General features: G+C 49.0%; 1 protein-coding gene and 2 long non-coding RNA genes across 5 annotated transcripts in view; 2 read left to right on the top strand and 1 right to left on the bottom strand.

The window, feature by feature from the left end:
• The window catches only part of Gm32965, a 7,580-nt gene extending 56 nt beyond the window's left edge, over positions 1–7,524 (top strand). Inside the window, exons 1-6 of one of the 2 annotated variants that reach the window (XR_003950564.1) lie at positions 1–25; positions 4,100–4,209; positions 4,919–5,125; positions 6,207–6,311; positions 6,816–6,914; positions 7,025–7,524. The exon at positions 1–25 is cut by the window's left edge and continues 56 nt beyond it. This is a non-coding gene — a long non-coding RNA (predicted gene, 32965). Of the gene's footprint in view, positions 26–4,099; positions 4,210–4,918; positions 5,126–5,545; positions 5,647–6,206; positions 6,312–6,815 lie in introns of those variants that run through there. The other variant, XR_873500.2, reaches the window with a different exon arrangement.
• Positions 7,525–13,061: 5,537 nt separating this feature from the next.
• Gm40961 lies at positions 13,062–14,892 on the top strand. The gene is made up of 2 exons (XR_873496.2): positions 13,062–13,173; positions 13,849–14,892. It is a non-coding gene; the product is annotated as a predicted gene, 40961 (long non-coding RNA).
• A 24,317-nt stretch (positions 14,893–39,209) lies between these two features.
• Tgfbi (transforming growth factor, beta induced) lies at positions 39,210–68,983 on the bottom strand. Of its 2 annotated transcripts, none has more exons than NR_155548.1 (17): positions 68,789–68,983; positions 64,231–64,329; positions 54,945–55,009; positions 53,209–53,369; positions 52,755–52,919; positions 52,389–52,535; positions 50,514–50,655; positions 48,739–48,951; positions 47,888–48,025; positions 47,194–47,339; positions 46,383–46,519; positions 45,580–45,710; positions 42,879–43,003; positions 41,901–42,003; positions 41,352–41,453; positions 40,524–40,548; positions 39,210–39,852 (listed from the first exon to the last, which is right to left on the bottom strand). NR_155548.1 is itself a non-coding variant. In NM_009369.5 (17 exons), exons 1-17 carry the CDS (start codon positions 68,920–68,922, stop codon positions 39,812–39,814), a joined length of 2,052 nt encoding a protein of 683 aa, NP_033395.1. In that variant the 5' UTR covers positions 68,923–68,983; the 3' UTR covers positions 39,210–39,811. The 2 variants fall into 2 exon arrangements, 1 of the variants encoding a protein (NP_033395.1); NM_009369.5 differs by having other exon boundaries at positions 41,352–41,431.
• Positions 68,984–70,668: the final 1,685 nt, after the last annotated feature.

The following is a 70,668-nucleotide window of genomic DNA, read 5'->3' as shown; positions in this document are numbered from 1 at the left end:
GAAGAAGTCAGACATCTGGTTGCTGGTTTGTTTCCTGCTGAAATTTAGGGCAAAGGGGCCCTTAGAAATTTGGGTCTGGGAGAGTGGAGAAGAAAGGGAGTAGGAGGGAGGGAGAGGTGTGTGTGTGTGTGTGTGTGTGTGTGTGTGTGTGTACTGTTCTGTATGCTTTGGGTTGGAAGCTGTTGTTGAAAGCTGCGGAGGAGAGTCTGGCACAACATTCAAAGCCCTCGGCTTCCGGGAGTCGGCTATATCTGAGAAGCCCTTGCATGTTTGCCCTTGGACCAAGTCCACACTTTCAGGAGGAGCCCATGGCTTCAGTCCAAAGTCCTGCCAGATAACAGAAGCAGGGGGTGAACCTAGAATTCTTCAACCATGGGACAACTGAGAGTGAAGGACAGGAAACCACAGTGCCCTGCACCCCCATCTCACTAGGACTTTGTGCCTTCAGCCCTTCACATCCTACCGTGTCCTGAAGGACAATGGCCCACCTCTGGTTCCCACCATCCACTATTGTCAGGGATATTAATCCCCATTACACAGAAGAAGAAACAGGGTCTGAATAGAGACATAAACTAGCCTTCACTTTCAGAGTCTTGTCGGGCCAGATGCAGGCTCAGATTTGTTGCGACACCGGGTGCTTGAAGGACCTATGAAGAAAGCTAAATCCAGCAGCAACTGTGGCTATGCCCTCAAGGTGCTGTTTCTAGGTCAGGTAGGATAGGGTCCATTGTAAAAACCCTAGGGCTTCCTGAAGCTTCTGCTGGTGGTTACTGCTCCAGGGCATACTGTGTCAAAAGCCAACCCAATTTTGGAGCATTACCTCTCAGTGAGCTTCAATGACTAGCTCTTATTTTAGAGGAATAATCATTGAATTGATACTATATGAGTCCTTCAGCTTTCTGCATTTTATTGCTTTCATAATATCTGGGAAGATGGTTCTTATTTTATGTTAAAAACGTCAGATGGAAGTGCCGTGTTGATCTCCCTTCCTTCCTTCCCTTCTTCCACACACTGCCTGCCCAGTATTTGTTGGGAATTGCGTCTGACGCTATATGGCAGTAAGGCAAGCAAATGGGAACTTTGACTTCACGGTGGAGATCGCTGGCTATACATAAGAAAACACGTTTGAGCATTGGCAGGGGGTGTGTGTTTCTGATGGAGAGGGAACTAAAGAGATCAGGGAAGCAAGGAATGCTGACAGCAAAGACCTTGTATCAGGCAAGACCACGGTGAACATCGCAATCTAGACCAGAAGGCACTGTTGTCTGAGATCCAGGGAGGTTGGGGCTGAGGCCAGTAGCTAGTTCATAAAAGCCTTTAGCCACCTGCATGTTCCTTGATTCTCCCAGCGGTGCAGAGAATGGAACCAGCTTCACTGGAGAGTCAGAGAATTATCAAGGTCTGGCCCAGTAAAATAAAAGCCCATGCCAGATTTGCTTCATGGGGCAGGGGTAGTGGTCTGTACCAGTGGCAGATGGGCCACTGTGTCACTGAAGTGCAACGCAGTCCATGTAAGGACACTGTTGGGTATTGGTCAGAAGGTTTTCTTACTCATCAGCGCACATCTAGCTTCTATGAAAGACAGGTCACCCTCAAAATCCCCATGTCCAAAACCAAAAGTTTGCTAGCCTCTTTCACTCCTGCATCTATACTTGGGGAAACAGCCAGGCTAACACAGTGGTCCTCAACCTTCCTGATGCAGCGACCCTTTAACACAGTTCCTTATGTTTCGGTGACACCCCCCCCCAACCATAACATTATTTCATTGCTACTTCATAACTATAATTTTGTTACCCTTACAAATTGTAATGTAGATATCTGATATACAGGACATTTAATCTATAACTTACCCTGTAGGGGGCTCATGACCCATAGGTTGAGAACCATGGGGCTAGAGAGGTTTTTATCAACTGAGTGAATCCTTTCTCCAGCTTGTGGTGCTGAGTGTCCTCTCTTCAATGCATCTCTTTCGAGCTGTGTGGATTCTTGAGCCAGGTTAGTAATAGGAACATTTGGGTTCCCTAAGAATTAGCATATTTTATGTCCCAGTTTACATTTTACAACCTCTTCTAGTGAAACCTCTCTGCAGCCCTGACAGCAGGAGAGATGGGTGACCATCTTGCTTTATACCTCTTGTTTGGCTGTACTCACACTACTTAGCGTGTGGCATGATGAAGTATTATCTCCCATGTGTATATTCTGTCACACCTTTTTTCCATCTTCAGAATGTCTGAAACTTAAGGAGGCTTGTCTGCCTTGCCTACCATTATATATTCCCCACCCAGAGAGTGAGGCCTGGCCTGCAGCAAGCAGTCAGTAACTATGAGTGTAATGGATTGGCTATTGAAACTTATTTTACAGATGGGCCCGAGGCTTAGCCAGGTTGATTGACCCAGATTCATCCAGGTATTAAAGAGTTGAGACGCAAAACAAAAAAAACTTCAGTTTTCCCCTGAGGACTTTTGCTGGGATATGGCCCATCTTTGGGTGACATAAATACACAAACATAACGATAAGAGACTGGCCCAAAGGCGAATCTTTACTAACTCAGAGGCTGATTTTCAAGTAAGGGAAACTAGAAATGATAAAATGAACAAAGCAGCAAGGGAAAGACAGGCAAACGTCGAGAGAAAAGCAGAAGAACTCAAAGCCTATGGAGAGAAACAGAGGGACTCGGAAGCCTAGGGTCCTGAGACACCGGTTGGTGAAGGTGATTGGTCCAAGAAACTCCGGTGACTGACTGTGGTGCTTATTAGCTTGCCAGAGCACAAGCTGGCCTCCAGACTTTCTCAATGTCACAACTACCTGTGGCTCTTCTCAGCTCTTCTCTGCCCTCTACCCTAAACACTCTCTGTCTCTCTGTCTGTCTGTCTCTCTGTCCCTGTCCCTTTCTCTCTGTCTCTGTGTCTTTGTCTTTCTGTCTCTGTCTCTCTTTCAGCTTCCTTTTTCTTGGTCTCCTCTCTGTCTCCTCCCATCCCCAGCTTGTGGCTGGTCCAGTCTTCTTTCTTCTCTCCCTTCTCTGGACTCCTGCAGATGCCTCTGGGTCTCCTCTCCCTCCTATCTACAATAAAACCTCAGGAAGCTGTGCTCTTCCACAGAGGCGTGGGGGGAACAATGGCGTCTTTTACCTTGAAAAGAAAGACTCCTAGCTGCCTTCTTGGGAGCAGATGGAGAGAAACCGTCTTCACTCAGTTATCTTTAAAGGTGGGAACTTATGTGCTTATTGTACATGCTAGCCTTAAACTTGAGATTCCCCCTGCCTCCCCCATCCCCTGCCCAGTGTTGGGATTGCAAGTTTGACTGGTTTGACTTAGCATCCTTGTAAGGTACCCCATAACCTCAGTTAGCGGTACTCCCCCACTTCTCATTAATCAAGAGCAGAGCAAATGGCTGGACTGGTTCATGACCCAGTTGTCTTATTGTGAGCAGAATGTTGTCTTTAGACAAACTTTGTGCCTAACCACCAAAGCCTATGAAATCATGTGACTTTGAGTGAAGGGAGGGGAAGCGACCTCTCACCCTAAAGTAAGTGCTGTCCTGCCTCCCAGAGCCTGGTTCTCTGATGGCAGAGTGTGGGGAGGAGAAAATCCATTGGGAGCTGAGGTGAAGATCTCCCTCCTACCATCAAAGCGCTGACCGCAGGTCTCTGAACCTCTGCTCCCGGGCTCGGGCTCAGCTCCTGCCTGCCCTTGAACTCTACCTGTCTCCTTTCTCGGAACTGCAGTCTTCCAGTGGCTGTAGAGACAAATGCTAGGGATGAGTGGGAAATGACATTCCTCAGAGTACCTCAAAAACAAACAAACCCCCAAACAACACTCCCCTGCCCCGCCCCCCCCCCCACCGCCATACTGAAACCCAGCAGCGTGCTAAGTCTCTGAAACAGCCTGATTATCACAACTATTCTGAAATAGTCCCAAGTGCTGACCACCAAGGTTTGCTGAGAATTCTTTCAAGGGAGCCAGGATGCCCTAGCATGGGTAACACACAGTATCAACAGTTTTCCCCTTAGTCCTTATTCTCTTTGGTAGAAATTCTTCCCAAATTTAATTGACAGGCATTTTCTATGGGTTTCCATCTTGACCCTTTTCTGCACCTTCAGGGATGTTGGAAAGTAATCGGCCAAGAGAGTCAGCGCGCAGCTTCCTCGGATTGCAAACCTCGGGGTCCCAGGAACACTCGTGATTCTGCCGGAGCAAATGTACATCGCAGGTATGGCTCCTGCTGTGCTGGGGAAGTGTTGTATTCTTCTTTAAATTTCACACTTCACATTTTAGAATTTGACAGTTCATCAGACCCTTATTTATATCATCAGAACAAATATGGAGAATATGTGCTGAGACCGTTTTACCAACAGGAGCCACAATGACCCCAGCAACAAGGAGACAAAGTGGATTCCCATTTTCAGTGTCTGACCTAGGAGGCTTAGTGCCACCCCTCACTTCCCCGGCCCCGACACAGCCCAGGCACAGTCCAGGGAGGGGACACCCACGGGGCATCTTTCTAGCCCTAGACCCAGCCCCGCCTGGCTCTTCCCTAGAAGGGCTCAGAGCCAGGTACAAGCATCCCCTTTTTCCCAGGCTGCTGCATCCATGATCACGCCTTGGGATATTTTATTCTGTTCAGAGTCCCACAAAATCATCATTTAGCTAACACATAATTGTTGGGGACTTACAAGACGCCATTGTTCCCCCCACACCTCTGTGGAAGAGCACAGCTTCCTGAGGTCACCGAACTTCCAGAAGGAGTTAGAATTACCAGTGGCTTTACAAAGAATGGCTCCTTGCACCAGTCACGCTCAGGGTGGGGCTGAGGGAAGTCTGACAGGATGTGGTGTTCTCCAACTTAAGGCTTTCATGAAGAAAACAGCCCTGAAAGCCTTCTCTAAGGTATGCAAGCTTGAATCGGGATATTTCCACAGTGCTCCTCCACAGAGCTCCTCCTCATACAGTGCCCCTGGAGTAATTGCTAGCTCGAGGATGCTGGGGAAAAAAGAAACAGTCGCGGCAGGATGGCTGGACTCAGCGAGCACGGAGGAGCAGGAGGCATCTGGAAGCAAGGCACAAAAGGATGAAGCTTCCAGAGAGGAGGAAGGCGCTGAAGAGATTCTGCTCTGGGGAGAAGCTGTGTGCGTATCTGCACGTGAATGTGTGTCTATATCTTACTCTGTGTATGTGTTTTTGACCTAGTGTAGTTTTAATTTTTTTTTAATTTTATTTTATGCATTGTTTTCTCTCCCTCTCTGTCTCTATGTCTCTGTCTCTCTGTCTCTGTCTCTGTGTGTGTGTGTGTGCGCGCACGCACTACTTGCGTGCCTGATACTCGCAGAGGTCAGTTGAGGGCATCTATGCCCTGGAATGGAGTTTGGATGATTGTAAACCACCTTGTAGTTCCTGGGAAGGGTCCTTTGCAAGAGCGACAAGTGCTCTTAACAGTAGAGAGAATCTCTTATAACCATCATCTGTCAATAAAAAAAAAAGCCGATAACCAATCAGCTGAGACAGGAAATAGGAGGTGGAACATTGTCAGGAAGAGAGAGGATTCCAGGAAATAGTGAGAAAATAAAAGGAGAGACTTGGGAAGAGATTTGAGAGGCTGAGAGAGACACTAAGGAGATGTGAAGGGAGAAGCAGCCAGGACTGAGGACAGGTAACTAACCGAGTGGTAGACATTGAATAATTTGAATGAGTGAAATAAGTTACGAGCTAGTCAGGGGATACGTGAATGCTACAACCTAGGCATTTATTAATAAATAATCAGTCTCAGAGTCGTCATCCCCGAAGCCGGAGCTGGAAAAGAAAAACTAGGAATTTATTTTATTTTACACTTACATGCTGAGCACTCTCTCCAGCCCAGCTATTTTTTTTTTACATTATTATAAAAAAAAATTGTTGTTCTGGAGGTGGGGATGTAGCTCAGTTGGTCGAGTGTTCGCCCAGAGTTCACAGAGTCCTGGGTTTGATCCTGGAACCGTGTAAACTAACCAGTGATGCAGGCCTCTAATTCCCGCACTCAGGAGGTGAAGGCAGATGGGCTCGTGACAGAACACTACATATATACATATATAAGTTCAAATTAGGCCTTTTATGTAAAAAAGAAGGAAGGGTACTTCCCAAAGACATTAGAATTTCCATAGGATATTCAAAATGATAATTAGTTTTCAACAGCTCTTCTAAATCCCCTTTCTTGTCTCTGAACAATGCTTCCAGAAGAGTGGCCATGTTTCAAGTAAAAACACTCTCAAGGCAACAGAACGGGTGAACAACTTCAAAACAAGATGAAACTCAAGTGCTCGAGACTCTCCATCGACACTGGTACATCCTTGGCGAGACTGGGGTGGAATGCGTTTTGCAATCTGATTTTTTTTTCTATTAACACTATACTTCAGGGCTTCACCTACCACTTTCTAGAAACTAGCAACAGTACTGAAAGCTGCATCTGATAGATCTTTAATGTTGTCCAAACTGAGATTTTTTTAATTCATTTTTATTAGTTGTGTGTGTGTGTGTGTATGTATGTGCATGTATGTGTGTACATGTATGGGTGCATGTGTGTGTGCATGTGTGTGTGCATGTGTATGTATGTATGTATATATGTGTGTGCATGCTTGTGTGCATGTGTGTACATGTGTGTGCATGTATATGTATGTGTGTACATATGTATGTATGCATGTGTATATGTGTATGTGTGTGTATATGTCTGTGTGTATGTGTATCCTAGTTTTTGTTTGTTTTCATTTTTTACTGGTGTTGTTCTTCTCACTCTTGGTTTTGGTGATGACCAAAACAACAAAACCCATCGCTGTGCATTTTTTTTAGCTTGACTATGAGACCTATAAGATAAAGAGTGAAGAGTGAAAAGCTTGAACAAATGGGGATTTCAGGATAGCACCCTGGGCCTTGTCAGTGTTCCAAGAGGTAAGCATGGGAGGAACCAGGAAGTCCTTGGCGTTTATCCTTTCATTCCAACCCTCTTTTCACCAGTGCGGCCTCACCATCTGAGCTGTATACTCTGGTGATCCCGACAGAGAGCTCAGGCACGAGGGAAGGCAGAGGCAGGAGGAGTGGGCGGCCTGCATCCGAGGAGTCTGCAGCTGACACACATCACAAAGGCTGCTGCTGACCGACTTCCCACTGTAGGCAGCTGGGGCTCAGTGCAGCTGGAAGACTTGGCAACGGTGTGGCTCCCACTGAGAAGCAGGCGGACTGTGGGAGGTAGACATGGAGGTGTTGGTCTACACAGTCCTGACCAAGTGTTTGTTGAGAACTGATTCTTGAGTACTACATATCTGCTCTGTCGCTTGTCTAGGGCAGCCGTCAGAGACTCGGGCAGCTGATAAAGAGCCACAGTGCTGGGAAATGACTTGTTGAGGAGCTGTTAGGAGCGAACAGAGTCAGGGTGGCAGGGTCAGGGTAGCTGGGTCAGGGTTGCAGGGTCAGGGTAGCTGGGTCAGGGTAGCTGGGTCAGGGTAGTGGGGTCAGGGTAGCAGGATCAGAGTTGCAGGGTCAGGGTAGCAGGGTCAGGGTAGCAGGGTCAGGGTAGCTGGGTCAGGGTTGCAGGGTCAGGGTAGCTGGGTCAGGGTAGCTGGGTCAGGGTAGTGGGGTCAGGGTAGCAGGGTCAGGGTAGCAGGGTCAGGGTAGCAGGGTCAGGGTAGTGGGGTCAGGGTAGCGGGGTCAGGGTAGCAGGGTCAAGGTAGCAGTGGCCTCAGCACTGTTCTGAAAGAACACAACACCTCATGGAACTCAGCACGGCCCACTTACTGGAAGGAATCAGGAATCTTCTCTTGGGGACACGTGCGGCTCCCTGGATACTCAGAATGCCCCCTTTCTTTGGGAAAGGCTTCCTTATACTCTGTGTCCTTGGAGGAGAGAATCCCTGTGACCAGGCTTATCACCCTGACGGCTGCAGGAGGCCAGGCTTAGGCTCACGAGCTTAACAAGAATCATTGGCTCCTCCAAGTCACAAGAGAGGAACCCAGAGCTCAGCAGCAGGGTCCTGTGTATTCTGCCCAAGAGGACTGTCAACAGAGTCATAAAATGTCATAAGATGTTTCTTCATTAACAGCAAAGAACAAAAGACATTATATTGCCAGGCAGGGTGGTACACACCTGTGTTGCTGGTGATTGGGAAGTGGATACAGACGGGTGAGGTCAAGGCCATCCTGTACTTCAGAGCCAGTTTAGTCAGGCTGAGCTTCGTTAAGTCCTCTCTCTCTCTCTCTCTCTCTCTCTCTCTCTCACACACACACACACACACACACACACACACTGTTACACATACACTCACTCTTCCTTATACACACACTCACAACACTCTCTTACACACACACTTATACACACATTCACACACACATATACTCTTACACACACATTCACACACTTACACAACTCTCTTACACACAGTCTCTTATACATACACATTCATAGCATCCTCTCTTACATGCACTCACACACACACTCTCATGCTCACAACACTCTCTTACACACACACTCATACACATACTTACTCTTATATTCATACACATCCATTCTTACACACATTCACATACACTTACACAACTCTCTCTTACACACACACTCTCTTATATATACACTCATAACACTCTCTTACACATTCTCATACACACTCTCACACATATTTTCTTACACACACATTCACACACTCTCTCTTACACACACACACACACACACACACACACACACAAGAAGAGACAATTGGGAAAACATGCTAGTTTCCAAGGAACATATGTCAGGATGACAGGATGACAGTCTGTCAGAGAACAAGCAAGCACTGTTGGGATATTAAGCTATGGAAATCAGAATGGAGGTTCCTCCAAACCTACAAAGAGACACACCACACGCCCCAGCTTCATGACTTCTGGGTATTTATTCAAGGCAACATCACAGGGACACCTGTACATCAGTGCTCACTGCAACAGTGAGTTAAGTTCGGGTACCAGCTTGGGTATCCAGCAATCAGGGATGGTGGAGAAAACACAGCTTGTAAAATTCAATGGAATTTAGTTCTGCCATAGAGAATAACAGGGTCATTGTTTGCAGGAAAGTGGAGGCAATCGGAGACAGTGATATTAAGTAAATTAACCCAGTCTTAGAAATACAAGGACCTATGAGTTTCTCGTGTGTGGTTCTAGACTTTACGTAGCTGTACAAAGCCATGCATGCAGATTACAGGAAAGTAGACACACAACATCGGGGGAGCAGAGGGGAGGGGCAACCAGGGCGGGGCAGGGAAGCTGTAGGTTCTTCATGTACAGTGTGGCAATCACTCTAGTTTTGTTTGTTTGTTTGTTTTATGGTTTATTAAATAAGTATTTTTAGAGACAAACATTCTGCTTCTGCTGGTGATTCACAGACACCTAATATCATTAGAGTATTGTCACAGTGCTATCAAATCATGCTGCCTCACCAACTTTAAATCTAAAAATAAGTTTGCAGTTTGGAAAATCAGATGCAGGAAATTTCTCACACATACAGTACAAGAGGCAAATGAACCAATCACACACATGTATACACACACCAAGCAATGGTGAGTATTAAATATGATGAGCATAAGATAAGGGAACAGATACCTGCAGAGGTTCTGGTAGTTCAGTAACTGGAGACACTAAAACAACTGGCTAAAGAGATAAGATGTCAGGAAGCAAGGGACTTGGGGAGCCGCCTCACTGGATAAAGTTCTTGTCATGAGCATGGCTCCTGGGGTCTGGATACCCAGTGCTACATGAGAACTAGGAGAGCAAGTTAGCTCACCGAAATCCCAGTGTTAGGCAGGTGGAGACAAGAGCTCCCCAGGACAAGCTGGCTAGCTAGATCAGGCAAGCAGCAAGAGACTCTCCCTCACGGGAAAGAGGTGGAGGAAGATATCTGACCTTAAACCTTTGACTTCAACATCGATGAACACATGCATACTTGCACATATATGTAGCCATACACACATCTTCATATGCACATTAAAAAAGGAAAGAATTAACAAATGTCTAAGCTGTAGAAAAATCTGCATTTGGCTGGGTATAGTGACACAGGCATGTGATCACAGAATTTAGGAAGCTGAAGCAGGAGGATGGAGAGTTGCAGGCCAGTCTGGGGTTGCACAGCAAGACCCTTGACAAAAAATAATGGCAAAGCAAGAAAAACTTTTACTTTTACAACTAAGGAGCCTGTCGCTACCATCTCCGACCAGCAGAAAAGAAGTGAGGAAACCATGTCCTTCTCAAGGCAGGTTATTCAGGAACTTTACAATGTCCAGGAAAAAAGAATGCCCCGACCTCTCTCGGCCATCCCCCTTTATCCCCTCTCGTCCACTCCCCATCACCCCAGCCCACTTAGGCACAGTTCATTGGCTCAGGACTATATTCGTCACATCATGCGATCTTACGTCGTGGTGCATCTGCACAATGCAGCTCAAGGTATGTGGCCATCTTGAGGGATATGAGAAAGTCAGGTGCCAGTCATAAGACTTGGCAGCATACCTGCTCCTCACAGGAGCCAAACAAATTCCAAGTAGCAACCAAACAAACAAACAAAAAAAAAAAAAAAAAAAAAAACTCCACTCATTTCTTATCAGAGGTTCTCAAATCTGAGATTAAGGGGAAAGTCTATTATGTTTCCAGGGGGAAAGTTTACTATGTTTCCAGTCTCAGGGAAAGCTCAGCCACAGAGGAAAAGACCTCAGATAGCTGTGTTTCCTAGGGATAGCATGGTGCACTCTAACCAGGAGAGGTGTCAATAGGAAAACGGAAACCACAAGCTCAAGTCAGGGAGAATCATGCGGGAGTGTGAATATGTAATATATATGCTTAATCATGCGGGAGACTCATGTGGGGATGTGAATATGTAATATATATACTTAAACCTAACGCTACTATAATAATAAGACTCGGGGCTGGGGAGGTGGCTCAGTGGGTAAAAGTGCTTGCTCTGTGAGCATTAGGACCTGATTTTAAGTCTCTCCCCACCCCCACCCCCACCCCCACCCCCCGTAAAACTCTGGGTCTAGCTGTATATGCCTGCAACTGCAGCAAGGGAGGCTGAGACAGGTGCTCTTAAGAGCCCAGCCTAGCAAATGTCACGGACAGACCTTGTCTCAAAGTAGTAGGTGACAGAGCAATGGAGGGTGATGCTGGGTATCCTGCTCTGGCCTTTGCATGTGCAAACAAAGCCTAGCACACCTGTGCTGGGCACTTACCTACAAATGAAGAGAGGGATGAAGATGCTCGCACCAGAGTTGAAACAAACCGAGGGGAGTGTTCCAAGAGGAGGCTTACACAGAGGAAGGCCAACCAAAGTCTCATTTGGAATGTTATTGAAAAGAAGAACATAGGTTACATTCTTTGGAAACTTAGTACTATGTGTCTTAGTTACTGTTCTAGGTCAGTGAAGAGAGGCCATAACCAAGGCAGCTTACAGAAGAAAGCATTTAATTTAGGGCTTGCTTACAGTTTCAGAGTGAGAGTCCATTATCTGGTAGTGGGGAGAGGGACAGCAGGCAGGCATGGTCCTGGAGCAGGAGCTGATTGTTTATATCTGATCCATAAGTGCAAGGGGGAGGGAAGGAGGGAGGAAAGGTGAGGAGGGAGGGAGGGAGGGAGGGAAGGAGGGAGGGAGGGAGGGAAGCACATGAGTGAGCTAACAGGGCCTGATGTGGGCTTTTGAAATCTCACAGCCCATTCCCATAGAAACACACCTCCTCCAACAAGACAACACCTCCAATCCTTCCTTAACAGTTCCACAAACTAGGGAGCTAACATTTAAATATGAGCCTATGGGGCTCTCATACAAACCATCACACTATTGGAGTAAAATAATCCTTTTCCTTTGTTTTTTTTTTTTTTTTCCAGACTTGGTTTCTCCATGTATTCCTGGCTGTCCTGGAACTTGCTTTGTAGACCAGGCTGACCTGGAACTCACAGAGAGCTGCCTGCCTCTGCCTCTGGAGTGCCAGATGGGATTAAAGGCATGTGCCACCACACCTGGCAAATTATCCTTTTTTTTTTTAAAGAAAATAATCCAATCAAACTCCTATAGGCAACTTATGACTGCTGAGAGAAAGAAAGGCTGCCTGGGTGGTTTTCCAATCCCAGTGGTCAGCCCTGAAATCATGTAGGTACAAACAATGCTAAATGGGCTCACCAGGCACACACACACACACACACACATGCACACACACACACACACACACACACACACACACACACACACGTCAATAGTGAAAGCAAGAGAAGCTATGAATTTGAGTCAATGTAAGAAAAGGATCTAAGAGGGATTGGAAGGTGATAAGACAGAGTGGAAAAGAAAGAGGGAAAATTATCTAATTATCAATTATTAATTATATTTTAATAAATTAATAAAGACCTATATTCCTGAATTCATAGGGTATACAGTAAAATCTGCATATAAATTATAAGTAACATTTCTTTTGATTGTTGTTGGTTTTGCTTGTTTTCTTTACTATGCAACCCAAGCCGGAACTTGCTATGTAGACTAGGCTGGCCTCTAAAGTCAGTAATCCACGTGTCTTAGTCTTCTAAGTGGTGGGATTATGGCCAGTGCACCATACGAAGCTTGTTTGTGCTTTGAGATAGTGTCTGGCTATGTAGCCAAGTCTCTCCTTGAGTCTGTGCTCTTCCTAATCCCTGACTCCCGAGGGCTAGGACTGTGAGAGTGTACCACCATACATGGCTTTTGGAAGAATAAAATTCTGCTTGGGGGTGAGGGGGAAGGGAGGGAGGAAGGGAGGAAGGGAGGAAGGGAGGAAGGGAGGAAGGGAGGAAGGGAGGAAGGGAGGAAGGGAGGAAGGGAGGAAGGGAGGAAGGGAGGAAGGGAGAAAGGGAGGAAGGGAGGAAGGGAGGAAGGGAGGGACTCTGTGTCCCTTATAAACTATTCCTTATCCTTTTTTTGTCTGCTAGGAGGACCTCTTCATCAGTCACCTCTCATTTTCCATGTTCCTAGAAAGTGAGTCTGACACAAGGCTGCCCCAGAGCCATTGGACAGTGCTGCCTCTTGGTTATTTGACCAAGGATAGACTGAGGTTTAAGTGAGACACTCAGAATTTACATCTCTGTGGGGTTCCTTTCCTTGATACCTCATCGCATCCTCGTCCTGGGATGAGATCTTCCCGTCAGCTAAGTCAGCAGGAAGAGACCTGGGAGAGGAAGGGGTGAGGGAAACAGAAAGACTGGGTCTCTAAAGGACACAGGGAGAGCTGGAGTCCCCTCTTCTCTGCCCAATTGCTTCTCTGAGCTGACACATTTCCCCTCTAGCCGGAGCCAAATGAGCTGTTTCTGCCTCTGCTGACTGCCTCTGACCTGAAGGGGGCATCCACCTGGCCCCCTGATGTTTATTTAGGTTCCGTGCTGAACCATGGAGGCCTCTACAGTCCTACTCGCATGGAGGATGCCTTCCTGGGCTGGGGCCACAGGGGCAAGTGCATTTATGACATCTCTTCTTTCCACTGTCAAGGGTGTGGCTGTGCAGCTATTGCCTGGCCCTCTTCAGCACCAAATCCTCCCCTGTGCTTTCCAGAGCAGGGCCTGTACAGAATCTGCCATCTCTCACCCTCTGGCCCCAGCTCCTCCTCCCTCGATTTTCTGTGACCTCAAAATACTGAACTTTGACCTCAGCCCAGGGACCTTCACCTCCGGCTTTCCCTTCTGCCTGGACATCTCTTTATTTTGAGACCTCTCCTTCGTCCCAGCTGACTACTTCATGTGTCAGCCTGGATATTAGTCATACTAATTCCTCTCCCTATGACCCTTGACTCTGTCATCTAAAAATCTGACATCATTTTGCTCTTTTCTGTAATTATATGTCTAATGTTGCTTTCTTTCCCTAGCCTGCAAATGCCTCGGGCGAGGTCTGGGTTTTGTGGCCTCATCCCTGGGCTCTGACACTGGCTGCTCTTACTGGATTGCTGAGGGATGATGCATCATATGCAATCGTCCACCACTGGCCCACGAAAAGGCTCCTGGATACAGCAACGGGATGCTGTTTTTAGCAACAGGGCAGTTGAATCTTCTACCATTCTTGCCAAGGAGGTGGTGCAGAGAAGGATGGCCTCACTCTGACTTCAGCGGAACAAAGGAAGCATAGACGCCAGGTGTCCAGGAAGCCTCCACAGTCTGCAGAACAGATGGGGACTGCACAGACCGGGGACTGTCTTGTCATAGCTTCACAGGCCTCGTGTACTCTGTGTGGTGCTCTGGACCACTGCAGCAGAAGATTAGCTAGGACATCCAAGGCACAATGTGACGGATTTTCACAGCGTGAGACCAGCATCCGTAGAATTCGGGGGAGGTATTAGAAACATTAGGTAGCAAAGCTGGAGGCACTGCTGGTGAATGTCCAGAGCAGATGCATGGATGAGGGAATGAAGTAATAGTGACTGTCTTAGTCAGGGTTTTGTTGCTGTGAAGAGACACCATGACCATGGCAACTCTTACAAAGGAAAGCATTTAACTGGGGCTGGCTTACAGGTCAGAGGTTTGGTTCATTGTCATCATAGCTGGGGGCATGGCAGCACTCAGGCAGAGAAGGTGCCGGAGGGGTAGTTGAGAGTTCTACAACCAGATCAGCAGGCAGCAGGAAGAGAGAGTGACACTGGATCTGGCTTGAGCATCTGTAACCTCAAAGCCTGCCCCCAGTGACACATTTCTTTCAACAAGGCCACCTATCCTAAATTCTTTCAAAGAATGTCACTCCCTAGGGGCCTGTGGGATCCATTTTCACTCAAACTGCCTGTTTCCAAAATAACTCTACAGGCATTTTTTCAAATGACACCCCACAGTGTAGAGTCAGCCGACGTGGATCAGGATCTGTCCCTTATTGATTGTGCCATTGTTTGGATATGAAATACTCAAATACTCATGTGTTAAAGAAATGGTCTCCAGGTGATAGATACAGATGAAGGGATGGCTGGGTTCTGAAGGCTCCAATCAGATCAGGGGGTTAATCCCATGATAGGTTCATGGTATGATGGTATTCTGGGGGCACCTACTTGGAGAAAGGTGGCTACTGAAAGCCTGTGTAAAAACAGATCCTGTCTCTGATCCTTCCCATCCATCCCCTACTTCCTGCCCTGCTGCAAAGTGAGCAGCCTCCTCCACCACACACCCCCTCCTGCAGCCCAGCCATCCGCCTCCCCTCAGCCCAAAGCAATGGAGCTAGCCAACTGTGGACTGAAACTTTGAAACCATGATGTAAAATAACTCTCTCTTCCTTTAAATCATTTCCCTCAGGTATTGTCATTGAGACAAAATAATGACTAGCACATTGAACCCAAAGGGTTTCTTCTTTTGAAAATGAGCCAGTCTTCAAAAGTAACCACAGAGGGTTAATGCTGCATGGCGGGTGGGCACTATATTTCACAGTCAGTATAACACCTGGCACAACACCAGGTCTCTAGTGAGGACCCAGCGCTTGTCAGCTACTGTTGTTGAGGCAGTCAGCCATCTAGAATGACGCCTGGTATATAGCCAATATGAGAAGTGACTATCAGTCTCTCAGGGTTCTAGTTCACTACTAACCCTGATAATCGGCCGATTAGAGGAAACTAAGAATTAAGTCTCGAGTGACGGGGTCTGTGGGGGGGTTTGGGGATATCCCGTGGGACTGGAACAGGGGCTGCGGTTGGAAGCTGTTTGGCAGAGAAGAGTATTCCCTAGTTAACTACCGGGGCTTCAGCCGCTATGAAAAACTGATGACAGGAACTGGGCTATGTCCTGTGGGGGTTCTGCATCAGCTCTAGTGTTTCCTCGGTGGCTGTTGGCTCTGGGTGCTCACTGGCATGACCAGAGCCATCATCTGGCCTTTGCCTCCTTGTAGGCTCACATCCCATGTGAGAATCATCTACTTCCTCCATGCCCAGCATCTCAAAGAACTGCCTCCCTGGACGCGCATGCGCACACTGTACACTGTGCCCTACAGCGTCCTCCCTGGTCCTCTCCAAAATCCCTGAAGCCAGGTCGACTCAACAGCAAGGCTTCCTCAAGGCCTGTCCTTGGCATTCACACTCTTACAGGGATACAGCCTTGATTTCCTTAGCAGTAAAGCAGCCACAGAATCACCTCGCCTGCCATCCCTGCCCAGCCAGAGACCTCAGGGACCATGCGCATTTGTCTAATTTCTGCTCTCTGGCTGAGAGACTGTGGTCAGAGGCTTCAGGGCTGGGTACTCTTCCCTGCTCAGCTAACTCCCACTCAGGAAATGGCCAGTCTCTATTTTGAGCAGAGTGAAGTGTTAGTCCTTCCTGAAGCAGGCCACCTCCCCTGCCCACACCACACACCAGCTGTGCTTTAGACAATGTCTTGTCAGCCCCTCCTTCGGGGCTGTCAGGATCACTCGGGTTGTCTGGATCCCCTGAACCTTCAAAAAGCAAATCTTACTTTCTTTCCAACAATGTGCTATATATAGTTCTATGCACGATAGCCAACCTAAGAGGGCTGAGCACTTGAACAGGCTTGAGCCATTGTCCCAGCACCCACCCATCTGCCTTCAAAGGCTTGTAGCCTCCCGGTTGGGAACTGCTTATAGGGAGGGGCCTGTCCTAGAGAGAACACAACAGGTCTGGCCATTTTAAGTCCCACATATCTGCCTCTAACCTTTCCTTGCTGTGTAATTTGGGCAACAGACTTGAGACAGCTGTGCCTCTTTCTGTTAAAATGGTAGGACAGTGTTAGAAGAATCAAGAGCCTCACTTTATCTCTTTGTCGAGAATCTATAAAAAAAATTGTGGGCGATCATAAACATTCACTGTTAGTTACAGTATTTGATGGATTTCTGAAACCTGTGGGTATTTGGGTAATTGAGAAAGGTTTCAGTTCTCTGTCTCCCGTGAACATACATACACACATGCACAAATGTATATGTATGCACATGCACCCACATGCACCCACACGTGCACATTTATACACATGAATATAATATACACATACACATGTACAAGTGCACACACGTACATGCACACATACATCTTTACACATGTGCACACACGTATATATACACATGTATACGTGCATACACACATACACATTCACACACACATGCACAAATGCACACACACACATACATGCACCCATACACACATTTATACACATGCACACACATATATACATACACACATATACACATTTACACACATGCGCATGCACATACACATTCACACACACACATCCAAATCCACACACACAACACACACCCCACCGTGGACAAGCTTTTTGTTCCTCATCTCTTTGAGATTTTTTTTTTATTATTTAGGTTATGTGTAGCTGTCTGTGGGTATGTACATACGTGAGTGCAGGCACCTGTGGAGGGCAGAGGTGTTGGATCCTGTGCAGCTGGAGTTATAGGCAGTCGTGAGGTAAATGACATGGGTGCTGGGACCCGAAGTCGGGGTCCTCTGGAAAAGAAATGAGTGCTTTTAACAGCTGAACCATCTCTCCAGCCCCTTTGCTTCTCATCTTAAAGCTCAGCTCTTCCTCCTGAGGTTCCACGACTAGGCTCATCCCTACTCTGCGCAGCCCAAAGCTACACAAGGAGCCCCGTGGGTGGAGAGTCTTCTGAAGAATACTGAAATTGAGTTGGCAGGCAATGAGCTGGACCTGACAGAACAATGGGTCTCAACCTTTGGGTCTTGATCTCCTTGGGAGTTGAATGACCCTTTCTCAGGAGTCACCCAAGACCACCAGAAAACACAGATATTTACATTACAATTCATCACAGCAGCAAAATTACAGTTATAGTGTTGTAATGAACATAATGGTATGGTTGGGGAGGGGGAGTCACCATGACCTAAGGTATTAAAGAGTTGCAGCGTTAGGAAGGTTGTGAAACATTGACGTAGACCCTTGAAAATATCACAATCAAGATTGCAAAGACTCCAAAAGACCTCCTCAGTGCCCCTTTGGTACACCATTCTCCTACTTCCGGCTCTACCCCACTCCCACCCCACCCCCACCCCCACCCCCACCCCTGCCCCCCACTCTCAGGCACCTTTGCTCTACTTTATCTTCTAACGGAATAGACCAGTTTAAAGAACCAAATAGCAGCACTGTCTTCTCTAGGTATCTTCCTTTTCATGTAATTACTTGGAGATTCGTCGATCTCAAATCATAAATGCAAGTTTCTGTTGCTAAAATTTATCTAAGGCCGTATGACCCTGAACATGCTCCTTCTTGCCTGTTGCTAAAGTTCCTCCCTTGGGAGGGACAATGTTTACCCCACCAACTAGCAAACCCAGGTGTGATCACACCGAAGTTGACCCTGGGGAACCAGTGAATTTATTAAGCTTACTTACAGAGCAGTGAATGGGCCATCATCAGCACGACTTAAAATAGCCACACTGGAAGGCTTATACCCATCATGGACGATGACTCTCAGCCGGTCACGCATGTAGTCCTCCATAGTCTTTCAAAGCTGTTGTACGGCTAAGGCCCTCACCCTGAGGCCATGTGCAATTAGGGCAGAATTGCATACAACTGGTTAGAGAGTGGCTGGGTACTCAGGTGAGGAAACTATGGCCCTCCCAGGGCTCCTTGTATGAGGAAAGGTCAATAGACAGCAAGCAGGCCCAGCTGAACTCAAGAGCATTGCGGCAGTCTGACTCTGAGAACAGCTTTTCAAGAGTCTCATTTCCCCACTCCCTTCCCACAGGTTGTTTAAAACCAACCTGTTTGTGAACATTCAGCTTTCAGTTCAGGGTTATAATGAATGAAGGTGTGTTTCAGATACTTCTCTATGGCTGTGATGACATCATGACCAAGGCAACTTATAAAAGAGAGCATTTAATCAGGGGCTTGCTTACAGTTTTGTGAATCCATCGACATTGTGGCAAGGAGCATGGTAGCTAGCAGGCAGGTATGGCACTGGAGCAGTAGGTAGAGCTTACGCCGATATGCAAATGGTGTGGGGGAGAGACCAGGCCTGTGAAGTTTTGAATCTTCAAAGCCTGACCCAGTGACACACCTTCTCCAACAAGGCCACACCCCCAAATCCTTCCCAAACAGTTCCCCCAACTAGGGCCAAACATTTGAATAGATGAGCCTTTTGGGGCCATTCTCATTCAGACCTCTACAGGGCACTAAGAATACGTATGAGATTTTGTTTTTGCAAACGTCAATTTTTAGAAGATTTTTTTTTTTTATGATTGTTTTGCCTTCAGGTACGGGTATCACATGCATGCCTGGTACCCTCAGAAGAGGGTGTCTCATCCCCTGGCACTGGAATTAGGATGGTAGTGAGTCCTGATGTGAGAACTGGGAACCCAACCCGGGTTCTCTGCAGGAACAACAAGCACTCTGAACCCCTGAGCATCTCTCCAGCCCTGCGAGTGTGTTCTTTTGAGTAAATATCTTGTAGTGGAGAGGCTGGATCACACTGCAGTGAGTGTTTAGCTTTTTAAGGAACTGCCAAACTCTGTTAATACAAACTGGAGGCGCTGTGTAACACCCCCCCACCGTGGGGGAGGGGCAGGGAAAGCGGCAAAGGCTCTGCTCTGTTACCCACAGCAGCCAGAGGCACTCTCCTCATTTTTAGGGACCTTGACTTAGGCCAAACAGGGATTTGTGGCTTCAGCGTAATATTTTAGGACTAGCCAGTGTGAAGCAGAGTTTGGGTTTTAGTAAAGAGAGAGGCCAAGGACACACCCAGATATGGGTACAGGCTTCTCAAACAAGAGGGGGTGTAACAGAAGCGGCTCTACCATTGCGCCCTTCCGGCTAATCCCAGCACCTAGGCCGATGCCTCTGGACACAAACCCTGAAAGATGTATCCTGCCTTACCCACAGCGAGTCTGCCACGTCAGTACTGGATCTGCTGGTTAACCTTATACACTTATTCATTCTCGTAACATGTTAGTTCTGTTTACTGCTAACTGTTTTATGCATTGTGGCAGGCATTGGGGAAGTATTCTCAGTCCTATCCTGTACCATAGGAGGCAGTGTTTGGGCGCATTCAGGTGAGCTCCTGCTAGCTGGGTAGGACACAGGCTGAACGGGAGGAGGGTGCAGAGCAGAGAGGAGATAGAGCTCCAGGCTGGTGCACAAGGACCCAGGAAAGCAGTGTGGTTGCAGCAGAGCAAGGGCAGGAAGAGGGGTGCCCCGGACTGTGGGACATACAGCCGGGCACCAGCTCATGCAGCCAGTGCTGTTTGACTTCAAAGACTAAAAGGAGGTCCTTTATAGTTGAATATAGAAAACTAGGGTTTCCGGTTCCCAAATATGGGGCATTTTTTCATGAGGTCCAGAGGCATTTGCCCACCAGGGGGAGCACATGAGATGCGCAGCTGGCCCCTGCCTTCATGCCTGCTGATTCTTATTCCTAAACCTAGGCTTCTCTCAGCCTCAGCCAGCCCCAAGGCCAGGATCAGATGAGACAAATAGGGGAAGGGGATTGAGAGTGGAGAACAGGAAAATGGCTATTCTTTCTTTACCTGTTTACAAAGTCTGCAATATGTCTGGCTGCCTGAGCTGAGTAATTTCAGATGCCTCGATTAGCAGATACTAACAACAGCGCCATCTTCCTGTACTCTGGAGGGCCAATCAAAAGGCCTCCTAAACGCTAGGATTCCCTGGTCAGCATCCATTTATTTATTCTTCCTGTCCTGGGTTTCTGACTGCCTGGCATCCCTTGGCACTTTACTCTCATTTTGAATATTGGCCGTGTGATTTGTTCTTCTTAACTTGCTTAATCCAATGGTTGATAGTATACTTTGGATGGTTGTGAGACTTGCTAAGGTCTACGTGGCCACTCCTCCCCACGGAATCTCTGAGTCCTTTACTGAACAGTCTTTATTGCCAGTTCCATATAACCAGGGACAAAGCAAATACCGTGGAGGCAGAGATGCTGGGAAAATCACAGTCAGAGTATCAAACCTTTGTGCTTGTTAGGCTTCTATGGCTGGGAAGAGACACCATCATCATAGCAATGTTTATAAAAGCAAGCATTTTATTGTGGCTTCATACACTTAGGTGTTCATTATCACGACAACAAGCATAGTGACACACAGGCAGACATGAGGCCGGAGAGTAGCTGAGAGTTCTACATCTGGATCTGCAGACAGCAGGAAGAGAGAGACACGCTGGATCTGGCTTGAGCATTTGAAACTCCAAAGCCCAACTCTAGTGACACACTTCCTTCAACAACGCCACACCCCTCCTCCAGGGCCATACCTACTCAATTGAGGACACACCTTCTAATAGTGCCACTTCCTGGGGACCATTCCTATAGAAACCACCACAGTGGTATTTTTTTTTAATTGTGTGTGTGTGTGTGTGTGTGTGTGTGTGTGTGTGATGGCTCTTGTGTGGAGGTCAGAAGAAAAGTCAGGCTCAGGCCTCGCTTCTCACCTTGTTTGAGACAGGGTATCTTCTTTTCCACCTCCCTGTGGTGACATGTTACAGGTCACACTTAGATGTCACCTGAGGTTCTGGAGATTCAAAGTCAGGTCCTTGTGCTTATACACCCTGCCGTCCAGCGTTTTGTTTATGCTAAGGACCTGATCCCAGGGTGAGACCTCCCCCTCCCCCCACAAGGTGGCCACCCTGGATTTTTCTGTAGGTCTTTATAAGAATCAAGTTCTTTTCTCTCTGTCCTGTGTCTATGCTGAGCACATGTAAGATGCTAAGAGAAGTCTCCCCAACCCCACCCCCACCCCCAGCCTTACTTGCTTCCTTTCTAGTGGTCTGTACACTCTCCGGATACCCGTGGGAATTGTCTTCACTTGTGTATCACGGACATATCACTCGGGGGTAGAGACTTTCTACTGTGGTGGTAGCTACGCACCATCTAGGATCCAGGAGGCCAGATTAAGTATTTGCTAAAATAAATGAGTTAGTGCACGTAGACATATACATTTGCTTCTGATATTAAATTCTTGTCCTGAACATGTCTAGCAAAACTTGCCTGTCCCTAGGATCTTGGGGTCTGTGTGAGAAAAGCCAGGCTGCTATGTGGAGGTGGGGAGGTCTTCCTCAGCCCAGAAAGTCCCTGGGATCCCAGTGAGATGGTGCAGGGTGGGTGGGGGAGGAGGGTGTAGTGCAGGGAGCACCTCCCACAGCTATCCTCAGCACCAATTCCTCTCTACTCTAGACCCTTTGACAGTTGCTGGAACACCGTCCAACCTTGTTGACAAGCCTTGATTAGGCTGGCCAATGGTATCCCACTTGTCTAAACATGCTGCCTCGTCTCCAGTGTCACAGAACAGTCACATACGGTCGTCCTGACTGTGGGTCTTCAGGCCTCTGCCCGTACCCTGCTGTATCTCACATAGACACACCTGGGGCTATATACGTGGATGAGAGATGGTTCTCTACCCTCTACCTACCTGAGCAGACACGACACCATCGAACAGAACTGGGAGGGACAAGCTGGGAGGAACACGAGTTTCTACTGAAGGAAATGAATCCAGTGCAGAGAGAACACGTTCTCACCCGAACCCCCAGCCCAGACCCTGGGCTTTGTAAAGGAGAGAGATTTAACTACAAGAGACACTAGAACTGGATGTGCCGCCACCACCACCACCACCAGAGTGAGCAGGTAGGAGATTCAGCCTGACATCTTTGCTCAAGCCTTAAATTCTAGTTATTCTTGATGAACACACAGTGCCAAAGAGAACAAAGCAGACAGGGGGTCTTAACTGCCATATGGAGGAGGGCTCCTACAGCAGGCAGCACTCAGGGACCACCTAAAAGCCAAGTTGACAATCAAGATTAATCATTACCTGCCTCCCCACAGAAATGAAACACAACACTCCCTCGCCTTCTCTCTCCTCTCCTCATCCTGGCAACTATCCAAGTTTTGGTGTCTCTACCCTCCCCCCTCTCACCCCCTCACCCCCCCTCAACCCCCCCCCCCCCGGCTAAGCATTGCTTTCTGTTCTTTCCTCAAGTTGGAAGATCACGACTCCTTGGATCTAAGGATGAGGGGTTTACAACATTTCACCAAAGCAGAATCAGAAATTTCATACTCAGAGCAATCTGGGTAAGGGATGTTCTAACTGTAGTGCCTCCAGGAGGCTTTCCTCCATCTCAGCCAAGCAGCACCCTGCAGGTGGGCTTTGAAGACAACATTTGGCCACCCTTGGGTCCCATGAAGCTCAGGACTGCCTGTTGCCTGTTCCAGGGGATCCAACACCCTCTTCTGGCATCCACAGGCACCACTCAAGGTTACATTCTCTAATCTACACCTACACACACACACACACACACACTACACACACAAAAAACCTCTACCCTCAGTTTTCCTGGCCTTCAGATTCTAGTGCCCAATGTCCTACTTGGCATGCTCCAGTGACATTTGAAATTGGAGAAACCAGAACTCTTAAGCCTCTCCCATCCACCTCATCTGGTTTTTTCTTAGCCCCCTGCCTCGGGAAGTGGCAACACAGCCCACTTGGTTGCTTATGCAGAAATTTAGACCTTCTCTTTGATTCTCTTTCTCCAGTGCTTTCAACTGCATTAATAAGCTCCGTTGGCCCTATTTCTGTAATGTGTCCTGAATGCAGTCAGTACTTTTGCCACTGAACTCTGAGCACCTGAACCCAGACCCCATCTCTTTCCCTGGATCCACTGGCACCCTCCCTGCTGGACTCCCTGCCTCTCTTTAGCAGCAGCAAGCCCATTATGCAGCAGAACCATTTTCTATTACAGAAAAGGCAAGAGGTTGTGCAAAGCTCCTGGGGTCATATTAGGATACAGACATGAGCTTCCGTGGAGGGATATGGGGAGATGAATTGAACTAATTTGAATCCCTCACTGGGATCCCCTGCCACACAAACCCCAAGGATGGCTAGGAACACACTTCAACACACTGGGAAACATCCCAATGCTCACACGCCTTGGGCAGGACCCAGCTCCCACTGGCTGCCTGCAGTGCACGACTCTTCAAGTCCCCGTCATTTCAGACTTGAAACTGCAGCTCTGGTGACTCCATTCTTCTTTTTTTTCACGGTTCTGTGAAAAGCTCGCTCTTTCAGCAGGACCCATGGTTGGTCATGCTGGTATCCTGATTTCTAGAGGCTTCCATGGCCTCACGGGCAGAGCCGTGGGACTTTAAACCTCATGTGACCCCTGATGTCATAGGAAGTATGGAGCTGGAGGAACCTCATGTGACCTCTTACATCACAGGAAGTTGGGAGCTAGAAGGCCCAGCCTGCACTCCATGCAAACGCAGGAATCCGTTTCTTGCCACCTTAACCCTATGGCCCAGGGCCCTTGTTTTCCTTTCCAGTGCTTTCCGCATTCCATTGTAACTGAGTGCCCTGAATTCAGGGCAAAGCTGCAGCTCAGAGAGCCATAGACCTTTTGGGCTTTGCATTTTAAAGATCCTTTGAGGGCAGGGTGGAGAGACAGCTCAGTAGTTAAGAACATGTGTTGCTTTGGCAGAGGGCCTGAGTTCAGTTCCCAGCATCACATAGTGGCTCTTAGCCATTTGTAACTTGAGCTCCAGGGACCCCCAATGCCTTCCTCTGATTTCTGTGGGCACTGGGCATGCATGTGGTGCACATACATACATACATACATGCATGCATAAATGTAGGCAATACACTAATACACACAGAATAAAATAAAATATTTTTAAAAGAAGAACCTTTGGAAACTGGAGACCATTCCCTCCCAGGTCATACCTAATCACCTTGTACAGGGTGGGATTCTGACCTATGACCTCTGGGGTGGGTGTGGTTGATTGTGGTGCAGCGGTCAACCTCACAGCTGGGGTGTGGGGACTCCGCTTGGGCAAGAGGAACGGGAGACGCTAGACTGCATTTACCCTACACTTTCACAGGCGCTGGGCTTGTGGGAAATGCTAATGCATCATCAGGGTAGGTGGGAGAATGCCGCCCGGACAGGGACCTCAGCCCGAGTGAGAAACGACATAGACTGAGGCTGAAGCTCGGGTTCCCTGACCCCTTGACATCCCAGGCACTGCTGGAAACTGCATTGAGTTTGAATGGAGGGCACCCATGGGCCTTCGATGAGGAGCCCAGGGGCTGGGGGTTCCCAAACTCCTGGACACCCAGACACCACTAGAGTCTCAGGAAGCTGAGACAGTGGGCCAGTGGGCTGCGGATGAGCCTGGGGCCAGGGGAATGGGGAACTCCAGCTTAGATACTCAGAGATTGCCTTAGCTTAGCTGCTATTGTCTGGGAGCACCGAGGGGCCTTCTGCTGGAGACCTCAGGGATGCAGCTCTGTAGACAGAGGCTTTCTCCATGTTCTTGATGGTGAGAGACAGTCCTTGTTTACAAACTGTTTATTGACTGTTCATCATGAAAAATGGGTGCATACCACCTCCTCAGGATGGACCAGAGATTAATTACCTTTTGCAGAAAGGAATGTCCAGGAAGGGAAGCTTATTGGCTAAACCCTCAGGGCCTCATTAATATGGAGAACTGTGTTCTGGGTTATGTTGGTCACATCCCTTTGTGGAGAGTGTGGTCACATGTTCTGGGCCAGGAATCTCTGTAGGGAGCAGGGGGACAGGAGATACCTACCATCCTCAGAGATGGGTGCCTGGGTGCCGGCATGGTCTACTGCCCCACAGATGGTGAGATGGGGTCTCTTTGAGTACCCCCCATTTTGGTATCTAGGCCAGAGAGTCAAAGCCATCTTCTCCTTCTTTCTCTCATTTGTCTTGCCCACACTATGTGCTCAGTAACAAGAGCTGTACCTGTGGTGGGGCCAACAAAAAGATGCTGGGTTCAGATGCTTTCACATCTGACAGTTGTCCTGGATACAAGGCAGGACAGAAAGATGGAAAACCAGAAGAAGTGCAGGGGAGAGACAACCTCTCACTACAGAGTCTGGCTAAAAGCCTCTTGCTAGCTTAAAGTCAAGAATTCCAGCATAATTAACACTAACTGCTGTGAAGCCTGTCTAGGCAGAGATCCTATTACTTTTGCGGAAATATTTCAAATAAGGATGTTAAAGTAACTTCAAACCCTGCCAGAGGCCCGAGGGTGTGCGACCTTAGAGTTTAACCTTATTCATTTCCCAGCTGTCAATTTGCAAATGCCTTCCGAGAATCTCACAAACAAGATTATAAACTTTGTCCACAGTCAAAACGTGTCTTAAGCCCTCCCCTCTCCCCCCTCGAGCGGCTACAGAGAACTTCCCTTCAACCCTGTGACCCATGGGTTCTACATTATTAGCGAAATATGAAACATCAGTGATTGTTCTGCAAAGGAGGCTGACACATAAAGTTGCTTCAGGGAGGAGGTTGGTTATGTTGCTGGGCCCTCAACGCCATGATGGGGGCTTGAGGAGAAAGAACATGAGAAAAAATGCAATACTACATACGGAGATCTCAAAGCAGGATGGGGCCTTAAAAGAGAGGTTTCCCTTTAAGGCTGAAGAGGAGCTTCATTAAGAATGAGGGAGGATGGGGGGCAGAGAGAGAGAGAGAGAGAGAGAGAGAGAGAGAGAGAGAGAGAGAGAAGCAAGAGAGGGAGCATCCTAGAGTTTCTATTGTTGTGAAGAAAGTTATGATGACCAAGGTAACTCTTATGAAGGAAAACATTTAATTGGGGCTGGCTTACAGTTCAGAGGCTTAGTCCATTATTATCATGGCAGGAAGCATGTCAGACTGTAGGCAGACACAGTGCTGGAGAAGGGGCTGAGAATTCTATACCTGGATTGGCAGACAGCAAGATGAGAGAGAGGGAGGGAGAGAAGGGAGAAGAGAGGGAAGAGAGGGAAGGGAGGGAGGAGAGAGAGAGAGAAAGAGAGAGAAAGAGAGAGAAAGAGAGAGAGAGAAAAGAAGAAGAAGGAGAAGGAGAAGGAGGAGGAGGAGGAGAAGAAGAAGAAGAAGAAGAAGAAGAAGAAGAAGAAGAAGAAGAAGAAGAAGAAGAAGAAGAAGAAGAAGAAGAAAGAGAGAGAGAGAGAGAGACTGAGCCTGACTTGAGCATCTAAAACCTCAAAGCCCACCCCCAGTCACACACCTCCTCCAACAAAGCCACATGTACTCCAATAAGGTCACATGTTAAAATAAATCCAATAAATTTACACCTCTTAACAGTGCCATTCCCTATGGGATATTTTTATTCAAATAACCACAGGGAGAAAGAGTAACAAGAGGAAGAGAGAAAGGAGAGAGATAAAAGGGAGAGATAAAAGAGAGAGAAGGGGGGGAGAAGGAGAAGGGAGGAAGATTGTGTGGGGGCGTGGGTGGGAAGTCCAGAGGAGAGTCTTTTGAGAACAGCCTCCAGTTTTAACACGGAATCCCTGAGCAGTCTCCCCAAGAAGTCCCTGGCCATTCCCTCAAACAGAGGTCTGACTTCCACTCCTTTAGGGGGTGGCAAGGCATTTCACAGCATCGGATTTAGAGCAATGACCTATATGTGACAAGGATCATGGAAGAGCTAGGTACTGTTTAGGACCTCAGATCAAGGGCTGCTGCTAGGCCATAGCACAGACAGCCTAACTCTCTGTCCCAGACAGAGCTTGAGGGACATGTGGCTTGATTCAGACTCTGGGATCAGGTCTAAAGGTGCAGGCCTATGTCCTAACCCCTAGCTTCTGCACCTCAGGAATCAACCTAGGACTTTTTACCAGAAAATAAAGACTACTTAAACAGTGTCTAATCAGAAGTCACCAAAAACATACGTACTATTATTGTTTAGATGCTTCAGCTCTTTCTTGGGATGCCCATGTTCACATTTCTGCCTGTAATATTACTTTCCTATGAGCCTCTTGCTTCCCTACAGCACCCAAGGTTAAATCTGTTCAAATCTTTTCTTAGAAAAAAATGTATATCTGTCTTTATGTGTCTGTTTGTATGTGTCTGTGTGTGCGCGCACGCAAGCGTGTGTGTGTGTGTGTGTGTGTGTGTGTGTGTGTGTGTCTGTGTGTGTGCTTGTGTGCGTCAGTGTCCACAGAGGCCAGAAGGGGGCATCAGATTCCTTGGAGCTAGCATTACAGGCCTTTGTGAGCTGGGATTCAAATTCTGGTCTTCTGATAGAGCAGTGTGCACTCCTAATGGTTAAGCCATCTCTCCAGACCCTAAAATCTTTTCTTAAAAAATCCTACTCTGCTTCATACTGACTTGTCTTGAAAAAAATTTTTTTTTCTGTGTGAAGTTAAAAACATCCTGGCTTTCATGAATGGCACTTCTATACAGCACCTTCTCCCAAGGTTCAGGGACCATCCAGAGACAGGAAGTAGAAAGATTTTAGAAGCAGGAGTCACAGAGGACTGGACCAAAACAGGATCTTCTGGATATAACAGTCCACTGTGATTATGATGTGACAACTGTTGTGGTTGCCTGCCCAAGATACACAAAAGCTGAAGCCAGCGAACAACTCCAGTATTAGCTGGGGTGGGGCTCTCATGATCTCTTGCCCCTGGATAAGAGGTAGCCAGGGACAGCTGGTGGCTTCTGGGGGAGTAAGAGTCAGTTTCATTAAGGGTGTGTGGCATCTGGAAGGTCAACCATGCTTAATAGACGGTCCCATAGACACAAGTCCATTTGGAATCAATGTGCTAAAAAATAAAAAGAGGACAGACTCACACTCTCACACACTCACACTACACACACATACATACACTCACATACATACATACTCATACACACTGACACACTCACACAGACTCATACTCACACACACTCACACACACACACTCTCTCTCACACATAATCACATTACTGAGGGAAGTCAGGACAAGAACTCAGGGCAAGGACCTAGATGCAGGAATGGTGGAGGAATGCTGCTGCTCACTGGCTCACACACTCACACACACTCACTCATACACACTCACATACACACACTCACAAACACTCACACATACACACACTCACACACACTCACTCATACACACTCACATACACACACTCACACACACACACTCACACATACACACACTCACACATACACAGGGCTTCAGGGATGGTGCTGCACACAGTGGGCTGAGCCCTTCCATGTCCATCCTCAATCAAGACTATCTCTCATAGACATGGCCAGTCTGATTAAGGCAACTCTTCATTTAAGGTTTCCTCCACCCAGTTGGCTCTAAAAACTAACTAGGACATTCATCTCCAGGATACTGGTATGAGGTTTAAAGGGTCTAAAGTTATTTGATTATTTATTTATTTATTTATTTATTTATTTAGTGTGTGTATGTATGTGTGTATGTGTATGTATATGTTTGTGCAGTGTGTATGTATTGTGGTATATGTGTGGTGTATGTGGTGTGTGGTGTGTGTATGTATAGTGTATGTATGTGTGTGGTGTGTATGTATAATGTATATATGTGTGTGCAGTGTGTATGTATTGTGTGGTGTGTGTGGTGTGTGTATGTATGTGTGTGGTATGTGTGTATAATGTATATATGTGTGTGTAGTGTGTGTGGTGTGTGGTCTGTGTAGTGTGTGTATGTGTTGTGTGTGGTATGTGTGGTATGTGTGTGTGTGTGGTGTGTATGTGTAGTGTGTATATGTGTGTAGTGTGTGTGAGAGTGTGTGTGAGTGGGGTGTGGTGTGTGCATGTGTGGTTTCTGTGTAGTATGTGTTTATATGTGTGTATAGTGTGTGTAAATAAATGTGTGGTGTATATGGTGTGTGTGCCTCTGTGTGTGACTGTGTTGTATGTGTGTGCGACTATATCTGTTTCGGTGTGACTGTCTGTTTGAGTGTCTGTGTGACTGTGACTCTGTGTGTGTGTGATTTGCACCTTTGGTTCTCTCCTCCTACCATCTGGGTTCCGTGGATAAACCCAAGGTTGTCAGACTTGGCAGCACAGGTCTACCTGATGAGCCATCTCTGGCCCAAGGCTAAGGTTTAAATAGAGGGCAAAAGGTGTGCATAAGCAAATAGCAATCTTGGTCAAGGTGTGGTCCTGTCCACCACTGACTCACTCTTAGCTGATTAACTCCAGCAGGGTGACATGATGTGTTATCCATCTCTTTCTGGGAGACAGGCTCCCCTCCTTTAGCTGGCACTAGGTGTCAGCTTTTTGTTTTTGTTGTCTCTATCAACATGAAGTCCCTGGGGGAATTCCAATTCCTTGGGGTCCATTGATTCAAACCAAGAAATACAGAGAAGAATGCAAGGCAAGTGGGGAAGAAGGTGTGTGTGCCCTGCTAGGATGATAATCCTGCCCCTTCCTTTCAGACACATGCTTTCCTGTTTCCACAGGCTAGGGAAATCCCTAAGCTTTCCAGAAATGGGTGTTTAGACTCTAGAAACTGATACATTCAATTGAGAGGAAAACAAACACCTCAGATGTGTTTTTCTCTCTGTGGCAGCTGCTGTGGACTAGACATCTGGGGCTTGGCCTGGGCCACAGCTCATTAAAATCACAGAGAGAAGGGCTTCCCTCCAAGAATGTTGCTTTTTGCATATTTACATAATGATACCCATGCAGCTACCCCTGACCTTATCAGGAAGCAGAATTCATGCTGGCTTGCCAGATGTGCTGGCAGACTTTTGTCTGCTTCCTGCTCCTTAGGGCCAGGCCCCTGGGGAATGAGGCTGGAAAGAGCCAGCATCCTCTCTCTGCAGGCCCTGCTGCCACCCCAGCTGATGTGTGTCTACATCCCTGGTAGTGAGTAAGTCTCAGGCTTCCTGCATCTCAGTGGGTTTCCTGAAACTATGGGGAATTTCTGATCCAAGAGGGCTGAGCCAGTGGGGGGTGGGGGTGGGGGGCAAAGTTTGCTTCCAACAAGTCCTAGGGAGTGTCGTCGGTCCCATGACTACCCTTGAGGGTGCCTAACTAGTCTTTCTGAACCCACTGAGACTTTGACCCTTGGCTGTGGCCCCAGGGACCAGAGACGTCAGTGTCACCCGTTATGATGCAAGAGTCTGCGGTTCCATCCCAAAGCGGCAAAGCGGTGGCTTCAGAGTCTTCGTCGTCCCAACTTTTAAGAGGCAGCAAACCAGAGTGTGTTAAGGATGCTGAGCTGGGCATTGTGGTGATGAAAACAGGAAATAGAAACTGGCGAGGAAGCTTTAGGGACAGGGACTTCCATTCTTGTCCTTGGCCGTAAGCAGCAAGTGTTTGGGGGCTCTGTCATATTTCTTCTTCTTTTACACAGACCCCCAGAGGTTGGACCAACTGGACTGACTGGCTCATGCTCACCACTACCCACACCTCAAGATAGACAGTCCTTATTAACTCCAGACAGTGGCCCTTGGCAGCAACCCATCTTTGGAACACACCACTCTTACTCCAGGGCAGCAGCTGTCACCTCTGAAGCTATAATACGCTTGCAGTAAAGCTTATCGTTCTAGTGGCTTTTCTGTTACTATGATAAACAGCAGGACTGAGAGCAACTTGGAGAGGAAAGGGTTTATTTCAGCTACACATCTAGGATGCAGTCAATCACTGAGGGAAATCAGAGCAGGAACTCAAGACAAGAACCCAGAGGCAGGAACTGAAGCAGAGATGGTGGAGGAACCGTGTTTATGGCTTGCTCTCCCTTGATTTGTGCTCAGCTAGGTTTCTTATAGAGCCTAGACACGTGAGCCTAGGAATGGTGCTACCCATAGTGGCTGGGTTGTCCCACACCAGTTGTCAGCTAAGACCACATCTCATAGATATAGCCATGGCAAAGTGATTGAGGCAAACCTTCAAGGGAGCTTCTCTCTTCCAAGGCGACTCTAGATTGACAGTAGAAAGTAACCAGCTCACTCACCCTCTGTGAAATCCATTTTTCATCTTAATGAGAAAAAGGACCGGGAAGGCCCTCCTGTGGCTTTGGTAGTGTGGATTCTCTAGGACTTTAGCACCTAAGCTATCACCCAATGGAGGCAAGGAAGCTTTTGTTTCTCTTTGTGATCTGTTCTCCCTTCGTCCCGATCAGCAGCATGAACCTATAACTCTAGAACTTAGGAAATGGAGGCAGGAATATCAAGAGGAGTTCCAGGCCAGCTTAGCCTATTTACATGAAACACGAGACCCTGGTTTTGTTGGTTTGGTTTGGTGGTTGGTTGGCTTTAGCTTTTTTTTGTGTGTGTGTTTTTTTTTCTGGTTGTTGTTTGTTTTGGTTGGTTGGCTTTTGTTTGGGCATTGTTTGTTTGTTTGTTTGTTTGAGAAAGGGTTTCTTGGTGTAGCCTATCTATAGACCAGGCTGACCTGGAACTCACAGAGATATATGTCTCTGCCTCCAGAGTGCTGGGATTAAAGGCATGTGCTACCACCCAACAAGGCTCGTTTTCTTCCTTGTTTTTTTTTCCCCTTTCCTTTCCTTTCCTTTCCTTTCCTTTCCTTTCCTTTCCTTTCCTTTCCTTTCTTTTCTTTTCTTTTCTTTTCTTTTCTTTTCTTTTCCTTCTCTCTTTCTTTATTTTTCTTTTTATTTCTTCATACAAATGAACCTGGAGCATAATCAGACAGGCCAGAACCTAGAAACCTGCACTTGTAACAAGGTCCTACAATGGCCGTATCAGAGAATCATCATTCTGTATAGTAAAATCCCCAGGGGAGTTGTACTAGTTCCTTCATAGAAGGCCCATTCATTCCTTATCTCGCCCCTCAGTAAATTAGAAATTCTCCAAGTGGGGGCCGGTTGAGTTCTACTTAAGGTCTGTTTCTCAAATGGACCGCAGCATCAACTGGACTCTTACTGGAATGAACAGTTCCTGTCAAGGGTCACTGGCCTTGGTGGTAGAACTAGTCCCTTGCGGGTATTGGCCAGAGGGTCACTGTCCTCAGTGGATGTCAGTGGGGGGCGGGGGGGGGGCTGCTCGCTCTCACTCCAGGCTGTCTGTGTCCCTTCTCTCCTTTGTGACCCTCCATAGTCACTTGGCACAGAAACATTTTCAGAGTTCATTCTCATGTCACCAACTGGACCAAATGTCTACTGGAGGACCAAAATATCTATCTAGTCCAGCCGGATGATGGCCCTGCTGCCATCAGGGCTCCATCATTAACAGCCAAAAGTTCTTCCTAGTTAACAACTTTTATTTTTATGGTGAAACATAATTGAGCACAATAAAGAAAGAGGACAGCTAGGGACGTAGCTTAGTGGTACACTTTTTGTTTCTCTTGCACAGAGTCCTGGGTTTCTGACTCCTAGCATGGGTGTGCAATATGTGACACATAGACACATTTTCCTCAGTCCCCACATTTAGAAGGAGATTCCACATCACTTAACCATGGCTGACACTGGTAGAACGATAGATAATTTCACTTTTTCTTTCTGCTTCCTATATTTTCTCACATGTTTACACAGAAGAAAAAAAGACAGAGAGAGAGGAGGAAAAACCAACTTATCTTCAAAAAGGAAGAACTCAAATGAGATCTAACTCTATACAGTGTTTTAAAAGATATGAAATTAACACCAACTTAAGTGGTGTGCTATAGATGTACCCACAGCTACGCAGATCAAAGGGATGAGGAGACAGGCTGCTAGGAGAGGTAGGACAGCAGAGGGTGGGGAGCTGGTGAGGACTTTATGGCACAAGGACACAGTTGAAGGTGGACTCAGCTCCCTGAGACTCTGTGTCTCCCACAGCAGAAGAACAAACTCAGACGGAAGCCAAGTGATGGCGCAAACAATGCACACTATTTTATGCATTTCAGTAACTAAACGTGGCCATACCCTCCCCCTGTGTGCGCGCACATTCGTCTTTGAATGTGAGCCCGTAGGCCACAGGACATGTGCTGAAGTCTGAGGGCAGTCGGGAACAGTGGTTCTCACCTTTCACCTTGTCGGAACATGGCGTCTGTGGTTTTTGTTGGCCTGATTTTGGTTTTCTGCTGCACAGGCCGGGTTAAGCATCATCCATGCATTCCCTGTCTTCATTCTCTGTCTGCTCACTGGAGCTCCGGGGTTACAGATACCTGTGTCACACCTTTCATCCAGGCTCTGGGAATTCAAACTCAGGTCCTCATGACAGGCTAGCAAGTGCTGTACCCACTGAGCTGTTGTAGAAAATAACTCACTGTGGCCTGTTTTCAATAGGACGGGCATTTAGAGCTCAGGGATGAATTACAGGTGAGCAGGAGGCAGTGGGCTGCTGTCTGCCTTAGCTAGCAGCTGGTGCTTTGCTAGCCGGATACTTTTTAGTTTACCTTAGGGTTGAAAAGTTACAAACCGGCTACATAATTTCAACTCTTATATCAGGAAAGGCAATGGGAGCTTGAGCCAGGAGAATGGAGAGTTTGGGGGTGGGGACTGTGCTAGAAATGAGAGGAAGATTATATATATGAAGAACTCAGCCAATGAGGAATTTGAGGGGCAGGAAAATGCAGTTGGGAATATATAAAAAAAAACTCTGTTTTCCACCAAATCATGGTAATGGCCATTTCGCCTCTTGCCCTGGCTTCTGTGGAAATGAAATAGGTCTGCTTTGCTTCCACTACGCCAAGCCTCCAGCGCTCTTATTTTGAAGTAAGGATCATTGTTTCTCACATCATTTCCCCAGCCCCTAAAGTATTTTTCTGAAGTTAAACATCTGGCTTAGATAACAAATGGGATGTTACCTTAAATCATTCACTGGTATAAATTCTGTGATCTCCACAAAAGGCAGTTGGTTGTTGATAAATGTACTTTCTCATGGGAGAATAGTCTCAAGAATGTAACAGATAAGCCACTTATACCATGACCTCACATTACCTAGTTATCCAAAATTTCCAATTGGTAAACATTGAGATAGTCTTGAGTTCTCGGATGAGGTCTTCCATGTCACTGGGATCTGCAGGGTCCCTCAGGTTCCCTTACTACTATGGGTACACCATGACATCATCTGAGGATGAAGGTAGATTGTCTTTCCTGCTGCAGGGGAAGATGCTGGGTTGTAATGAGCTGCTCTCTTGTGTTTGTGCACGTCCTGTGTGTACAGTGGCTAGGCCAAAGCTGCCAATATGAAACTCATTTAAACTGAGAATGGAGGCACACTACTGTAATCTCAGCACCAAAGGGCTTTTACCCAGTATCCTGGATCTCTCTCCTTCCCCATCAGGACAGTAGCTGTGCCTCTGCTCAGCCTGAAACAGTAAGGCTTTTCCCTCATCCTACATCCCGAAAGTTCAGGGATGCTGCATGCACACCCACACGGCTTCCTTGAACTTCAGTTAGTTCAGCGTTGATCTCAAGAAGCTGTGGCGACCCACAGGCATCACTGACCGGAAGGAAGAGGGGTTTCCCATCTGTTCATGCAAAACCCCTCATTTCTGCCCAGATGAGGGCTTTAATCAGAAGCCCTTCCTCTCTGCGGCTCCCAGATCTCAGAACGTCCTGCAAAAAAAACGCAGAGGAGAGGGTAGGAGGCAAGACAGAGAGGGTTCTGGGAATGTGTGAAACCCCTCCACAGAGTTAGAAAGTCAAATCACCCTAGGGCCCAGCAGGGTGGATGTTGGGGTATCCCTTACAAGAGCAAGGAGGGGATGACTAAATAGTGGTATCACTGAGAATTGCATCATGGAAACCCACCTTTGTTAACTCTCACCTCTCATATACAGCAGCACTTCTCAAGAGTATGTGCAGCTGGAGGTGGGGCAGGGGGCAGGGAGCAGCCCTGAATCCCAAGTGGCCATCTTGGGATGCTTTCCTTCCTTCTATGGGGTGTTAATAGTGTTAATAGGCTTGTTACCAGAGACCCAGGGGTCCTGCCTTGTTTTGTTCATTTCTACTCCATGATGGTCACAGGATAGTCCCTTACATTACCAATGACGGGTGCAGTCAGGCTTCTTGGGCCCTAGTGTGGCATGAGTGTGAGAGGAGAGTGTGTGCCTCTGTGTGTGTGTTGCTCTTGAGTGAGCAGCTCTCTGCCCTTGCCAGTCACGGATGGCCTGAATCGACCCTATTTGACTTCTGACTCCTGCGGGTGGGGCACTGGGCCCATCCTTCATTCCAGGGCCTTCTTTCCTGGCTCTGAAATGATCCTGAGCACATTGTTCCATTGCAGCTCCCCAAAGCCCAGCGTTGGATCATGGCGCCAGCACAAAGGTGCCTCCCTCTGGCTCCCACGGCGTTGGTATGTTGCTAGGAGCTGTGGCTGTGGCTGCTCACCAATCTCAGACCCTCAGTGGTGTGGCAGCAAACTATAGTCAAGGATGTGTGGCAGAGAGCTAGTCTTCTGGGGAAGGGTGCTCTTGGGAGAATGGGTTCCCCTTTGCCTGTGTCCTGCTTGCTCAGGGCTGACCCCCATGTTTCATTTAGCCCTGGTGCAGTGGGCAGAGAAAGCAGAGAAGTCCACAGTGTGAGCTTTGAAGCTGAGATGTGGGATACTGGTTTCCCATTCTCATCTTCCATTTCTGTAGCAATGGGTGAAAAATCTCCATTGCGGCTCCCTACGCACGGCCTTGCAGAAGAAAGCTAATGAATGCAAGACTTCAGCTTAGCGCCGTGGGCCCTCTTCAGCCAACAGAAAGACTGTCTGCTCTGTTGGCCAGTGAAGCCAGATTTAGGCAGTCGCTGACCATTGGGGGTTTCTTGCCCCAGATGGTGATGGCCTTTGCTTTCCTCTCTGTAATCCCAGAAACCAGCAACAAGAGGCAGAGCCACCTTCTGCTTCATGCTCTTCTCTCCCTAGATTAAGGCTCAGGAGGCAGGACTCAGGTGAGACCTGGGCAACCTCTAACCCATTTGGGCTGCTCTTGATCTTGGATGGGGCGCAACCCCAGGAAAGCCCCAGAAGCAGACTTCTCAGCCCCAGGAGACCTCCAGATGGCAGCACAGGTTAAAGCTTAGCCTGAGCCTTTAGGAGAACCAGCACTTGGGCATTGTGCTGAAAGGGCTCTACCTCAGATCCCCACAGAGGGCTGGGAAGGGAGACTGCCTATGGTTTTGAGCCACAGGAAGACTGCAGGGAGAGTTAGAGAAGAGCAGAATCCCTCTTTGGAAGGACTGAGGCAGAGATGTGGAGAAGGCGAATGGAGAAAAGATGGGGGAATGCCTTAAACCCAGGCTGGCCTTGGCTCTTTTTAAGGAATCCTCCTGTAGGAGTTTTAAGAGATTTGTTTTTATTATTTTCTGTGTGTGTTTGTATGTGCACCAAATGTGTACATGGTGCCCATGGGGGGTGGGTCAGAAGAGGACACCAGATTTCCCATAGAACTGGAATTATAGATGGTTGTGAGCCACCACGCAGGAGCTGGAAACCCAAACTCTGTAAGAGTACCAGTGTACTAGACTGCTGACCACCTCCTCAGCACAGAGCTTTATTTAAAATTTAAAGGGCTTTGAGAGTTAGGGAAGTCGCCCCTTCTAGTTCTGCTGTAGCCTTGGGCATCGTGTGTGAAACGCAATGGCCTGACATCCAATGTGAGCATGGTCATGACAGTGCAGACCAGAAGACTGCCCAGGCACCAGATGAGCGGGTCTGAGCTCATCAGGGAAAGCAGTGGGACTGGACACACACACGAGGCTGTGTGTCACCTCTCATCACACTGTCTCCTCAAGCTCCGAGCTCCAACCTTCACTCTGCCGTTGGTCATCTCAGCTCCTCTCTGGACCACCCATTTCTGGATGTAGTGGCTGTTCTAGGCTATTAATTTGTCTCATCCCCCTATGATGGTTTGTATATGCTCGGCCCAGAGAGTGGCACTATTAGAAGGCATGGCCTTTTTGGAGTAGGTGTGTCACTGTGGGTGTGGGCTTTAAGACCCTCATGCTAGCTGCCTAGAAGCCAGTATTCTGCTAGCAGCCTTCAGATGAAGATGTGGAACTCTCAGCTCCTCCTGCACCGTGTCTGCCTGGATGCTGCCATGTTCTCACCTTCATGACAATGGACTGAACCTTTGATCCTGTAAGCCACCCCCAATTAAATGTTGTCCTTATAAGGGTTGTCTTGGTCATGGTGTCTGTTCACAGCAGTAAAACCCTAGGACACCTCCATTTCCTCAGGTTCCTTTGTTAATGAACACTAGAGCCATTAGCTGAGCAACCATTTGCTGCTCCACTCACCGGGAAAGTTCATGACCACCAAGATACATCTGTTACCCAGGACCTAAGATGAGTATGTGTGAGACCCTCAAAAGATACCTGTGTATATGAGGAATGAGTGGGGTTTTTTTGAAAAAGGGATTTATTAATTGTGTGCATGTATGTGGGGGTATGCATATATGACCACTGAGGACAGAAGAAGGCATGAGACCCCTGGTTCTGGAGTTGTGGGTGGTTGTGACCTTCAGGGCATGGGTGCTGGGAATGCAACTCAGGTTCTTTTGTGAGAGCAGCACACCCTTCTAAGCATAGCCATCTATCCATCCCCCCAGATGATCAATTTTAATGCACTGATATAATATCTGTCTTCCTCTAGACTCAAAGCTATGTAAGGAGACTTCTTGCCTTGTCCATCACCCTAGTCCCAGAATTGACTGGTGCTATGCTTTAACTACGCATGTGTGTGTGTGTGTGTGTGTGTGTGTGTGTGCATGTGTATGTGTGCGTGTGTGTATATGTATGTGTGTATGTGTGTGTGTGTTGTATCTGTGTCTCATTCTCCAGTAATACAGCTGCCTTCAGGAAAGACCCAAGTGAAATATGGACCAAGGATCATGGGCATCTTAGAAGACATGATAACAAGGATGTAACACTGTACAGAACTCTATAGACCATGTCTTCTATTACCCTCATATCTGCAAACACCAGGAAGCAGGTCACCATCTGTTACATAGAAGGCCTTTGATGTTAAGTCACTACCACAGCCATATAGCATTGACCCCAGAGTGCTGAGCACAGTCTAGATGCCATACGTTGAGGGAGCAGGAGAGAAACTTACATATGGTTTGGCCCAGGAAGCAGAGCCTGGGAAGACTAGCTCTCTTGTCGGGTGTTGGTCTCTGGGAGCCAGGAGATAGGCTCCAGCCTCAGTTTGTTTGTTTTTGTTTGTTTGTTTGTTTGTTTTGTTTTATTTTATTTTTTTTGGTTGTTGTTGTTACTAATATTCTCCCTTCCTTGAATGTCCCTCTCATCCCTTGTATGACAATCTATATTGGCAAGACTAAGCTGTCAAAAGCCCAACCCAAGATCACATCTCATTCCTGGAAGGAAGGAGTAGGAGTTTCAGGGTAACAAGAGGGTACAGTATTGGGTTGACATGAAAACCGAAGACACTGGACTAGGTGAAAACACGTCCAAACAGGGTTAGGTTCACATTGTCATAAGCTGTGTGGGCATCCAACGGCCTCTTGCTGAAACTATTCCAAATAACCACTCTCAGGGGTCCCTGCTGACCGGCTCTTGGGAAGACTTGGGGGATGAAACAGCTTGCAGGCAGGCACCGAGGAGCAGAACCTATCCCCAGCACGCAGCTAGCACACAGGTGTTTGTTTCTTTGGTTTTATTATTACAAATGCACCATGGGTCCCTCACACTCAGGGAATCTGGATTCTACATGTTCTTCTTACCCTTTCTACCTGGGCAGGGCCAATATAGAAGCATCCAAACCATGTGTGGACACAAGACATACTTGACAGAAACAGTTCAACTCATAGCTTATAGTGATGCCGTTTCTCCAGCGGTACAAGAGCTTTACAGAACCATGCCAAGGCTTTCCAGAATGCCGGACTGCTTGATTCACATTTGTGAGCTCCAAGATGCCGTAGTTCCCCTTTATCCAGGCCCTTGGCACAGTCAGGAAATTCCATGCTTTCGAGAGGTCCTTTCGGGAATTTGGTGCCAAGCTATGACTGCCAGATCTGTATATTCAATGGGTTAACAACCACGTTTGGAGGGATCGAAAGCTAAAAAGAACCTTTCTCCCCTTAACCCCTTCCCTACCCGTCCAAGGCTCAGATCTCAATATGGTGCAGCCCATGTATGTTGAAGTGTGCTCTTTGGTTTCAAAAACATTCAATGGTCTCTTTGGCAAACTGAGAGAAACTGGCGGGAAGCTGCTGCAGGGCTCTCCTCCTCGGTCTTCCTGCTAATGCTTCATCCTCTCCAGTAACCGCTGATAGACAGGGGCTGAAAACATGAGATGCACGAAAGCCAGTGAGGTGCGGGTGCCCCACTGTCTGTCGAGGACTCTTATTTAGTCTTTCAGTCTTGGTACTAGGGGAATGAACCCAGAGCGGCATGCATGCCAGACAAAGGCGATTGTCAACACCCCTTTCCCACTTATTTATGAGGTCTCACTAGACTGATCAGCTCTGTACACATCCCATAGCCTATCTAGGCCTACAGCTTGCAATCCTCCTGCCTCAGATCGCCAAGGAGTTAGGATTGTGTACCATCAGGCCCAGCTTCAGAATCTCAGGCACAGAAGCCACGTGGCTTCCCTCTGCCATGTTCCCCAGTTCCTGTACACAGCAGGGGCTTTGGGGGATGGTAGAATTCCTCATCTTACAGTGTGGAGTGATATCCTCAGAGCAGGCACCTGCCAAGCCCTGTGCAGTCTTCCCAGGCTCCCTGAGCCCCATGTCACACCCACCCTAAGAGGCTGTTACTCCACTATTTCCATGTTACAGAGAGGGAAACTCCATTCTCTGTCTGACCCCCGTTTACCCTGCTCCTCTGACCTGGAAGCCAAGCTTGTTTTACTGTGTGCCATGTTTCGATCTGTACACAACAGATTGCAGGCTTGGGTCTGCTGGGGACTCACTAGCTCAGATGGGACTGTAAAGTTAGACACTTACCAAGTCGCACAGACCTCTGGGCAGCCTAAGGAACAAATAAACACAAGAGTGGGTCAGGGTTTCTTTTGTTTTCTTCTTCCCTCCTCCTCTGTCTCTCCCTCTCTCCTTCCCTTCCCCCTGGCTGGTCTGGAACTTGACATGTAGACCAAGCTGGCCTGGAACTTGTAGCAGTCATCTGGAGTGGGACTGTAGCTGTGCTATGCCACCCTGAGTTGTCAGGTTTCTTAGTACATATTGTCACAGAACCTGCATATGGAGGCGCCTTGCACTTTACCGTTCCCACTTAAAACAAATGCTGAGGTAGAGGAGAGAAGGGGGAAACTTGAGCCCACAGGCTCCAAAGAGCCCCCCAGGGAGTGTCCCTTGGGTGCATGAGCCCCCTTTCAAATGGGGACTTATGTAGAAGGTAGACATCCCTGGGGGAACCCCAAGCTAAGCTTCTTCACTGAGACCAGAGCTGGGAGCTGGTGTGCCAGCTGAAACATCTCCCAAGAGTAGGAGCTCAGCCTTTCTGGAAGAGATCTCTGTCCAAAAGTGGATTGCCCATGTTACCACTCTGGCGTCTGGGGTCAGGACTCTACCCTGAAACCTCTTCTCTAGAAACCAAAGCTTTAGTAAGCTCTAACAGGCTTGGCCTGACCCAACTCCACACACACTGAAGTAACCAAGACATTGCAGAAGATAGGTTAGCCTTGGAAAACAAATGACTAATTCAGACAGCCAGGACAGCCAGAAAGCCACAGCATGGACTCAGGGTGACTGCCCCCATTGGTGAGGTAGATCCTAGGGCCGCTTTCCTCAGCTGTGGCCCACTGGTGGAACACATACCCTGGAATACGCTGACGCCTGTTTGAAGATTTCAAGGGCAGAGTCTGCCAGCTCATCTCCTCGTTCTTGTGGTCGGTTGGCTAGAGAGAAAGGAAAAACAGCCTGCCACCGGCATCTCAATGGACACATAGCCACGCATGGTCTGCCACCACTGTCCCAGGTATACACACAACATCCGGGCCTTTTCTGCCACCAGCATCCACACAAATATTCATACTGGATAATGTCAGAGTTGGGGTAAGACAGCAGTATGCCTCAAGTTCTGTAGCATGTCATCTTAAAACCACAGTCCTGGGTTGGCAAAATGGCTCAGCAGGTAAGCACTGACTGCTCTTCCAAAGGTCCTGAGTTCAATTCCCAGCAACCACATGGTGCCTCACAACCACCTGTAATGAGATCTGACACCCTCTTCTGGTGTGTCTGAAGACAGCTACAGTGTACTTAATTATAATAATAAATAAATTTAAAAAAACACACAGTCCCTGATTCACTTCTCAGTGAGCCACACTCATGGGCAGTGTTAGGTTAGGACCACACAGAGGACCTCACCTGGCGGCTGCAGAACAGTGTTGATGGCATAGACCACACCGTTTGTGGCCATGATGTCGGTTTCGGCAACAGGCTCCTTATTGACACTCACTACATTGTTTTTCTAAGAGAAAAGACAACCGTTGTTAAATGCAGAGCTCTCTGGCTCCATGTACTCTGTGGGCATCCGCTGACTGTGAACCTATTTGGTGAGTAAGTAGCCAGGCTTCGCTGGTGAGCAGCCGCCCTTGCCCTCTGCAGACTTCTCCTGCCTTATGTAGGCTCAGCACAGTGCAATTAGCTGGATTCTTACCCTCAACGCAATGGGGGGCAAGGAGACTGTCTCTTAACAGAAATAGGAGCTGAGGTGCAAGAGAGGCCATAAAACCCCTTGAAGCTACATAGGTGGGAAGGCGCCCTCAGGGTGAATGTTTTCTTGAACAGCCCATGTGCCTGTGACAGACAGGCTCTCAACACCTGAAATGCAGTCCCGAAAGACCTTCAGTAACTTTAAGTTAAACAGATCTCTCCCTGTCTTCCTCCCACCTGCCATGTCTTCCCATGTTCCCCTGGGAACTGGTGAGCAGGGGACAGCAAAGATCCAGAGAAAGGAACAGAGAACCACAGCCAGCTCCTATCCACATGGGGTCCTGCTGAGTCAGGCTGGCTCTTTCCAGGTAGGAACCCTCTGAACACAGCTCTAAAGTTGAGTGGTACCCAGTGAGAGATGCTCCCAGAGCAGCATCAGCATGGGAGGACCTCTTAAGTCAGCATGGGAGGACCCCTTAAGTCAGCATGGGAGTGCCTCTTAAGATGCAGCATGGGAGGACCTCTTAAGATGCAGCATGGGAGGACCTCTTAAGATGCAGCTCATGCAAGAGCTTGATGAGTGCCTGGGTTTGGGACTGGATCTGGGGGAGAAGATAGGAGACTGCTCTCTTGAGATGAGTATCTACTTCCTACTTTCTAAAGCGCCTCTACACAATCCATATCACCCACCGAGCTGACTTCCAGTTTGTCCCCTTGGAGAGACTTCAGCCGCACCAGGGCCCCGATGCCTCCGCTAACCAGGATTTCATCACCAATGTGGTACTTCAGGATGTTGGTAAGTTCCTTGGCATTTGCTGTAAGATTGAGGAGGGAGGAGACACTGTTAAGCCCAAGAGCGGTGACCGATGAGGCTCTGGAACAAGAGAAGACACCTGTGGTTTCTGCAGAACAGGATGACTTGCTGAACAAGCAGAAATGCTCACTGAGTACCTACTGTGTATACAGCCCAGGACCTACCATCTGCTTAACGGTGAGCAGATGACCATGACTGTGACATGGCCCTGTAGCCAGCAGGTTAAGCAAGGCTCCGTGGTGGCTAAGAAGGAGTTAATCCATACTCCTCTCTGAGTATGAGTCATGTTTCCATGAGCTAAATATTTGCCTGGAAAGCCAGGGACCTTTCCAGCATCAGCATCTGGGACCCTTCACCATTTGACGTGGCTCCCGCCGACTATAACACAGTAGTGAAATATTTACACATTATGCCCTCAAGTGCATTTTCGGCTGGAGATAGCTATTTCCTTGAGGGAGAACTTGGAAGATTGAACAGCTGTGCTTCGGAGGAGCCGTGGAGCCGATGAGGTCAGGGCTGAAGCAGTTCCCTGAGCAGCACCCCCCCCACACACACACACACCTTCCTGTGTGCACATCCTTCCAGGCCACATCCACTTCTCTGCCAACTGGGGCAGGCATTGATGCCTTTCCTGAGTTACATGAGAGACTGAACCTAAACCTGCCAGCTCCCCCACCCCCCACCCCCTGGTTTCGGATCCTCCCCGAGCCAGCCAAAAGCTGATTTCTCCAGGGCTTAAGTGGCTATTCCCTGGGTCATGAAACTCAAAGGAAAATTTAAAGCATTTTAGAAAGTTCTGGTTACTGACACATCTATAGAGAGCTAAGGAGTAGAGCCACCAATACTAAGGAACTCCCTGGCATCTACATGGAAGCTGGTAAGGGATCGCCTTCTATAAAAATATGGCCCACAGCATGGTGCAAAAAGAAGGCAACCCCCTAGATCCAGGGCCTCCTGTCCAGACTTTCAACACCAGGGTCATCCTTCCTTCCCCAGGCATCATTTCCTCTAGCCACAGGGACTTTGGGGCTGTTTGAGGAACTTTCTCCACACCCCTCCTCCACTCTCACACAACTGACAAGGGAGGGAATTTGAGCCGGCACAAGCCACCTGGGGAATATTCTATTCTTACAGGGCTGAGAGACGGAAGGGAAGTTTATGTTCAGCGTGAACTTCTCCCCTTTTCCAAGGACCTGCGTCAGCACCACAGACACAGGCATTTGCTTGGCCGTAAAGAAAATTAAACAGGACACAAATTTAGCTCCTTGCTGACTGCAACCTGAGCCTTCTATTCTTCTGGAAAGGATGGATAAACAGTGTTTGCTCTAAGGCTGGCTACACTGCTTCCTCCCCTTGCTCGCCTTTCTGGAAGGGTGTGCACGCATCAGAGCTCAAGCCCATCCTCCATCCCCCTCACTGTCCATCCCCCTCACTGTCATTGCCACTATCGATGGAGCATGTGTGTCTTGTCCTGTGTGCACATTCTGTTTGTATCACAGTGAGCCGGGGACCCTTGCCAACCTCATTTAAAAAAAATTGGGAAACTGAGGCTCAGCAGCTCAACCAGAGCTCACTCACTTTCTTAGCCACCATCCTCAGCTAAGTTCCTCTCGGGAGGCTTTTTTTTTTTTTTTTTTTTTTAAATCTCTGAGGACATTTAATGCAAGTGAATAGTTTCATTATCACAGATCCCCAGTGGGAAGCACACCTCAGGGACTGGACTGATTATCATTGGCCTAATTTCCTTTGCTTGGCACTGGGCCCAAGGAATCAAAATGGTATCATCTCTGCCCTCTTATAACCGGGTGAAAGTCAACTGGCTCAAGGAAGGAGGAAGCAAGGAAGGAAGGAGAAAAGAAGGAAGAAAGGAAAGAAGGAAGGAGGCAAGGAAGGAGGAAGGAAAGAAGGAAGGAAGGAAGGAAGGAAGGAAGGAAGGAAGGAAGGAAGAAGGAAGGGGGAAGGAAGCAAGGAAAGAAGGAAGCAAGGAAGAAGGAAGGAATAAAGAAGGAAGTGAGAAGGAAGGAAGGAAGAAATAAAGAAAGAAGGAAGGAAGGAAAGAAAGAAGGAAGGGGGAAGGAAGCAAGGAAAGAAGGAAGGAATAAAGAAGGAAGTGAGAAGGAAGGAAGGAAGAAATAAAGAAGGAAGGAAGGAAGGAAAGAAAGAAGGAAGGGGGAAGGAAGCAAGGAAGAAGGAAGGAATAAAGAAGGAAGTGAGAAGGAAGGAAGAAATAAAGAAGGAAGGAAGGAAGGAAGGAAGGAAGGAAGGAAGGAAGGAAGGAAGGAAGGAAGGAAGGAAGGTTGGGTGTGATACTCAGGGCCCCCTTTGCCATGCACCTACTATGACTGTAAATGGCTCTGACTGTTTCCTGTGTCCTTTGTCCAAAGTACCCCGGTTCCTGCCCTCACTCCATCCCATTTTTCGCCATTGTCACCATTTACTGTCCCCCTAATCCTGCCCACATGTCTACAGTACAGCCTCAACACCAAGTCCCTTTGTAAGGCATCGCTTATCTCCTGCCGCGGCCCGAGAGACTGCCTTTTCAGAACAGTGGGGAGATCTGCTTAACTTAGTCTTTACCCAAGAGTTTGTTCAGTTCTTCTGGAGGCATGGCTTGGAACGCTTCATTGGTGGGAGCAAAAACAGTGTAGACCCCTTCCCGGTTGAGGATCTCCATGAGTCCTGCAGACTGGATGGCGGCCACCAGCATGCTACAGACAAACACAAAGAAAATGACAGCTCACTCTCCATGCCCTCTCCACCCAGAGGGAAGGTCTATTGTCACCTCCTCACTAGGCATCAATGTCATAAGCAGAACCAACGGCCAGAGGGGATGAAGGAAGAGAAAAGGGGAGAATTGGTATGGCCGACCCAGAGATGGGCGGAGTCGGTGTCTGCTAAGCATGTGATCCTGGTAAGCAGAGGACCAGCCTCCCAGTCCGTGGGCAGGTGACTCAAGTGGGCACTAAGGAAACTCCTGGCTTGACAGCACTCATTGGAGAACTACCAAGTTGGAAGTAGAGGGATCAGGGCAAGAGAGTAAAGTGACCTGGTGGCTTCAGTTGGTGCAGAAAGAGAACGATATAGTGTGTCCTTAAAGCCCCTTAGCTCCCTGAGGACTTTCTAGTGTGATGATATCCTTGTGTTTTAGTATTACAATGATCCCTCCCCCTTTCTGCGGGTATGAGAATTGTATCGACTGCAGGAGCCCTGCTTCCCAAATTAAGGTGTCAAGGACACCCTTACCCTCTCCATATCCTAACCATGGATGATCACACCAGTGTGTCACCAGAATTAGGTTACCTCTTGGGAAGTAGGGTAAAAGAGCTGAGGCCCAGCATGACCCTTTGGTAGAAGCCTGGCCCCGTGATGAGATCGATTACCTAAAACGATTGTCTCCCTTCAGGACATCCATAACTGTCCCCATTGGGGGTGTCAACATCCGGTCCATGGTGAACAGGGTCCCAAACCGTCCCCTCTTATCATGGGCAGCAATGCAGCTGTTTTCAATGCAGAGGCTCTGCACCAAAGAGGGGCAAAGAAAGGGAGATGGTTATCTTCTCAGGCAGGGCCCTCCAGACTTGTTCAGGGCCAGCAGTGATGGCATCATACACAGAGGTTTCCTCAGGGAAGGGTGGGGCAGAGGGGCTCTGGTAAAATCACACAGGGACTCTGTGACAAGGTCAGTCTCACAAGAGGTCTATTGACAGAGATCAAATAGACAGACTAGTCAACTGGTTGATTTAACCAGTGATGAGTTCATGACTGGTTGATTTTATCAGCCGTTGGACATCTTTGGCTAAATGGTCCTGTTTGTCCCAGACCAAGACCAACACCATGCTGACCATATGGGAAGGTCTTGGACCAAGGAGAGCTTAGCTTTACAGGGGCAAGCCTAGAAAGACTCCAAGTTTCTGCCCCACTCCCCCCTGTTCATCCTGCTGAGTCCCAGGCAGCCTCCCCACTCAGCAACTGAGCTAGGGCTGAGCCTTAGTTTCCAACCTGCAGGAAAGGAAGTGTCACCCAGAATCCTGAACACTTTCCAGAAACCGCTTCCTCTTTTTGAAAGCCAGTTCTTACATAAGCTCCTGGCTCTTGAGTGCCGCAGTCTCCGCAGTCTCCATTTTATATATATATATATATAAACAATACATGCCAAAGACGGGGTGTGAATCAGGACCTAGAGCTACTTACATTTCGATAAACAAAGACTCGCAGCTTTTTGCCACCCAGCGTGTCCAGTGTCTGTCCAGAGTACAGATACTTGGAGGCCAACTGTTCTTTGACCATGTGGTTCAGAAGCAAAGTCTTCATCTGGGCGTCGATGCGAGGGACACCATCTGCAAGTGAAGGGATGGACAGATCCAGGGAGACAGGTTCCGGAGATAAGGTGTGTGATGAGAGACACACGTGCAAGAGAGCCTGCCCATCTCTCCGTGGTTTGGAAATGGAGACAGAAAGTAAGGGTGGCTGTCAAAACCCCTTAACATTCAGCAACTATTAGAGAAAAGAATAGGTGCAGCTACTGAGCATGCTTGTCATTTTGCTCTCAGAAGGAGGAGACTTTCTCCATGTCCCCATAACAGCACCTCAGCTGACCCCAGCCCATATACATCAGTGTTGACCCTGCAAACCAAAAGCCGAGGGCTGCTCCACTCTCCTGGCAGAGGCAAAGTATTGAGCTCTGAGGAAAAGATCCCCCGCCCCAATACATTCTTGGCTGGTTCAGATAAACAACGGGTAGTCCAAAGTTCCTGATAGAATCACATCTGCTTTGGACTATGGTAGGCGGAAGGTTCCAAGGCTGTTGTAAATCAGGGCAGGGCTGTAGGGTTGGGGCAGCTGTCCCAGAGACAACAGAACAGCAGGGTGCTTTTCCCCACATTACCTTTGAACACAGAATTCAGGGGGGCCAGGAAGGTCAACTGTTCTTTCCCAGAGAGATGAGTATCGAGGCCAGCTTGTTTGAGGATGTCAATGGCAGTGGAGACGTCAGATTCCCCAGCCAGCTCAAGCAGTGTCTTGGCTACAGGAAGAAGAAATGGAGCCCAAAAGGTAACGGGAGGTGTGACTATGTCACGGTCCAGAGTGGGACAGACATCTGCACGAACTTCATCTTGTTAGTCACCAGCCTTCTAAACACAAAGGAGCCAAGCATGTCCCTGTCATCAGAAAACCTAATCTGCAGGGAGGTAGGTGACAGTCACTTGGCAGTTGACAGCACTCTCCCCAGGTCCCAGATTGGCTTGGCCAGGACCTGTTTGACTCTGGAGAGGAGCCAACATGACCTGTGCCACTGTTTCAGAAGATACTCCCACAGGAAGAGATCGCTCTTTCCTGGGAGAGTTCTATGCTCAGGTTGACTAGAAACCAAAGTCCATCCCATCATCTTTCCTGGGTCGGTGGCCTCGGATGGCCTAAGGAAAGCAAATGCTGTGACATTAGTGATGGCCCTTTGTGCCTAACCACAGCATGCAAGACCAGAAAGGGTTCTAAGATGGTGTCTTCTGGTTACCTCAAGACAGTGTCCTGTGCCTAGACTCCATACTGGAAGCATAAGATTTCTTATTTCCTACAGAACTTCAGGTTCACAGAAGGTACAGGGCTGTGTGCTGCCCCAAGGGCAAGAAGTGGCCCAAAAGACTGCTGATTATGCCTGTCTCTGTCACCAGGATTCCAGAAGGGACAGGAAACTGGGAAGGATAGAGCCCCTCACTCCCACCCCGGAGGCCTACTTACCTGAATCTGGGATAAGCAGCTCATCAATGAAATGAATGACACCGTTGGTGGCCAGGATGTCTTTGTTGGAGATGACAGCCTTCCCGTTGATGGTGAGCTTGTCCCCACTGCAGCCCACCTCCAGTGTGGTGCCCCCCAGGGTCTCCATGGACATTCCAGCTACAATGGCCTCAGCACACATGGCTGACTTCAGGATGTGGTTGTTTAGCAGGTCTGTGGCAGAAGAGGATACAGGTCTAGAGCCTGCTGTGGCTGGATGTAGGTGCTAGTTCCCAGCCTGCCCATGGCTGAGAATTTTGCTAGAGTACCACAGGGCCCACATCCCCATCTCTTGCCTACCACCAACTAAAACCACTGTGACACTGTGGTTAGACTGCCCAAGTTTGAATCCCATAACTGCTGACCAGCTGTGGGATCCTGGGCCAGCTACTTAGCCTCCTCAACCTGAAATGAAAACCTCTTCTCAACAGAGAAACTGTTGGTATAGACCCCAACCCTCTTCCTTCAGGACTGTAGCTATAGCAGTAGAGGGCAGTCCCCTGCTGTGAGCAAACTGGTCATTGCCTAGCAGTAGCAGGTATTCAAAAGGCCTCTCATAATGAGTTCTGATATCAATGAATATAAAAATCTTTGTGCTCTGTACAAAAGATCTTTCAATGCATTTATGGTTTGGGTGCTGTATGTTAAAGTCTTGCCCCAACCCCAGGGTGGTGCTATTGGGAAGTAGTGACAACGTTAAAAGGTAGAGTTAGTGTGGGGCCTTTAGGCCATTTAGTGCCCACCCCCTAAAGCCACAGGTTTGAAAGCCGTGGGGCCAGGTGATTATGAAATAACATGTCTATGACTGTGAGCCAAATGAAACCTTTCCTCTTCCTAATCTGGTTACTTCCGGTACATGTGCTGTGATGCTGCCTGCACCTCTTCCAGGAAGCTTCCTAGCCCTTGAGGCTGTAGACCCCAACCCTGCCCACCCCATCAGTGAACCAATCGTATCATCTCAACAGCCTGTTTTGAAGCCTGCTGCCCATCAGGCTTCAACTTCCTGGAAGACACAATGTGGCACCCGGGCTCCCGGCCCGGAACAGGCATTTTTGAAGGACCGCTCTCATCTAGGCACAGATGCCATCTGTGCTTTCTGAAGGGTCTCTTTCTCCCCATGTCTGGGAAGGGTCTCTGTAACCCATCAGGCATCATACCTGGCACACAGCCAAGGTAGCTTTAAACAATGTCACACTTAGTGACATTTAGGAGGAAGAATGTAAGTGGGCTGTACAGGGTCTAAGGGTTCACTAGGCAGCTTAGTACTTAGCGATCCTTCAGAAGTTCTAGAATTAAAGGGGGTGAAGAGAAAGAAGGGTGGGCCCCCTCCTAATCTACTGTCTATGCTGAACTTAGGAGCTGAAAGATGGAACCAGCAATGGAAATCAACTGACCATTGATTGCTCTGGCCAGACATAGGAAGATATAGAAGGTTACCATAATGATCCCGCTTGCTGGATGTGATCGCCAGCCACCCACCCCTGATTCGTCCAAGCTCTTGAAGCTTTCACACATCCACCTGCCTGTTTTGGCCACTAAGGTTTTGTTTCCTTAATTTGACCAGGGTCAGCTAGGGACTCCTAGCACTGTCTCTGCTTGGCTTCTACTAAGACATGGCCATTGGGAGTTAACATAAGCCAGGGTTTTAGGGGACATCCTGAAACGTGTGGCATTAGCGGAGGCCAGGGCTCACTTGAGCTGCTCCAATGAGGCAGCAAGGAGCTGAGGGTCCTCACCTCTCAGTGCCTCTGGGTCACCCAGGATGCGGTTCAAGGTCTCGGCAGGGATCTTCTCAAAGGCCTCGTTGGTTGGGGCCAAGAGTGTGAACTGGCCGTCGCCCTCCAGCACGGTATTGAGTCCTGATGCAGCCACGGCGGCCTGTGTAGGGAAGGGAGAATAAAACCTTCCTAGGCTCACCTGGCAAGACGCACACACCCTGGCTATGCCTCCCCAGGGGACACGAGACACTTAGAGGAATCCCAAGTGAGAGAGAAGCCTGGCTGAAGGTCTATCTTACCACGGCCTCCATGGGCCCTGACCTGTGTTCCAGCTGAGCTGACCATCTTTCAAGTGTGGATAACTTCACTCCTCCCTGACTCTGGGCCTCTCTCCCTGTAGCTCCCCCTGCCTCTCTTCCTCTTTCTTTTCTTCTTAGACTCCTGTTCCTTCAAACCTTGACCAAAATGCCACTCCTCTTGGCACAGATCCCCAGATGAAAGTCACCCTGACTGTCATGTCTCCCAGCTGTAATCCCACGGTTAGCAGAGTCCTTATGAACGATTATACAGTGTGGATATATTACATGCCTCAGGGCTACATGGCATCTAGAACAATATCCTAACAGGCCAAGGTGCTTCTCAACGCTCCCCAATAGAGAGGCTCCTCCTGGTTAATAGGGCCTGCAGGATACTCAGTCCACAGGCTTCCTCCATGCTCCCTTAGAGGAGCAAAGCATCTGCAGTGGGGTGGAGCAACATAAGCTGTTCTCTTCCTTCATTTTTCCCTGGCCATCGCTCCTGGGCTACACTGTCAATCATTCTTCTGCTCACTCCCCCTCCCCCAAGCTCATCTCGCTGTCCTTCCTTGCACAAGTCTCATCCGTCTTCCCAGAAAGAATGGTAGCCACTTTGTTCACTCTGACCCCTGGCACCTAGACTTGGAGAGTGATGCGGTTTAAGAAGCATGTGTTCAAAGGGGGGAAAAATGGGTATCAGGGAGGGTCAAAGCAGAATCAAAAAGAGGACATTTTCTTCCTATCATTTCCAACTGTAAGGGCAAGCCCCTCAATAGGAAGGACTCTGTGCTGAAAATAGGAAAGTCTGTGCTGTCAGCTTTGGGGTAACATTCCCTTGCAGACCCAGAGAAAGGCAGGGAAAAGCACCTCAAAAGCCAGTCTCCCTGGGGGTCTCTGAGCCAGCTAAGAGAGCTCCCCAAACACCACAGCCCCTCTGTGCTCATGCCAGAGTGTTTGTCTCTGTGTTGGCGATCTCCAGGGCGGGGTTGCTCACTGCCACTTGTGTGCTTTGTGGTTAGGAAATCCTCCTTGAATCAGACAAAACCCTGACACGGCAGCCTATGCCTGCTTCCTCCTGCGTGGCCGGTGCCAACAGGAACCACTTGCCTTTCCAGTTGCTGGACATACGCCTTTGGTCTGAGGACAGTTGGCATCCAGCTCCAGAGTCAGAGTCTACACTCCTGAGTCTACACAGAGAGCTTCCCTGCTATGTCTATGTTCCAAAGAAAGATGGGTGTGAGGCCCCAGGCTGGGACCTGTGGTCTTAGAAGCACCGTACTGGCTGACAAGCCATTGTTATAGTGTTCTGTGTTCCTGGGAAGAACACTGTCACACTGTTGGACCTCACAGTTCAGCCCCAAGGCTCAGAGGACTCTGTCTCTACTGTGACATGGTGGCACTGTGCAGAAGAGCCAAGCAAAGGAAAACTTTATATCGGGCATTTCTCACGCTCTGTCCAGCCTGGTGCTCTTTAGAGTCTTCTCCACATAACCACACTGGGGACATCCTCATGTCCCCTGCAGAAGACACCCTGGCAGGTGCCTTCCAAGAGGCCATGTGTCCCCAGCCTGGGCTTCTATTCCAAACAGTCCCTTACCCGAAGTGTCTCAAAGGTGTCCTCGATTTCAATGATCTGCTGGATGTTGTTGGTGATGGTGGAAATGACCTTGTCAATGAGATGCACCACGCCGTTGGTCGCATGGTGGTCAGCCTTCAGCAGCCGGGCACAGTTAACAGTTACAATCTGCCAGAGGAGAAGCAAGGTTGGGTGAGTAAGACAAGGGGTTTCCAGGAGAGGGAACAGCGGGTACACAGCTAAGGGCAGGATGTCTGTGGTGAACACCCAGGAGGCAAGGGCCAGCCTAAGGTTTATCAAATCACAGGACAGAATTCTAGAAAGCAACAGCCCCAATGATCTCACTGTGGACAGAGGACAGTACTGGGTAACTGGGGATGCCCTTACCCCATTGGGATAGTGATGGATCTGGATGTTGGAATTCTGGTACATGGAGGTGAGGGTCATGCCGTGCTTGAGCTCATCGGTCAGGACCCGCCTGTCCACCATGTGGTAGCGGAGAGCATTGAGCAGTTCGATGTTGACGTTGCTCACCAGGGAGTCCAGCACTTCCTAGAAAGAAAGGACATGACAGTTAAGAGGCAGCAGCCCTGTGTTCAAGGGAGGGGCACCTGCCCCAAGTGGACCTAGATGCCTCTTCTAAGAGGGAGTCCTCCTTTAGTGGGCATCTGTGGGAGGTTGGGGGACACTGCTTCCAGTGCACTGGGGAGGACTGCTTTCACTTTCCTTGGGGCTGGGAGCATATTAAAGGAAAGAATGTCACTACAGAATCCCACTGTGTGCCCAGACCTCTGGGGAAGGGCAGTTCCCAGCACTCCCCTGGGCAGAAGGCTCCTCTCACCGCAGGCAAGGAAGACCAGGCCTCATTGCTAGGAGCAAAGATGGTGAAGCTTCCGGGTCCCTCCATCTCAGGCCTCAGCTTTTCTGTGCGGTCTGTATACAGCTGTGTGGTGGTCGATCCCACAACTCCCATGGTCTCATACAGATTTGAGAGCGGAAGAGCTGCGGAGGCAGAGGCCAGAGGGACAGGAGTGAATCCATTCCAGATACATGCCTGCCCTCCATCCTTTGTCAGGGATGACAGTGGGCACAAGTGCAGAGGAAGGGGCGTGGGAGGGGTGGAAACCCAGACATCTGTTGATGGATGTGCTTACAACTCACAAGCTTCTTGGAACCGCAGGAGTCAGATGCCCGTGCTGAACAGCCTGATGGGGGATCTCTAAATGTCTAATTGCCTTAAACACGGCAGAGGAGAGCTTTTTGCTCCTGTGCATTTAAAGTGGGTGGAAACAGGTGGGAGATTACTAACCCTTGTAAAGATTTCCCTAACAGCTCTGCTAGAAAGAAAGAGCTGTAAGTCTTCCAAGTCTTTGTGTACTTTTCAAGGTCTGGCCTCTTAGATGGCAACCAGAAGGGCTTTCTAAGATGAACTCACTCTGTAGCCCCAGGCTGGCCTCCAACTCCTGGTGATCCTCCTGACTCAGCTCCCTGAGAGCTGGGATAACGGATGTGTGCCACCACACACAGACTAACGTTTCTATTTAAATAACCTGAAACTGTCACCTCAGAGTTAAGTCTCCAATCTTATGTCTTCAACTGCCCTTCTGCTTGGGTTGACAATGCCACGACCCTGGCAACAATAACATGTCTTCATAATCTCGACACTAAATCAAATTGCGTTGCCATTTAAATTTCTGCTCGTATCTGAATCCTAAGACTACCTTGAATGTCAAAGATAAAGCACAAAGCCTGCTTGACTGTGTGTGCCACTGAAGATGCTGGTGAAATTCACAGGCATCACGCCATCTTTGGCCCAGTGTGGCCATTGGTGGGCCCTTTGTTGCCTATGGGTAAGTCCATCTAGCCTGCTGCCTATTCCCTGGGCTGTACTCCAGAGGCCAGAGACCATGTTGTCCTGTCTGAGCCCCAGCAGGGCTAATGGCAACTTGACTGGCTAACAGGCTGGCCTTGTTGGGTGCTCTGAGAATCACCACCAGAACTGATGACAAGGCCAGAGCCTGCAGCCACTGGGAAGAGGCCTGGCAGACTAGCAAGGGTTTTTCTCTACCTGTTGAATGAGGGTCATGAGTAACATGGGAGAAAGACTTTTTCATCTTCCATCCTCTGCCAACTCATGGCTCCAGTGAACACATGGGAAGGACAACTCCACCTCATGCTCCCCACCAGGCTGTGACCCTATTCCCTTTTGCATGACACTTCTTCCTCTTCCTCTTCCTCCCCCTCTTCCTCCCCCTCTTCTTCTTCTTCTTCTTCTTCTTCTTCTTCTTCTTCTTCTTCTTCTTCTTCTTCTTCTTCTTCTTCTTCTTTTTCTTCTTCTTCTTCTCCTTCTTCTTCTACCTCTCCCTCTTCTTTCCCCTCCCTCCTCCTTTCCCCCTTCTCCTCCTTCTCCTCTTCATCTTTCTTCTTCTTTTCCCTCTCCCTTCCCTTTTCTTTCCCCTCCCTCCTCCCTCTCCTCCTTCCCCCCCTCCTCTGCCTCATCTTCCTCCTCCTTCTCCTCCTCTTCTCTTGCTCTTCTATCCCACCCCCTCCCCCACAGGCAGCACCAGGCTCACTCACCTGCTGGGCAACCTTTCTCTCCTGGGACCTTTTCATATCCAGGACAGCACTCATAACTGATGACTCTGTAAAGAGAGACACAAGGATGTCAGGCAGCCTTCCATTCTTTCTGATGCTCTCAGAAGGCAGGCAACAGGCATGGCATCCTTCCCCGGGAAGCATGTGCTCCATCTCTGTACTGAGCAGGGGTCAGGAGCGTCTCACTCCCCAGCCTTATAAAAGGTTTCTTGATGGTTGCCAACACCGCCAGCCAACCAACTGGGAAACCAGACAGAGGCAGCACACTCAATAGCACAATCAGAAACTAACTCCCCAGTACCCATTTCCAACAACCTTGCGCAGGAAACCCTGTGGATGATGTTGTGGGAAAGGAAGGAGGAAAACTAGAGAGTCCTACGTTGGCTGCTTCTAGCTCTGGGCTTACCTCACCCCTGGGGTTCCACCCCTTCACTGGGTCTCTGCTACTCCCTGTGTAAAATGCATGTGCGCAGGGTGGAGGCTCTCTCTGTTTCTCTCATGCTAGTTCAGTATTTGATTTAATAACCTGGAAGTCAGAGTATGGGCGGTCGTTGTGTTCTCTCGATTTTTACAAATCAGATTTCAAATGAAAACCGAGTACCTCTTAACGGAGACACCTGTTTCACTATTTATTCACATTAAAAGCTTACTTAAAACACGTTTATGGTTTCAAACTTAAGTTATCTTAGTGGTTATTTACAAACTACCCCCCCCATCCTCCCTCATCTTCAACCTCCCCATTGTCCTTCTGGAGGGGGGGCAGGGGGGCAGCCAATGCCGCCTCTGCATTTGGACGAACACAAGATGTGCAGGACATTTTAAAGATCATTTGTTGAGAAACTAAAGATTGTCTGCTCCCGTTCTTCCAAGGAGCCTATCATGGGACACCGTCTGGACATCATAAAACAAACGTCAGTCAGCCTGGAACACTGTGGAAGCCTCCAAGTCAGATGTTTCAGATAACATTGAAGCAAAAGGAGCCTGGAGCCTGGAGTCTGCCCACGGGTGAGCATGGTCCTCCACTGCCTCCCCATCCCCCGCCCCTCCCCCAAGGCCTGGAGCCAAATGCAAAAAAACCTGGTCGGTCTCCCCCTTTCCTTCTCATACAAGAGACTTGCAGTCTTGTTCTTGCAGGGATGACATCATCAGAAAAGAGGCAGGCAGCCTAGGAAGAAATGTGGCTCTGGGGGTAGGGGTGTGTGCTGAGGAGGCTGCTGGCTGTATAGCTATGGTGTCTGGGTCTTGTGAATTCATTTGGAATCGGTTCAGGAAAAACTTAGTTAAGTGAAGATGAAGGCTGGTTCGTCTGGTACCTAAGGGATGCCTCAGGTTCTCAGACCACCAGGGAAGTACAGGTGTCACATGGCTAGACATGCCCCTCCCCCAACCACCCAAGATGGGGGAACAACAAGCTATACATTCTCCTGTGCTCAGCTCTCTCCACCTTCTGGCTTCCTCGTCTGCAGCGTACCTCCTGTCTGCTCCTTATCTTGTACCCCTGTACTTAAAGAACTAAACAGGCTGTGACATCAGGGCTGACACTGACCAACGCACGAGGCAGTAAGATGACTCTTACTGTGTCTTGTCTGCTGCTGAGGAACTTGCTGAGGTAGAGTGGTTAGGAGGTGCCATCCGTCTGAGGAGGCTCAACTAGGGATCCCTCGGTGACTACTGGGGTACCCTGGGGAACCCGCTTCTCTTTGTGGTCTCCGTGTTCTAGCCCACAGAGTAAAGCATCGCTAAACCAGCTGCTCTACGCTGTTCCTTCGGCCTCAGTGTAATCATCCCAGTAAGCTGGGGAGAAATGAAAGGGCAAAAGGAAAGCAGAGCCTGCCAACTGCCATCCTTGCCAAGCCTCCGGAGCTCCCCAAACCTTAAGCCTATAGCACCCGGACCAACCCCCACCAGCACCCCATACACCCACACACACAGGCTCCCAGGCTTTCTCTGATAAATACTGAGCCTGGTTGGCAAGGTGGCTCAGCAGGCACATGCGGTCAAACCTGATGACCTGAATTCAATCCTCATGGTTAATATGGAAGAGAGAACAGATGCCCTTGGGCTGTCCTCTGATCTCTGCACAAGTACTTGCATATACACATGCAAACACTCATATGCATACATGCACAGCACACACACACACACACACACACACACACACACTAAATAAGCAAATAAGTAAATAAATGTAAAAAAAAATGATAGCAGGGTCTACGGCTGGAGCTGGGGAGGTGGAACGAGGTAAAACCTTCACACCAACTCTGTCCCTTTCCCAAAGTGCCGGCCGGAGTGGAGTCCCGTGGTGTTAGAGAAGCATTTGGGAAATTGTCCTGTCCACCAAGTTCTTTCTGGGCCTCTTTGTGCACATGACTGCTTCATGTTCCCCGTGGCTTGGAGTTACCAGCTACACTCCCCCAAAGACATTGCTCTCCCAAATATTAATTTCTGAGTCCCATCTCCTCCCAAAATAAAGGACAATGGAGCAGCTTAGGTGGCCTCACCAGGATTTCAGGGAACATAAAAGAAAACAAACTCCCCACAGTGCATGTGAACATGTGTACACACGTGTACATGCGTGTACATGTATGTATACATGTGCACATGTGTGTATACATGTGTACACATGTACATATGTGTAGGAGAAAGACAGAGCCAGGCATGTGGAGAACTGGAAAGCCAGGTAAATGATGAGAAAGAGACAGATCCAGTCAGAAGAGGCTCAGAAGGACAGCGCAACTTAGCATGTAGTCAGACTGCCAGCTGTTGGGGTCTGATGGGCCAAGGGGTCCTTGAGAGCCTAGGCAGGTAGGGCATCCCTAGGGCTTTCTCCCAATTTCATCAAGGGCAGTTCTTTGACCACTGCTCTTGACCATGCACACATTTAGAGGAAGCAGACAGATTTGGTGTTGTCTCCTGCATGCTCAAGACAGTGAGTTTCTGGTGGGCTCCCTGCACCTGGCCTTCATGGAGGTTTGACAGCACTCTGTCGTGCATGGATGGATTCCATACCATCCTCCTCACAGCAGACTTCAGTATCCAGGGCTGTAAACTTTCCCCAGCCAAAGGCTTTTTTTGAGTGACCAAGCATAGCTCTTTGCTGGGAAGCCTTTTGGATCTTCTTGCTCTGGAGACCAGGTATCTCTCTAGGAGTGTACCTATAGGCCACACCTTCCATTTGAAGACATCAGCTGAGAAAGGCTGTGGTTGGCAGAACTCCTAGCTCCTAGCTAGACAGTTATAAACCCTTCTCAGAACCAGCCTGCTCTGGCCCAAGGTAGCAGAGGTCAGTTGAAAATTGCAGACAGATAAAGCAGCTTCTTTATCTTTATATTTTTTGTTGATGAGGACTTTTTGAGAAGGCCAGTCTTCACGGTGGGCTCTAGACTCTTCCTGGAGAACACACAGGCTTTGTAAGCACAGAACTTAAGTCTGCTGCCACCTCTTTAGGACCCAACAGAGAAGAATAGAAACCATAGGTGCCTCTCCTTGCATGCTCACAACTAGCAAATGCCCCTTCACAGGAAGGACCAGGGTCCTTCCTGGCTTCTGCATCTTGTCTCATGAGCTAGATTCTCATTGAAGGCTCCCAGCTCCAGCTTGGCCACACACAGTGCAGGATGTAAAAACCTCAGGCCGGAAAAAGCACACACTCCAAGGGAATAAATTACCAATTACCTTGTTCCCTGAAATGAGGGAAGGTGCCCGATTTACAGACGGGATGTAAAAAGATAATGTTAACATAAGGGCAAAGTGTGGGGGTGCTGGGATGCTTTTCCCGACATCTATCAGATGTTTTCACTTGGATTGGACGGGGAGAAATCTCACGGACTTCTCCCCAAATTTATTTTCCACTAGGTTAACATGAACTTAAAACATTAACTCTCCCAAGTGCGCAGCTCAGGTCTGGTTACAGATTGGAGTGAAGGGAAACCTGGGACAGTCCACCTAGACCGTGGCTTGCTCCCCTGGGTACCTGTGGCATTGTTGGCCCTAAATGCCAGGTCTGATTCTCCTGGGGAGCACAGAGTGGCCAGGCCTCTCCGTTTCTCAATGGCTGGCTCTCAGGAGAATGTGCAAGCTTCTGGGGCCTCAGTATTGCCATCTGCAAATGGCTTTAAAAAGAATCCCATACAACTTGGTCAGAGAGTGACTATGGGGACTGAATTGGCAAACAGATAGGATGAACTTCAATGTGGGATGTATAGGTGGGATGTATATATTCTAAATACTCAGTTTGGAACTTCTAAAATAAACAGACAAAAATAACCCCTTTCCCCGCACCTCAAAATGTTGAAATGGAAGTTCAGTTATAATCTAATATAATGAACATAACTTCATCGAATGCAAAGCTCTACATGAGACCACTGATCAAATCCCATCGCGATAGCTATAAACGCAGCAGCGAGTGCTGTTATTAGTTTTCGATGGCTTGCTGTGACAGATTGCCGCAAACTCGGTGGCTTAAAATGTTACAGATTTATTGTGTTACCATTTTGAAGGCTAGAGTCAGAAATCAGCCTCATGGGCCTAATATCAAAGCCTCGTTCCTTTTAGAAGCTGTAAGGATAATCCCTCCCCACCCTCCAGCGTCGGGGGCGGGGCCGCTGTATTCCTGAGCCTATGGTAGCTTCACCATAGCTTTGGATTTGAGCAGCACACCCGCTTTTCTCTGACTCTAACTCTACTGTACCCCCTTTTACAAGGAGCCTTAGGATGCCATCCGACTCACCTCAGGTTGACACCTCAGTCACTTCTGTGACGTAAGGGTTTCAGACTAGGATATGGGCTCCTTTGGGGGATCAGCACCCCACACAGTACACGGTCCCATGAATGTCCTCAACAGAACAAAGCCCCCCTCCGGCTGAGCAGGCTCCTCGTTACAGAATGCTCTAGAGCTAGAATTTTTAGAAAGCGCCGCCTAAGAGTTTGGTATATGCTCAGCCTCTGTTATCTTAGAACAGGTTATGGAGGGGGACAGGTCCTATGCTCAGGTGTGGCCTGGGGACAGTGCAGACGGCTCTGACCACCCTCTCCTGGGACCAAGGCAAAGGGGTGCATGGGAAGGAGGAGAAGGATGACGTCCATCTCTGTACCAGAATGACATCTACAAGAAGTAGACCTCCAAGCTGATGGGACAGGACCACCATGCCCCAGCATTTCTTCTAGGCTCCGCCCACAGTTACCTGGCAACAGCCAGCTGTGCCTGACTCAGTGTAAAAGGGGCTCCTTGCCCCCTCCTCTCTCTCTTGCTCTCTTACCCTCTTCCCTCTCTGTGGCTCCTCTCTCCATGTGTTCATGGCCAGCCCCTAGTCTCTCTCTCTCTCTCTCTCTCTCTCTCTCTCTCTCTCCCTCCCCCCCTCTCTCTTCCTTTCTCTCTCTCTACTACCCTCTTAACTCACCTCCCCATGCCCTAAATAAACTCTATTCTATACTATACCTGTCTGTGGCTGGTCCCTCAGGGGGAAGGGATGCCTCAGCATGGGCCCACAGAGACACCCCCTTCCCCCAACATCAACCTTGCCCTACTAAACATACCCCTTCCTGTTTTTTCTTTTTTATAAAACACAACAGCACTAAAGAACTGCTATGTAGCTGAGGGGCAAAGCCATACCTGCTGCCGGAGAGACAGGAGTGTCCTGTCAGTTCATCTCGGCCCAAGAAAATGGCTTCTCACCTGTGAAGCACGTTGCCAAGGGAACAATGTAAAGAGGTTGGGATGGGACTGCTCTCACTCCCATGTGCCAGCTTCCCTACTGGTCCTTCTGCACAACCTTCGGGATGCCGTAGCTCCAGCCATGGTTGTGACATCTCAGTAAAGTCAGCTTCAACAAGGATGCTGAACAGACCCCGCCGCTATCCTCACCTAAGAGGCCTGCCGAGAAGCAGCCGGGCTTCTCTCTTAAGCCACACATAAAACTTTACGGTTCCCTACCAAACCAGGGCCTGAAATCACAGTGTGGGCTGCTGTCTGTCACCTACAAGTCTCTTTAGCTGTTGTGTTGCTAGGGTGCTCTACAGCTCTCAAGTAAAAACTGAGGTGACTTTCTAAGTCACAGAATTCACTCAACCACCCAACAGGGCTCCTCTACCAACCATGTCCTACAAGCCACAAAACAGGGTTCCTTTGCCAACCATGTCCTGCAAACCATCAAACAGAGGTCCTCTGCCAACTATGTCCTGCAAGCCACCAACCAGGGCTCCTCTGCCAACCATGTCCTACAAGCCACCAACCAGGGCTCCTCTGCCAACCATGTCCTATAAGCCACCAACCAGGGCTCCTCTGCCAACCATGTCCTGCAGGCCACCAGCCAGGGCTTCTCGGCCAACCATGTCCTGCAGTAAGTCAGCACAACACAGTTTGATGCTTTGACACAGAGTTCTCAGATTCTTCTCTCCCTGAAAACGCAGACAGCTACTGTCGGAAGACCCAGTGGCATGCTGAGTGTGACATAGGTCTTTTGCCATCTCTCTAGTGACCTCACAGGACATGATCTTTACCTCCACGCTTGGTGTTCATCACCTATTTTTCCAGATCAAAATTTCCTTCTGGCCTCAGGGCCCTTGAGAGACTCCCCCCGCCCCCCTCTCATCCCAGTGCACGCTTCCGAAGCAGCTCCCCTGACATCTCCCTGAGAAAATGCCAGTGCCCGTGCTGGCTTGTCAAGACGGTCTTCTGCTCCAGCCACCACAAGTCTAGCCTCAGTCTTCATCCAACAAGGCACCACTAAGGACCCAGTCTCCGGGGATAACATTAATTCCAGCCAGTATGGCCCCCTACCTAGCACTTTATTATGGTCAGAAGGTAGCAACCTTGGAGACCTCTCCCCTATGCAGACCGCTATCCTGTGAAGCTCTTAGCCCTTAAGGACAACAGAGATGAGTTCCATCTCTTTTCTTTTCCCCTCTCTTTGTCCTCTGGGACTCTTCCAAGTCAGCTCCACCTTCCTGAGGCCAAGGCCGCACAGGATGTTCCAGCGGGGATCATAAAGGTTTTTTTTTTTTTCTATCGGCTCGAGTTTTCTTCTGCTTACTTCCTCTTTTTTTTTTTTTTTTTTTTTTTTGAGGTTTGCCAAAGCAGCCGCTACATTCATGAGTTGGATGTGAGTGTCTTTTCCTCTTAGCTTTGTGAGCTAGGTCAAAGTCTGGATGGCCTTAACCTTGACTGACCCCACTACAAACAGCATTCTCCCACCCACGACCTCATAGATCTTCCTCTTCCTGGAGATGGTGGTGCACCTCCCCCCACCCCCACCCCTCCTACCCCCCTACTCAGTGGGATGGGAGGGCTGCTCTGCTACCTCACTGTGCTCACACCCTGCGGCTGGCACGTTCCTCAACCCGGCACGTTCCTCAACCCCGCACCCGGAGAAGAGATGCAGTTAGGAGGAGTCAATAAGCCAACGCAACTCACTATCAGCATCCTGTGTATGGGACCTCTCAAGAAACGCCATCAAGTCACCATAGAGTTCCTCAGTCAAACTCTGTGACACTGGACCATCTGAAACAGGATGGCAGATGCCACCCTGTGGTCAGCTTGCTCATAGAAGCTCTGTAAAACCTGAGGCTCTGACATGAAGCTCTGCTGCTTGGCACAGCACACTGGGCATCTTCCAAGAAGCAATTACATGGGGCCCGACCTGACTTCGTGTTTAATTAAGCAATTCGTGTTTGAGTAGATTATGTATGCCTATGAGTATATCCATCAGTACTGGGAGGTGTTGGTTTTTAAAACTCAGCGCCCAGCAAGAATGTTCTATGTAGAATTTGCATAATCTCTTTTTTGTTCTAAACAGCAAAACTTTCCGCTGAGCATCTGATCACTGAACCTGGGAGGTATCCCTGCTCACACCACTCTTAGAGGCTGGGCTGTCCAGTGGGTGGGAGCCACTGTCATGACTGTGCAAAGACTCCCAGAGAGCTGCAGGCCTCACTCCTGTCCTGCTCTATGAGACCAGGATCAATAACTACCTAATAATCGGAGCCACACATGGTGCGTTCATTTCCACGGGTATGTTCAGGGAACAGTGTTTTCCTTCTCTCAGTGGGAGACGGTTGCTTGAAGGCATGAGGAACACAATTGTAAAAATCTCTCACGCTGGGATAAGTTCAGGGGACTCTTCCCATTTTTCAGAAAAGAGGAACGTCAGGCCCCCCACAAGTGGCTCAGGGGGGTTGCCTGGCACAACTTCCCTTGTGTAGATCTGAGACCTGTTGATTGGCAGTGCGGAAAGCCGATTAGGTTTCCCAGAGTTCGGTTAGAACATGCATTCAACTGCTTCCACCAGGGAGCCAGGCCGTGAAGGCAGAGGCCACCTCCCTCCACAAAGAGAGGTACCCACAAGGCCTACTGTGAGCACCAGGCTCCATGGGTGTGCCCGTGCTTCTGTATGTGTGGTCTACATGTGATATTCTGGGGTTGTAGTTAGAATGCACAGGCACCATTGTCTTCTCATGAATATTACTCAATCCACTCCTCATTAGGGTAGCAGGTCCTCCTGCTGTGCCCATTTTGCACACAAAGCAACTGAGGCTACAAAAAAAAATGGACCATCCTCCAAGTAAGTGGCAGAGCCAGAGTCTGAGCTGGAGTCTGAGCGAGCCCATGTCTTACTTTGTTATACTGCTTCCTGGTGTGCACATTCCTAGGCACCAAGACTTTCTGAAGTGTTTACTTTGGCTTGCTGAGCAAGGGTCGCCTTTGGGATAAGTTCGCCAAGAGCCTTTCATTCCCAGAATGCTCCTCTGAACAGTTCTGTCATTTGGTGAGAGAAACACACATGCACACATGCCATGCACACACACACACACACACACACACACACACACACACACACACACACTCAACACAGCACGCTTCCTGCAACCCTGAAACCGCCTTGATCAGTGTTACCAAGTCTCGTCAGCAGCCCTAAAAATCTAAAACAAAGTCAAACAGCTTCTCAAAATGCCACACCCCACACATTCCCTGACATGTCTGTCCTTGTGTCCTCATCTCCTTAGTCAGCCTGACCTGTGCTAGAGCTGGCCAGCCCAGGGCACCATTGGCTGACTCACTTACACACACACACACACACACACACACACACACACACACTCACACACACACTCACACACACACTCACAGTGTGTGACCTCCTTGACAGCTCTCTTTCACACACACAGTATGGCTCCTTGGCAGCTGGCTCACACACACACACACACACACACACACACACACACACACACCTTTCTTGGTGGATGGAGGTCTTTGGTAGCTACAGATACTCACGTCGACTTGCCGCAGATCTTCCTCTGGTACCACTGCTTGCAGTTGGTGAAGTATTTCTTGTTGGTGCCAATGACCTTCTGCACAGCACATACATTGGGGCTGGAAACAAAGGTGACAGTGTTAGTGAGATGACCAGCAGTCAGTCCACACTGAGGTCTAGAGAAAGGAGAGACGGCCATTTTGGTGGTTTGGGGTAAATTCTGGCAGGGTCTTTGGACACCCTCCCCATAAAGTCTTCCCTTCAAGTAAATTCCTCATGTCTGTCTTACACGCTTCTCTGGCACGGGCAAATAATAAGTGTAAGTGAAAAGATCTTAAAAGTTTAGGTACGGGTTATGGGCTAAGAAAAGGAGTAAAATCCAAGCGACGCTGCTGAGACCTGCCAGCTCCCTATCTGTGCCTGCTCTGAGCAGACTTGGCATCTCAGTGTGTGCCAGAGGTCCTGTTGTCAGGAGGGGAGGGCTGCCAGCACTTCGCAGCCAGCTCCACAGACATGCTCTGCGTGTCTAGACCAGCTGCTTGGCTCCTGGGACAACACACTGGGAGGATCCACCCTGCAAACTAGGGTGCATGGCCAGCTGCTGTCAGGACTGACAGGGAGTGCCCTCCTACTTAACTCTCCATGGCTCATTGCTCAGAGCTGCCCCCCACTTCCTCCAGGACGTTTCCTTCCTTATTCTAAGCTGGGGTGCAGGCCTTACTTTGTGCTGGGCACCCAAAAGTTTCTATGACTAATCTGTAATGGATGTCCCTCTCTCCAGCTACCCTCAGGAATCATAAAGATAAGAGTTCCCGGTCCAGATAGAGTCGGGCAGAAATAGGCTCATTAGAAACGGTTGATAACAATTTAGTTTAAAAATATCTCCAATAAGTCCGGAAAAGCAGAAGCAAACACCCTGGGTTTCTGCTGAGGAGGCTTTTCTGGAGTTGGAGAGCACTGTTTGCATTTTCTTCTACTGAGCAACCAGTGTGGTGCTCAGGCCAGGTGAAGGTGGGTACTTCTTTGGAGCTCCTGGGCAAAGGGAGCTGCCATGCTGGGTGATGACAAAGGGGAGGGAGGCTCTTCCTGAGCAGACAGCAGGGCAGGCTTCGTAAGTCAGAAAAGTAAAGACAACAGATTCAGTTTTCATGAGATGTCCGTGTTCACGCAGCTTCAGGCCCATTCAGAGGTGGGCACGATTTCTTCAATAGCAATTTCCAACACTTTAAAGATGCAATGCAGAGAGGCAGGAGGACGGCTCTGAGTTCAAGGCTTACCTGGGCTACACAGCGAGTTGAAGTCTCTCTGGACTAGCTAGTTAACAAACTAAACTAACTGTGGTCCATAGAATTCTATGAGGAGCATGGGGTCTGGGGCAGGGGATCTGTGGCTACCCCCTCATCGTTTGGGCAGTGTCCATAGCTGGATGCTTGATTGGGTGGTTGTTCCTTCTGACCCTCTATCTCTCCCCCACTTCCTTTCTATACGAAGCATACGTCTGTTTTCTGTTGTTGTTTAATAGACAAGAGTGAGCAGAGCAGTCGTGATATTAGTAAAGTCATCTTGACAGAAGACAACTGGTTAAAGGCTGGATCAGCCCACCTTAGGTGGGTCTCTCCAGGTACTTAGAGGCTCTGCAGCCAGAGATCCACACGTTTCACTCAAGGTCCTCGAATAACCCCCAGAGAGCTCCCACGGGCCACGCTCCAGCCCCCAATCATCCTCACTGCTGTACAATCCCAGAAGTTCTCCTGTCCAACTGAGCGAGCAGGAAGTAATTACTGTGGCTGAATTCCCTGCAGCTCTCCATGGGCGGCCGGCGGCTCTTCAGCGAGTCTCTGTGGATTTGGCTCCAGCATTCCTCGACTGTGTAGAGTTTCCACTGCTCCTGCCCCTGTGACAGGAGCAGAAGCTGGGGGTGGAGGTAAGCTGAGTCCACAGGAAATCTGTGCTGAAATGTGCTCAAAATGAGCAGGTCATTCCTGGGCTTCTGCCCCAAGACAACTCTGCTGGTCCACTTGCATCTGAAAACCAAGTACTTCTGGAAGTTCCATCCAGTTTCTCTCAATGCCATTCAAAAGCGTGGCCAGCTTTCACTTGCTTTGTGTTGGTGCTCCCCACTCCCATTGTTACACAGACACAGCTGGGAGCCAACAGACCACCCAGCAACCCCTCTGCTCCTACCAGCTTTCTGTGTTTGCCTCCTAAGCATCAGTTTCACCTTCTGTAAAATAGGAATTTTGCAGTGGCTGGGGGCAGGGGCATGAGGAGGCAAAGGCAGCGGGGCCATGAATGACTGTGCACTACTGCCCAGTGGCTAGGTACAGAGTCCTTCCCCTCTCTCACGGGACACCCTGCACTTCCCCAAACTTCCCTTTTCTCCAGCTCTCACTTTGAATCAAGGGCTGGAGCTGGAACAAGGTTATCCATCTGCACAAGGTACCACACCCATGTGTGCAAGGCCAGGCAGTCCCGTGGTTTTTCAGGGACAGTTAGGTCAGAGTAAATGCAACTATGTAACAATGCCTGTAACCATTTGCCACTGCTTGTGTGCCTCTGGGGAATCCAGATTCCCCTTAGAGAAGGGTGCTGCTGTGGTCTTTCTCATATTTATTTTGAGATGGGATCTCCTTTTGAATTGCCCGCCTCTTTTTCCAGCCTCAGGAGTAGATGGGATGGAAGGTATGCATCCTCCCGCTCAGCACATCATCTCTTGATCCATCAGCCTATTGTAGATTACTTGCTACAAGTTTTCCAGCTCAGGGCAAGAACCTCAGAGAAGTGAATCGAAATCATTCGCTCATTTTGTGTTTGTTGGAAGCACATGCCACAGTGAGCTTCCCACAACATTTGGAAGGCTGGTTCACTTATTCCATGTGGGTCATCAGGCTTGGCAGCCCGGACCTTAGCTGAGCCACCTCACTGGTCCACATCTGAAGTTTCTTAAAGCACTGGTTTTCCTGACAGTGTCCTGGGCTCTGAAGGGAAGGAGGCTGGCCTCAGAGATAGATCTTACACGATATCTCTAGAGACCTTTCACTGTGGCTGTTGACATTGCAGCTCTGGGTTACGACACTGCAGGGTGACCTGTGGTGATCTTAGTGGTTAGGAGGAAGGAGGGAACAGAACTGAATGCAACATTCAAGAAAGGCAGTGGGACCCAAAGGTGAACCGGGCAGGGATGAGAGATGCTCTGGCTTTCCATGTTTGGCTCTGAGGCTTCAAATCTGCATTTTTCCTATCTGCCCTCTCAATCCTTCATACCCACAGCCTAAGTTAAAATATGACCCAAGGACCTTTTCCACTGCCTGTCTCCTTTCAGGAGGCCGTGAAGCCTGGCTTGGTTCTGTTCTGCCTGTGGCCAGTCCCGCACCCAGCAACTTGTTTTGCCCCAAGCACTGAACATCTGGGGGGGCTACAAGAGACTGGAAAGCCACATGCAGAAGAAAGGTAACTTCTCCCTAAAATTCGCATCCTTTACTCGAGTCCAGAGTCTACCCAGTTGCTGGAGGCTGAAGCTGTGTCTGGGTCTAAAAAGACAACCGCCACTGGCCACATGGTTTGTTTTTCCTTTAGATCTGAATATAGATCTGTGTAGTCTGTTGGAGAGTTGGGAATAGCCTGGGGTGCGAATGCCTGATCATGGGCACCAGGCCTCCCCGGAAGTCAGTACTCTACTTTTCCCATAGAGTTTTCCTCTAGTATAAATGATGTTCATACACCCAGGTAGTCTGGACATGCAACAAAGCTGGGCTCTGTTTGGAGCAGGCATGACCTGGTTGTGTGTAGAAATACCATGCCAGGCTCTTCATCAGGGCAAAGCCTTGGCCAGAGTGCGTCTCCGAAAACTTACACATCTGCAACATCTCAGAGAAATACCTGAAGCACCAATGTCCCACGTTTACAAAGCTGCCTGTCGCTTTAAGACAGATGCCAGTCCTGACTCCAGGACATACTGCAGGGCAAAATGGTTCCTTCTCAGGACTCGGTTTCCCAATCTGTCTAGCATGTATAAAGGGTGGTGAAGCCTCCTGCTCTACATCTTTGGCCAGCAAGCACTGTTGGTGTTGAGTGTTTGGGTGCAGAGCAATACCAAATGCATAGGAGTAGTGGGCACCTAGCTAGGGTCCTGCCACCAGGTATGACCAGTAACACTCCTGGAATCAATGGACAGTGACCTGCCTGGTTTTCCCCTCTATGGTAGGTAGGTACTGTCTCAGGGTGATGGTGATTCTGCGTTGAGAGCTGCCAACGCCCCCTTCTACCTAGAGTCAAGAAAGGAGACTGATAGTCCCCTAGACTGTTTCATGCACTTTTGTCTGACTCTGTGGTCACTGGCCAGTGCCCCCAACCCTTTCTTCACAAACTGTTCCACTGTGTCCCCTTATCTCATCAACCTCCACGCAGGTTTGGTCTTTCTATGCAATGGCTAATATTCCTTCGGGCTTTGTCGTCCCCCACCTCCACTCCCCCGCGCGCGCACCCCTGGCCAGGTATGATGTCCCCAGCTGAGCACACTGGCAGTTCAGTGACCTGTCCTATGCTCACGCCTCCCATCACAGAGCGGCTGGGACTTACCCGTGCTGGCGACCCCGGAGCCGGCTATGCTGCAGCACCAGCTGGTAGGGTGACTTGGCGGGACCTGCAAGGGTCCCAGCGGGGCCCACAGACAGTGCCAGAGCGAGGGTCAGCAGTCGCATGAGGAGCGCCATGGAGCTGGAGCACGCGCGGACCCACGATGAAAGCAGGCGCGGGCGGTGCTGGTGAAGTGAGAGCAGCGGGGCAGCGCGCGCTGGGTTTAGTAGCCCGAGGGAGGGAGCGGCAGAGGGAGGGGAAGGGCAGCCGGCGCCTCCCAGACCACGCCACTACTAAGCACCCGCGCCCTCCTGCACCGCCCAGCTCACACACCCCCTCCCACTTCGCACAAAGTGCGGGTCCAAAGGAACTAGTCCTCAAGTTTCAGTTTCTTAAGGTGTTCATGCTTAGAGCCCGAAGATAGCTCTCTAGCAGACTGCAGGAAGCCAGAGGGTCTGTGCTGACTCCCTCACACTTAGGCACGGACAGACTGGCCTCTGCAGTCCAGATGCATCAGCCCTGCTGATACACTGTAGAGGAGGAGTAAGTCTTCCTGTTGACAGACCGTAGAAAAGTGGGAAGGGTGGGGCTCACACCTTGGCATTCAGGAATCCCTCACCTGGCTTCAATAAAGATCTGTGAATGTGAGGTAGATGCTGCCAAGAGATAGATCGGCTAGGAACCATGCCTTGGATGAGCTTGAAATATGCCAACGGTCACATGGTAGGGAGGTGAGAACTCGCCCTAGCATCTATTAACCACCCTCCCCTTACCTGCTTCTACTAGTCCCAGGGGTGAGCTCTCAGTGCTTGGGAGAACATGGGCCTAGCAAAGATGTAGAGAGGCAGCTGGGGCATTAGGAGTCTGGAGTAGGCACCTGACCTAGGCACAGTATGGCACAGTATGGCAGCGGCCGCTTTTAGATCTGAAGGCAGAACAGGATTTGGCCAGGCCAAAGGAGGATGGTTTAAGAGGACCCAGGCATCCAGTTCAGCAAAGCGCGCTGGGTGGAGAGTAGAGCAGAAAACAGCAGTGTATCATCAGGGCTCCAAGCTAAGAATCTGCCAGTGTTGAGGAAGCAAGGGAATGGCCCAGTTGATGTCCTGAGCAGGCAGCAGGAGGGTCGAGTGAGCAGGAGGGGACCACATTGGAGCTTGAGCGACTGTGGTGGAAGTGGAGAAGGGATGGACGTATGTCTAGAAGAAGACAATAGTCTCAAGGGAACATAGGAGCTACAGGTGCTGGTTCACCTTGATTGCCCACTGGGTTGGGCTGGCAAATGCCCAGGGGCATCGGCGAAGCTCATCACTGAATGGTGTTTTGGGAAAAACAGTGGTCCAAAGGTAAAGACCCGTCTTGAATGAAGGTGGCGTCATGCCATGGGATAGGGTCATGGGTTGAATAAAAGGGGGGGGGTGGATAAGGTGAACATGAACATCCCACACTCTGCCTGGCAACCCAGAGAGATGTGAGCACTCGGCCTCCTGCTGCCTGCCTTCCCAGCCACAAGGACTGTGCTCTGAACTGTGAGCTGAGACAAAAGACAAACCTCCTCTCCTGAACTGCTTCTTGTCAAGCCTTGTCCCTGCAGTGGGAAAAGCCACTGGTACACCATGTGCCTAGGGACAAAGAAGAATCAGGGATACATAAGGTGTTTGAGTTCCGGACACTGTGGTGGCTGCTGCTGCTGCTGCTGCTGTTTTTCATAAGAAGGGCACGGAGATGGGTGTCTGTTGCCAGGGACGGATGAGTAGCTTGGGACCTGATGAGTTTGAGGTGCACATGACTCATCTCGATGGAATGTCCACAGACAGCCCAATCCAGGGCTCCAGGGAAGGGTAAAAGGTGGAGATCCAGATCTGGAAGCCATTCTTTAATGAGGG

This window comes from Mus musculus, chromosome 13, assembly GCF_000001635.26.
Source record: "Mus musculus strain C57BL/6J chromosome 13, GRCm38.p6 C57BL/6J".
Taxonomy (NCBI): Eukaryota; Metazoa; Chordata; class Mammalia; order Rodentia; family Muridae; genus Mus; species Mus musculus.
Note: the sequence above shows the minus strand (reverse complement) of the source record. Positions and strands in the feature narration are given on the sequence as shown.

Coding starts and splice junctions, on each gene's coding strand:
- Tgfbi (NM_009369.5), bottom strand. CDS start 68,922: ATGGCGCTCCTCATGCGACTGCTGACCCTCGCTCTGGCACTGTCTGTG. Junction 53,370..54,944: donor AGAGAAAGGTTGCCCAGCAG/GTGAGTGAGCCT, acceptor CTGCCTCCGCAG/CTCTTCCGCTCTCAAATCTG. Junction 48,026..48,738: donor GCTGCTTATCCCAGATTCAG/GTAAGTAGGCCT, acceptor TTCTTCCTGTAG/CCAAGACACTGCTTGAGCTG.